Source organism: Dipodomys merriami, unplaced genomic scaffold (assembly GCF_024711535.1).
Source record: "Dipodomys merriami isolate MVZ:Mamm:240054 unplaced genomic scaffold, mDipMer1.0.p SCAF_2, whole genome shotgun sequence".
NCBI classification, from domain to species: Eukaryota; Metazoa; Chordata; class Mammalia; order Rodentia; family Heteromyidae; genus Dipodomys; species Dipodomys merriami.
The window spans coordinates 90,417,401-90,478,348 of NW_027203381.1; the positions used below are offsets into that span (position 1 = coordinate 90,417,401).

The window sequence follows — 60,948 nt, forward strand, 5'->3', positions numbered from 1 at the left end:
TTACTGATCTTTCCACACTGATTTCCCAAACTAGAAGAATATTCTTTATATAAGTGTTTTTAAATACAGCTGTAAATCAGCTGAACACCTCTGATATTTACCAGGACTAGAAGTCATAGAAAACAAAAAATCCCCTAAGAGAAAATCCCTTCACGTCATTGTGAAGATCTTCAACTGGATATTGTGGACATGGATCTACTTGCTAAATCCAAAGTATCCCACAGAGCCTTACAATCTCCAGAATACTAGATCTCAAGTAGATAACTAGAAGACTACATTAGTTTTGACAACTGAAATTACAATTGGGTCATTATTCATTATTCAACCACAAAGGTCATTTCTTACACGTTTATGCAAACTTGTTTCTCTATGTATATGATTATTCACTATCTGTTATATATACATAATACAAAGATATTCTACATTTCTTTATTTCTATTATCTTTAAGTAATTGGACAAAAGGGTAATTATATTATACTATTAAATTACACTATTCAAGATGTCAGTTTGATGAGTACCATGAATTTGGATCAATATTACCCAGTCCACTAACTCTACCCATCCCATCAATTTTACTAGCATATATTTAAAATATAACTCTGTTTTTTGACTTCGGTACTTTTTGTCTTGGAATTAGTCTTATTATATTGTGATACATGTGACTTGTTAAATGTGCTATTGAATTTTTTCAAGCATGTTATCAAGTTTTTTTACATCATTGTATTGTCATTGTGTTTTTATCCAGTTTTGATATTAGCATACTATTGGCTTCATAGAATGAGTTTTGACATACTACTTCCATTTCTATTGTATGAAATAATTTGAAGAGTATTGGTGTTAGTAATTTTTCATAAGTTTTAAAATTCAGTATTTAAGCTGTTATGTTCGGTTTTCTTTTGATTAGTTTCACAAAGGCTTATTTATCAATTCAAAGAAATAAACACATTGATTCTTAGTATTTTGTTTCAATTTTATTAACTTCAACACAAAAGTTTATTATTTAGTGCTTCTCTAATTTTGGAATTGGCTTGTTCTTATTTTCTGACATTAACGTGCATTCCTAGTTTACTGATGTCAGATCTTTCCAATATTGACATGAAGAAATTTATATTGATTAATTTACCACTTAAATCCACTTTTGTTTTATCTCACATGTCCTTGGATCTATTGTTCATTCATAGTCAATTCTGTATTTCTAAAAATTCTTCTCTCTTAATTCTTTAATAACTCACTAATTGTTTTAACAATTGAGATTGTTCACTTTCCATGTGTTTTGTATATTTTCTGTTGTTTTTCTTCCTACCTTTTCTAAGTCTATTTTATTTTAATCTGATAAAATAAGTTATTTCAACATTTATATGGTTTTAAAGATCTGCTTTATATTTAAAGAGGTAAAGTTCATAGGCTGCTGAGGTGAATGTGTATTCTGTGGATTATTAGAAAATGTCATTTGACTCTTAATGCTTCATTGTTGGTGCTTTGTGTAGATCACTTAAACGAAGGTCAGAGTAGATTATTGAAATCATCCATCCCAATTATGCTTTTATGTACAACAGTGAACAGCTTAAGAAACTAGATATGTTCATGTTAGTTGCAAATGAATTCCTATTATGTCCTCCAAATAGATTGTTCTCTTCATCAAAGGAAGTGATCTTCCTTGTCTCTTCTAATAAACTTTAGTTTAAAGGATAATATGTCAAAAATGAGTGTAGATCTTCCTGTTTCCCTAAAGTTAAAATATTTAGCAAATCAAGTCTACCTGTTCATTACCAGTCTGTGTTTATCTTTGTTAGTGAACTGCTTACATTGCAAGCATCTAAAGTCTTGTTTTCTCATCCAGTCTTCCAGGATATCTTTCACTTGAACAAATGAGAACACTTTCATTCATCAGTTTTTACTGAAAGGTATATATAAATCCCTGCCCTTTATATTTTTTTGTTTTTCCATGAAAAATGAAGAAGTGAGTAACAGTGTTTGACAAGAAATGTAGACATTACCTTACTCACTTAACTGGAACCCCTCTGTACACTAACTACCTTTACAACAAAATAAAATAAAAATTTAAAAATAATTTTTGTTAATGTTTGGTTGTTTGCTAAATATGCTAAATTTTAGTGAGCTTCATTCTTCATTCTTATGGTATATATATTCCTATTCTGTCTGTAACTTTATTCAGGCAGATTCTGCATAGCTGGTTTCATGTTTATTAAACTCCATTTGCTGCAATTATTATCAAAAACTTTTATCTCTTGTTAAAATTTGAAGTCTATCTTTTCAGAATATAGTAATTTATGTTCATAGTTATTAATAGTCTACATAACAAATTTGTGTTGAATTACCATTAATCTTTTGGGAATTTGTTATACCTGCAACACAAAATACACTATTATCTACTGTTTCTTTCCTGTTCCTTTTTTATTTAATTTTATTGTCAAGGTGATATACCTTGGGATTACAGTTGAATAAGTAAGGTAATGAGTACATTTCTGTTGAACACTGTTTTCTATTCTCATACTCTCTAGAAAGAGGAGTTAAAACCAACCTGCCAATTATTCTCAACGATTGTTTTTTCTCATAAACTATCCAGCACTAGAACTGATAGACTGTTGCCACTATGTATTATAAGTCATAAATGAAAGATGAAGATGATTGTATTTGATCATTAAAAGGAGATAAAATTTTAAGTTCTTATTTTATAGAAATCCATATACACAATATCATATAACCATAAAGACAGAGCAAAATTACAAGCCAAGGTTGTCTATATTTGAAATCTTGGAGTAGTTGGGAGAATTAAGCAATTTAGGATTATAGGCATAATTCTGATGCACCCACCCAGATAGCTCTTTCTTATATAACTGGTCTATGAAGACAATAATTTATACATACTGTCTGTAGAAATATCTATAATGGACTGAATCAATGCAGCAGAACCACAACATTTTAATTATTTCCACATTCTGAGGAGCGAGTCAGAGCATAATGAACTATATGTGAGTATACACGGTACAGGTAGATCTTACTAAATAATTTTAATATTTTTGTTTTTTGTGCTGGTATTTTTTTGTTGGTCGCGGGGCTTAAACTCTGGGCCTGCTCATTGCCCCTCAGGTCTTCAGCTCAAGGCTAGCGCTCTACCACTTGAGCTACAGCACCATTTCCAATAATTTTAAAATTTTAATAAAATTGTCAATTACAGAAATCTAAAGTCACTATCAAATAGCTAGTTTGTAGAATCTAAATGCTCAGATGAAATAGGGTGCAACAACATAAATAAATAAGCTAGTTATGAATGAGAGAAGCTGGATATATATGTAAGGAAACTTCATGTACAAATACAAATACAAAGCTGGATTTCTTCACACTGAGCTAACCCAGAATTGAGAGCACCAGCCCACTAATTAAATGGTAAAGTGGGGGCTAACTTAATGAGCATATTATTGTCATTATTATCATTATTATGAATAGACTATTAGAAACTTTTCTGATAACTATTTTTTATCACTCTTCACAAAGCAATTACAAATTCTGTTTCTTAGACTATAGATAAAAGGATTTAACAAGGGAATGATGATTGTGTAAAATAAAGAATACATTTTTTTCTTATCTTCAGCTGGTCCAGATCCAAGACGAGTATAAATGAGGAAGAGATTTCCATAGAACAAAGAGACAGAGAGCAGATGGGCACTGCAAGTAGAGAAGGCTTTGTTTCTGCCCTTCGCAAACTTATTTTTCAGAATGGTAAAGAGAATACATATATAAGAGATGGCAACGTTCATAAAGGTGAAACCTTGTATAAAGATCAAAAAATGAAAACAACCAGCATATTGACTGTAGGATCTGTGCAAGAAATTTTGAATAACTGTACAATTTCACAGTAGAAATAATGTATGACACTGAACCTACAGACACCTAATCTGAGTAACAAACCTACATGAATTGTTGAATTCAGAATACCAATAAAATATGAAACACATATAGACTGAGTGCAGAGTCTTTTGGACGTTACTACTGGTTAAAAGAAGGGATTACATATGGCCACATAACAGTTATAGGCCATCACTGCCAGAAGGAAACATGCTGTGGTTGCACTGGAACAAAAGAAATAAAACTGGGCAAAATACTCAATAAGTGATATCCTGTGATCTTCAGTTAGAAAATGTGTAAGCATCTTGGGATTCACAAAGGAAGAAATGTACACATTAGCAAAAGCTAAACTGCTGAGGAATAAGTACATGGGGTGTGAAGGTGAGAGACCTTCCAGATGAGTGCAATCAGTCCCAGGTTGCCCACCGTGGTGATGAGGTAGATGAATAAGAACACCAGGAAAAGGGGCAGCTGTAGCCCTGGATGGTCTGTGAGTCGTGTGAGTACAAACTTAGTCACCAGATTCTTATTTCTATCTTCCATATGTGTTGCAGACAATCACTAAAATGAAAGACAAAGTTCTGCTTTGATTTCCTTTTTCAGGTTTTTAAAGTTTTCATCATAGAAGTCCTTCACTTCTTTAGTTAAGTTAATTCCTAGGTATTTTTTTTTTGTGGGGGTATTACAAAAGGAGTTGTTTCCTTATTTCAGCCATGCTCTTCTCATTGTAATACAGAAAAGCCATTGATTTTTTAGGGTTAATTTCATACCCTCCTACTTTGCCCAAGTTTTGAATCAGCTCAAGTAATTTGGGAGTGGAGTCCATGGGATTCTTTAAATACAAGATCATATCATCTGCAAAGAGGGAGAGTTTTACTTCTTCTTTCCCTATTGGGTCCCTTTATGTTTGCATCTTGTCTTGTTGCTGTAGCTAGACATTCTATTACTAAATTGAAGAGAAGCGGAGAAAGTGGACATCCTTGTTTGTTCCTGAGTTTAGAGGAAATGGCTTTGGTTTTTTCCATTAAGTATAATGCTGGCTGTAGGTTTGTCATATACAGCCTTTATTGTATTGAAGAACGTACCGTGGATTCCTAGTTTTTCCAGAGCCTTCATCACAAAGGGGTGTAGGATCTTGTCAAATGCTTTTTCTGCATCTATTGAGATAACTATGTGGTTCTTATCCTTGCTCTTGTTGATATGATGAATTATATTAATTGATTTGCATATATTGAATAAGCTTTGCATCCCTGAAATGAATCCTGTTTGATCATAGTGTATGACTTTTTTTTGATGAGTTGTTGAAATCAATTGGCCAAAATTTAGTTGAGAAGTTTTACATCTATGTTCAGCAAAGAAGTGGGTCTGTAGTTCTCTTTCTTTGATGAGTCCCTTCCTGGTTTGGGGTTGAGGGTTATGATGGCTTCATAGAAAGAGCTTGGTAGTGAACTTTCTCTTTCAACATCATTGAAGAGTTGGAGGAGTATTGGTGTGAGTTCTGTTTTGCAAGCCTTGTAGAAATCCACTGTAAATCCATCCAGTCCTGGTCTTTTCTTATATGGGAGGTTTTCTTATTGCTGTTTCTATTTCAATCCTTGCTATGGGTCTATTAAGTTGGTGTACCTCATGTTTGTTTAGTTTCTGCATGTCGATATTTGCTAGGAAATCATCCATTTCTTCCACATTCTCAAATTTATTAGCATAAATGTTTGAAAAGTATTCCCTTATAATGTTCTGGATCTTGGTTGTTTCTGTGGTGATGTTTCTCTACCTTTTCTGATAAGAATTTGCTAAGAGTCTGTCAGTTTTGTTAACATTTTCAAAGAACCAACTCTTTGTTTTGTTGATTCTGTTTATGGTTTTCTTGAATTCTCATTCATTTAATTCAGCTTTACTTTTAATTATTTCTTTCTGTCTTCTGGATTGTGGTTTAAGTTGTTGATCTTTTTCCAAGAGGTTCAGATGTCTCATTAAATTGTTGGTTTCAGATCTCTTCAATTTGTTGATGTAAGAACTCAGAACTATAAACTTGCATCTAAGGACTGCCTTAGAGGAACTGGTAATTTCTGTGCTCATTTTGTTAAATATCATGAATATTTCAATTTCATTTCTAATCTTATCTATGATCTACTGGTGACTCAACAGTGTGTTGTTCAGCCTCCATGTGTTACAGGACTTTTTTTGGTGGCTTTGGGTGTTGAGTTCTAATTTTATTCCCTTGTGTTTTGAGAGGGCATAATTTCAATGTTTCTGAATTTGGATAAGTTTGTGCTCGTAAAAATGGTAATACTTCCCAATGCTATCTACAAATTCAATGCAATACCCAGCAATATTCCAATCTCATTTTTCAAGGGCATAGAAGAAGCAATGCAAAAATTTATATGGAACAATAAAAGACCCCGAATAATAAAAATGATCCTTAACAGAAAAAAACAGTGCTGGAGGAATATCAATACCAAATTTGAAATTCTACTACAAAGCCTTAGTAATCAAAACAGCTTGGTACTGGCACAAGAACAGACAGGATAACCAGTGGAATAGAATTGAAACCCCAGAAATTAACCCACACACCTATAGCTACCTAATCTTCAATAAGAGGGGGTAAAAAATAGAATGGAAGAAAGACAGCCTCTTCAGTAAATGCTGCTGGCAAAATTGGCTAGTCACCTGTAGAAAACTAACACTAGATCCCTATATATAAAACTGCACCAGAATCAACTCCAAATGGATCAAAGACATTGGAGTAGAAACAGATACCCTGAAAACATTACAGAACGGAATAGAAGAAACCCTACGTCTCGTTTGCACAGGCCAAAATTTTCTTAATAGAGACCAATAAACACAACAAATCAAAGAAAGGTTGGACAAATGGAATTGCATTAAACTGAATAGCTTCTGCATCACAACGGACATAGTTAGCAAGATCAATAGAAAGCCCACAGATTGGGAGAAAATCTTCACTGGTCATAGAACGGACAACAGTCTCATATCTAAAAAATACCTAGAACTCAAAAGATTAAATCCCTCAGGCAGAGGACAGAAGCACACAAGAGAGACAAGGTCATGATCTCATCAGAGAGTCTAGTGAGTCCAGCGAGTCTAGTCAGGTTGCGTGTGTGTCCTTGGCCCTGAATCAGCTAATACGAAGCTCATATGTGTATATATATATATATATATATATATATATATATATATATATATATATATATGTATATATATATACATATATATCAATTCTATTGGTGTTGTTCTAAAAAATACCAAGTTAGGGGAAGCGAACTAAGTCTTTGAATGGCAGTTTTGATGGGGTTGTGTGTAGATCTTCAACCATACTGGGAAATCTGAATGTTACATTATTTGAATATTGCCCAGTAGGCAGTGAAGATTTTCAACATTTGATTATTTGCTAGAGTTGTTTATGAAAGTTTTTAACTTAAATTTTCTTATTAAACCAATTCTGCTAAAAATAAAATTTACCCCCCAACAACAAATCCTCAGAGAAACAACTGCCTGATAAATAAGTGAGCTAAATCTTACAGAGAAATTTCTCTGAAGATGAAATAAGAATGGCCAATAGACATATGAAGAAATGCTCAACCTCTCTACCCATAAAAGAAATGCAAATCAAAACGACATTGAGATTCCACCTCACCCTAGTTAGAATGGCTATAATCAAGAACTCTAACAACAGTTGCTGGAGGGGCTGTGGCCAGAAGGGAACTGTACTGCATTGTCGGTGGGAATGTAAACTTGTTCAACCACTTTGGAAAGCAGTATGGAGGTTCCTCAAAAGACTCCACATAGAGCTCCCCTATGACCCAGCCATCCCACTTTTGGGCATTTAACCCAAATGATCACAACAAGACCATACTAAAGCTACCAGCTCAACTATGTTTATTGCAGCATTATTTACCATAGGTAAGATATGGTCCCAACCCAGATGCCTCTCAAGAAAATGTGGTATGTGTGTATACATACACACACCCCCTCCACACACACACACACACACACACACACACACACACACACACACACACACACACACAATGGAATTCTATGCCTCCATCAGAAAGAATGACATTGCCCAATTTGGGGGTCACCATGACCCCCAAAATGCTACTCAACTTGTTAAAGAAGGAATAGATGATTATCTTTCTCTGAGTGTGCACTACAGTATTTTTTCTTTGCAATCAGAGTAATTGCAGAATGCTGTGTCTTGGCTACAATAGTTTATGATTGCTATTTAGTAATACCTAATGTAGTGATTATGTTGCCAAGTCATTATGTTCAAAAACCTACACATCAGATATTGGTTGTATCATTTGTCCGTGGTTTCATTCATGCTGTAATTCAAGGAAGTTATTGTCAGATTAATCTGTTACTCCAACAGTTATAGCTGTGTTTACAATCTTATGCCATAGTTAAAGACTTCTGTATTGACATTTCTATGCATTATCTAATGATTTTTATTTTTCTGGTTCAAGAACAGTATTTAGCATTGGGCGTATTCTTGTCCCTTACACACTTCACAGTTTTGACCAAGGCAGCTCACCCTTTAACTGTACATGAATACCACAGCCCACTCCTCTTCATGAATGTGCACCATGCTTCTTCAAAGGAAGATGATGAAGATACACAGTGTTGTCTCTGTGTCACATGGCATAACTCCTATTTTAAATCCAATCATCTACAATCTGAGAACCAAGGAAGTCCTAGGGTCTCTAAAATATTTTTTGAAAATGAATGCTCAGCTATTATATTCATGTCTAAATTTTTATTAAAAATTCCAAAAAATATATATGGGAATTGTGAATGTTCTGGTTCAGATCAAACCTCTTCCTATTCTGATTGCCATAGAACGTAATAAAATACATATTACTAAATAATGAATTATTTAGAGGTTTTATGTCAATTGCTCATAAATACATGAACAATGTAAACTGTTCATTAATTCTAACCTAGAAAAATAAAACATTTTATATATTGCATAATAACTACCTTGAGTAATAAATACTATATTTTTTCTTAAAAGGACCTCCAAGCTGGGCACAGGTACATCACTCCTATAATCCTAGCTATTTAGGAGGCTGAAATTTGAGCATCATGATTCGAAGTCAGCCAGGAAAGGAAAGTATCTGTGACTAATTTCTGATTTACCACCCAATAGCCAGAAATAGAGTTTTGTCTCTAGTGGTAGAACTCTGGCTTAAACAAAAAGCTCAGAGACAGCACGCAGGCTCTGATTTCAGGCCACAGTGCCAGCACAAAAAAAGGATAAAAGCCAGGCATCAGAAGCTCACTCCTGTAATCCTAGCTACTCAAGAGGATGAGATCTGAGGATCGTGGTTCAAAACCAGCAGAGTCAGGAAAGTCTTTGAGACACTTACCTCCAATTAACCATCAGAAAACCAGAAGCAGCACAGTGTCTCAAATGCTAGGGAGCTCACCTTGATCTAAAGAGCTCAGGGACAGTGCTTAGGCCAAGTTCCAGCCCTACAACTGACAAAAACAAGTTATTTTTATTTTTAAATAGTCCACACAGTAGTTTGCATTTAACAAAGCATTTCATGAACACCATGTGTCTCAATCAACTTTACCCCTTTCAACCTTCTCACCCATCCTTCCTTTACACTTGCTTTTTTATGTAAGAAAAGAAATTCAAACATGTTAGCCACATGTTCAAAATTTGTGAGTTCAGTTGTTTTTCTTTGGACAAGGTAAGGCACAAAGTTTTGGACTAGCCTCTAGGCCTATTTCAAACCTACAGGGACTCAATGACATGGCCCTTCTGAAAACTTATTCTTACCACTTTGCAGTTTCTGATTTTTCTATATTCAAGACAATCAAAATTCTCTCATATTTTCACTCCTGTACATGAAGGCTCCATTGACATCAAAGTTTTACAAATATTAATTAGAAAGAAAGACTTTAGAGCTACAATCCACAAATACTGAAACAAATCCACATTTTCCAAAATGTCTTGGAAATTCATAGGCATCCATGTTAGGAAAGCATAGGTATAGGACACTCTTATTGAGGACTTGACATTGAACTGAAGTCAAATAAGCATAAAATATCATCTGTGATAAGAATGGTGAAGTAAGATCTGATTTCATTGGTCCAAAGTAGAACTATGTACAATGACTACATGTTATTTCACAAGTCTGTGATGCCTGCAAGACCAAGTCACTTCTCATCCACGTCAACATTCACTGTGCCCAGTAACATAGCTTGCATGTTATCCTACAGGGAACCCTCTGGCAATCTCACAGGAATTTTATATCACCACTCTGCTTGACTCAGCGTTCAAACAAACCATATATAAAAAGCATTCTACTAAGAATAGCTGATCAAACCTCCCAGATCAATCGGTGTGTACAGAATTGCTGCTTTTGTTACCAGCAACTCTATTATACTCTATTTTCTGATACTTTATAGTCTAATACCTTTTATTTTTGTGCACCAGTTTTGGGGTTTGATCTTGGCCTGGAAACATTCCTAGAGCTTTTCTTGCTCCTCTGTCTGTCTGTCTGTCTGTCTGTCTGTCTGTCTGTCTGTCTGTCTGTCTGTCTGTCTGTCTCTGTCTCTGTCTCTGTCTCTGCATCTGTCTCTGTCTCTCTCTTTCTCTGTCTCTCTGTCTCTGTCTCTGTCTCTCTCTGTCTCTCTCTGTCTCTGTCTCTCTCTGTCTCTGTCTCTGTCTCTGTCTCTGTCTCTGTCTCTCTGTCTCTCTGTCTCTCTGTCTCTCTGTCTCTCTGTCTCTCTGTCTCTCTGTCTCTCTCTCTCTCTCTCTCTCTCTCTCTCTCTCTCTCTCTCTCTCTCTCTCTCTCTCTCTTTTCAAGGCTAGTATCTTAGCACTTGAGCCATAGCTCCAATTAGGCAGGGTTTGTTAGGAGGGAGAGCGGAGATAATTGAAGTTAAGAGTTTCACATCTTATCTACTCAGGTTGGCTTCAAACTACAAACCTCAAATCTCAACCTGCTGAGTAGCTAGCATTAGAGGCCTGAGTCAGCAATACTTGCTAAGTCTAGTACTTTTAAATGATCTCGACATAATTTTCAATATATCGGTAAGACAGAATTTATTTATATATTTTACATTCTTTACATGAGAGTTAAATTGTTATGTGATTTGTAGGCACTTAGTATAAATTTACAATAATCAAAATCTGCCAGATGGGAAATCGATTGCATCATCGTGTTTTTCTTTTGGGGGACTAAAATTTTCATAAGCAAAAATCCTCTAAAACTATTTGTTTTCTTTAGTGATGTGTATGTTCTGAGTCTCCAATTTCTTTATTTGATAAAGAAATTTATATAAAATTAGGGTTCTAGGTTTAAAGATTCAAGTCAAGTCATTGTACTGTACTTATGTAAGAACTCTTCCTGTCACTTCTAATAAAATGGCCTATTGCATTTCATTTATCATGTATTCTTCCTAAAATGTTTTCCAAGTCAGTTAATATTAGTTCTATATTTTCACCCACCTCTGATAATATTTTACTGAGCATTTTGTATATAAGTCAATATACCACTCTTTCCAACATTGTGAATGTAACAAACTCTCCCACATAAAATTAAATTTGATCATTTTAGCTTATGTAGTTATTTGCAGTATTGGAGAAAATCAAACTCTAAGTAAAATATATCCATACTGAAATTATTGCTAATGGTTATCAATATTGACTTCATAAGATTCCTATGTTCAGTTGCATATTTTGCTGAAGGTAGTTGATGAGGAATAAAGTGCTGCCACACTCAAAAAAATGGATTTTAGAGAAAGCCTATTTCAGGCTTCCCATTAACAAAGACAAGGAACTGTGTCTGTCTGTAAATATGTATCAGTCTATATATATATATATATATATATATATATATATATATATATATATATTTCTGTATATATTTCATTTACCCAGTATGTTTGGTTTACATGTACATAGTGAAGCAATCCATGTAGGAAAATAACTATACATTCCATCATCTTGTATAATAATATTTTTCCTCTTCATTTTGAAAATCAGTACTTCTAGCATACAATATAATATATTGTTAATATAATTACCATTTTCTTGTTGCCTTTATAATTAAATATATAGAAACGTTTAGATGTGGAAAGATGAGCCAGGAAACATGAGTATATTTTTGAGTAATCTGAACATTTGCATGTGAACTTGAAAGCTTTCCCCTTTATTTTATGTACAGTGTTATTAGATGTTTTGTGTATTGTCTTTTCTTCACTTGGCCACATTGTCTTTTATTTCTTTGCTTATTTTAATTCCTATTATTTTCTTTTCATCCATCTGCATATCTCTCTCATTGTCACATGTCCTATTATACCCCTTATTCCTTGCTAGTTGTTTTTTCTTTTTTTTAAATTTTGAAAATACCGTAGAGAGGCGTTACAATAACATTGGCAAGTTTTTTCTTTGTAATTTCTATTAAAATAGATTACAGGAAAATATATTATATTGAATATATAGTATGTATCTACCAATAGTTTTTTATTTTACTAAGTATATTCTTTCATTCTGAATTATTCTGTGTTTTGAAATCTATCATGTGAAACTGCCCTCATTAAACCCAAAATACATCTCTAATTTTCTACACTCAAAAATGTCCAGTAAGTCTTTTTTTAAAATTTGATTTGTAGAGTTGATATATAAAGGGTTATGATTAAATGAGTCAGCTAATGATTAGTAAGTACATTTTTTGAATCGTGTCTCCTTTTCCATTACTAACTCCCACTTTTTCCCTCCTACCCCACCCATAAGCTATCCAGGTCATTTCCCACATAGTGTCTAGTGAGTACCATTATATTTGTTTATCTTTGTTCCACCTTTTATGTGCCCTCCCTTACCTTCATTAATACAATGAACTAACAAGACAAAAGGAAACAAAAACAACAATAATAGCAACTAAAGTATCTCTTGTTTCCTTTTCTTGGAGTTGATTTCATAGAATATTATTTCATATGATCATCTGCACGTAACTATTGAGCCTTTGTCCACCAATCCTATGCATAGCCTCCTTTATCCTCAATGTAAATGATTAGATTCCTACATAATTTACCATGTCCCACTGTGTATGCGTGTGGTGTGTGTGTGTGTGTGTGTGTGAGAGAGAGAGAGAGAGAGAGAGAGAAAGAGAGAGAGAGAGAGAGAGAGAGAGAAAGAGAGAGAGAGAGAGACTCAGTGTGTTGACTTATAGATTTATAAGCACATTCCTGTCACCACAAATGAAGGAAACTATGATGTCTATGTTCCTTTAGCTCTGGCTTACTTGGCTTAATGTAATTTTTTCTAAGACTTTCCATTTCCTTACAAATGGTAGATTATCATTCTTTCTGATGAATAAGTAGAATTCCATTACGTATATATACCACATTTTCTTGTTCCATTTATTCACAGGGAGCATCTAGGTTTATTACATGTCTTGGCTATAGTAAACAGTGCTGCAATGAACATGGTTGTGTTAATGGTTTTAGTTTGTCCTAGTTTGTGACCCATTGGATAAATGCCCAGAATTGGGATTGCTGGGTCATAGGAAAACTCTATGTTTAGTTACGTTAAGCCTTCTGCTACTAGAGCATTTATTTTGGTATTTGGCACCATTTCCCATTTTATTGTTATTGGGTTCATCCCTTCTCTTTATGTCCAAAATGTTTAGACTTCCTGCTCCTCCTTTAGTTCTTTTATTCCTGTTAACCAGGCAACTTATAAATACACTACATCTTTGTCAATATCACCCCTTTCAGCATTCTCATGCATCCCTCTCCTAACCATCCTTTCCCTCACTTCTAATTTTGTTACATATACTTTGCCTTCTTGAGTGCATCCTCTCCTGCTTTTCCTCTTCATTCAGACGCCTCGCCCCTTTTAGTAAAGGTTTCATGTCATCTTATTTTGTGGAACTTTGATAGGATCATTTTACTCAGAGTTTTTTCCTAGTGACTTTTTTCTCTTAATTTTCAATTTAGTGATCTGTGTTACAATGGGAAATTTCCTTACTAAATGGAAATAGACTGATACTAGACAGTTCATATACTCACATAGAAAAGTGAATAGGAAAATAAAGAAGCCTGGCAAATAAACAGCCCAAATTATACTCAACCTATCTCACTTAGGGCTGCTATTTCCATTGTACCTTTCAGATGTTACAACTCACATTTGCTGTTATTTTTGTGGTCATAAAAATATCTGAATTAGAGGTATCGTTCCTTTTAAATTTAATTTGTCAAGGTGATGTACAGAGGGATTACAGTTACATAAGCAAGGTAATGAGTACACTTCCTGTCCAAACATTGTTACCCCTCCCTCATTTTCTCCCAATTTCCCTCCCCCAAATCACCTTCCACCAAGTTGTAAAGTTCATTTCCACCATAGTGGAACTTGTATTTATCACTATTGCATTGGTTCACCCTTTGTCCTTTTTCTCACCATTTTGTAATACCCTTCCCTTCCCAAATTAAGATAAATATATATACAATATACAGGGGTCCAAAATCAAAGTAAAATAATCCTATCAAAGTAGATATCCTTTTGCAGTATTGCCATTTTCATGGAGTTAATCCTCCCAATCCAGGAGTATGGAAAGTTTTTCCACTTTCTTATATAAGCTTTAATTTTCTTTTTCAGGTTTTTAAAATTTTCATCATAGAGGTCCTTCACTTCTTTTGTTAATTCCTAGGTATTTTTTGAGGCTATTACAAAAGGAGTTGTTTCCTGATTTCAGCCTCGCTCTTCTCATTGTTAGCATACAGAAAAGCCATTGATTTTTGTGTATCATTTCTTTCATGAAAGTTTCACCTCAGAATTCCTTCTTTCCATGTACTTCTGTCTTTTGATCTCCACATTCTTAAATCCTCATTTGTTTTTGACTGGGGAAAAATAGACAAAGAACCAAAATGTTAAATCTATGTGGAAGGAGAATCTATCTAAGACTTTTGATTACTTGAATAACTGTTCATTTCTGTACTTCAAAAAGAATCATATGAACAATATGTATATATTCATTTAATGTTTTGTGGTGCTGGGAAGGTGGCTCAGTGGTAGAGCACTTGCCTTGCATGCCTGAGGCCCTGGGTTCGATTCCTCAGCACCACATAAGCAAAAAGAAAAAAGCCGGAAGTGGCACTGTGGCCCAAGTGGTAGAGCGCTAGCCTTGAGCTAAAGAGCAGAGGGACAGCACTCAGGCCCAGAGTTCAGGCTCCATGACCGGACCCCCCCCTAAAAAATCATTTAATATTTTGTGATGCTGGGGATTGAACCAAGGTCTCGTACATGTTAGGAAACCAGTTGACCTATATCAATTTTATTTTTCTTGAAGGCTTATTTTTCTTGAAGCTCCTACTCTTTGCTTCATTGCTTGCCATTAAACTTTAGCTAATATATATTTTAATCCTAGTGACGGTACATACTGAATTCATTTGAGTTATATTACTTATATTTACTTCTGTTACTTTTTCATTGCAAATGTCATAATATGCATGAAATAGGGACTGCAGTGATGTTCAAGGGACTGTGAAGTATATATTCCTTCAAATTTGAAATATTGACTATAATTCTACAATTAGAATTTATGTTCTATTTTTTAGCATAGGCTCTTCCAGGCTATGGATATACCTAATCTGGTTTGAGAATCTCTAAGAATGTTGCAGGCCTTTATTACACTCGTAATAGTCCCTGATTAGTATCCCTGATTCCACGGTTCTCTCCCTAAAGCCATTTTATATGCTACAAATTTTAAATTTAAATGTTCTCTCACATAATTAAACATGTTAAAACAACTTAGAGGAAAATTATTTCTTGAAAAATTATGTGAAAATCCCTTCACATTAACATCTAGGGTCCACAAATACCTTTACTCTAGGATATGAACCATGTCCAAGAAATGAAATATCCAGTGTTAATTAATGATTTTATATAAGTCAGAAGCTTGCTTAGAAGACCTCTCATTCCAATCAAATTCACCATACCCTATATATTTATAGAAATGAATTAATTTAAATGTCACTTTTAATTTAGTAATCTTCTGTTATAATAGTAAGATGGAGTACATGATGAAAACTATACTAACTTATTTCAACTCTACATCCATAATTTCTAGACTATAAATCTTAGTGAATGTTATTTTATATTAATTGTGTTTAATTTTTAGGACATCCAGCGAGGACATGAAAAAAGAAAATATGACAGTGGTGACAGAATTTCTTCTCACAGGGCTTACACATCAACCCCAGTGGAAAATCCCTCTGTTCCTCTTCTTCTTTGTGGTGTATCTTATGACTGTTTTGGGAAACTTCAGTCTGATTGGTCTCATCTGGAAGGACCCTCATCTGCACATCCCCATGTATTTATGTCTCGGCAACTTAGCATTTGTGGATACATGGTTATCATCCACAGTGACACCAAATATGTTGCTCAATTTGTTAGACAAGAACAAGTTAATCTCTTTCTCTGCATGTCTGATTCAGTTTTTTTCTTTTGCAGTCAGTGTAACTACAGAGTGTTTCATTTTGGCAGTAATGGCTTACGATCGCTATGTAGCCATCTGTAAACCTTTACTTTATCCAGTGATTATGACCAACAAACTCTGTATGCAACTATTAGTTTTATCATATTTTGGTGGCTTAGCTCATGCTGTCATTCATGAAAGTTTTTTATTCAGACTAGTATTCTGTAAATCCAACATAATTTATCACATTTTTTGTGATGCTATACCATTGCTAAAGATTTCTTGTACAGATCCTTCTCTTAATTATCTCATCATTTTTATCTTCTCTGGTTCAATACAAGTATTCTCCATTATGACTATTTTTATCTCTTACACATTTATTGTTTTTACAATATTAACAACTAAGTCTGAAAAAGGAATGAGAAAAGCCTTTTCCACTTGTGGAGCCCATCTCCTATCTGTGTCTTTGTACTATGGTCCCCTTCTCTTCATGTATGTGCATCCTGCATCTTCACAAGCAGATGACCAAGAGATGATCCTCTCTTTGTTTTATACTGTCATAGTTCCTGTTTTAAATCCAATTATCTATAGTCTGAGAAACAAGCAAGTCATACATTCAGTGAAAAAAATATTGAAAAGAAATATTTAGACCGTATTTTACTATCTGCTTTCATTTTATTAAAAGAGTTTTAAAACTGTTGAAATTTAATTGTATTGTGTCATGTACAATGTTGTTTTGCAGTTATATTTATTATAGAACAAGAAAAATCAAGTTTTCAGCCCTTAATTTATAAAAAAAACATATATACAGTTGATAAATGAATAGTGTTTTAATAAAATATTTATTTCACATGACATTAATTTAAAATATCAGGGGAAATTTTTATATGTTTGTATGACATTATATTATAAATTCACAGGGATGAAATTGTGTATTCCATGCAAAGGACTTGGAATTACACTCTACATAGAACATTCTACAGTATAGTTTGGGACTCAGGTTATACTAATGCAATTCCAATTTTCTATTTGAGTTAATACTAAAAAGTCTAAGAAATATCAATAAATATGAAATCATTTGTAATTCCACCATTTTGGAGGAATAGTAAATTGAACTTCTTGGAAAAATTAATCTCATTCAACTGAGGAATAAATGTTTATTATAACAGAATCTGAGAAAATAAGAAAGACCCATTGTAACAATGAGATGTAGCAGACACTATGTTGAAAACAAACTTTACAACTTTAGGGTCAGGGAAGAAGGAGTTGAGGCTGTAGAGAGGGAAGGGATGGTAGGGGAACAACAAAGAAAGGGTACCAATGCTTGATAGGAAATGAACTCATTACCTTACTCATGTAACTGTAAACTCTCATACAGTATCTTTACAATAAAAATATAGTTGAAAAAGAGACTACATACTAGGAAAGTGTTTCTAGGTCATTACAGTAGAGAGGGAGTTTTCTCAGAAAGAAAACATCTGAAGAGGCTTCTTAATCAAGAAAGCTAATATATTGGACACAAGAGTTTCAGTACACATAAAAAACATGAAATTTGAAAATGAATATTAAAGAAAACTCTTGGTAACATTTAAAGGTTGTTGAAATTTGTAATTCCTATAAAGAACTTGAAATGAATATTATGAAAATTCAGGTAATATTAAGAGGATATGATACCACTATTGCTAGTAAGTGGTCAAGAAAAAAAGAAGTCTTTGTATGTTACATTTCCTCATTTTCCACACCATTCAACTATCTATTTATAGCTCTGTCATTCCATCTATTTCTTAACATTTAACTCCCATACTTTACTGTCACAATGGAAGTCCTCATCCTAAATTCAGATCACCAGTGAATGTGTGTGAAATCTTTCTTTTATATTCTATTGTGCTGATATTCTGATTGTTCCAAACATGAATCCAGGCTAATCCTTCACATTAAGTTCTCAGGCTAATTTACACTCTTCTTCAGTAATTTTGGATGGTTTGTCATTGCTGTGATAACATGCAAATATGCATATATGTATATTTATTATAGATATCTTGTTCCTCATAAGTTCATTTGTTCATGATTATATATTTTATAAATCAGATATACAAACACAGGAATGCACACTGCTACACAGAAACACTCACATATATATTTATATGCATATAATGTATATTATCCAAATTTTTATTTCTGACAAGATGTCCTATATGCTGCATTTTTCCTTAAGAAAAGTTATGAAAATACATTTGTACTAGTTAATGGATATTTACATATAAAGGATGTCTTCCATCTAATTCCAACCATTGTTTTGAATACTATTGAGATAGGACTACAATCATCATGGAAATATTGACAACATAATAGAATTTTGTTTATTGTATTTATCTATAATACAGGCACAAATCATTCTGGGAAACCTTTTAATGTTCAGGAGATTGTTGACAGAATTATCGTAGACACAGAAAAAAATCTTTTTGTTTTGTCGGGTCTTGGAGCCTGAACCCTGGTGCTGAGCGCTATCCCTCAGCTCTTCAGCTCAAGGCTAGCGCTCTACCACTAGAGCTACAAGTGCATTTCTGGCTTTTTCTGCTTATGTGGTGCTGAGGAATAGAACCCAGGGCCTCATGCATGCAAGGTAAGCACTCTACCACTGAGCCACCTTCCCAAGCCCAGAAAAAAATTTCTTTACAACATAGGTAGAAATAAGCAAACATTAACTATGAGTAGAGATTTTTCCCTCAAAATTTGAGGGTAAATTATCTATGGCAAGAAATTTACTGAATATTTGTAATATATTGCATTGTATTAACTATTGCATACGTATACACCTGGCAGGAGCTTGAGTCTTAACATCTATTAATATTACATTACAAATGCCTCATAGGAACTTAAGGAAGTAAGATGTTGTTTTAACAGACTAGTAGAATCAAAAGCCTTTACCAACAAGTTTGACAAGAAATATTACTTTGCTTATGTAACTGTAATCCCTCTGTACATCACCTTGACAATTAAAAAATGTAGAAATGAAATGCACAAATCTGGAAAAAGTAGAAGTGAAGATGAGTTAGGGTATGGAGAGGGAAGGTGGGAGAAAACTAGGGAAGGGTGATACTGTCAGAAAAGAAATCTACTCATTGCCTTACTTATGTAACTGTAACTACACTGTTCATCACCTTTACCATAAAAGGTTTTTTTTTTTAAAGATATCTGCTCAGGACTATGGACCCAACAGAAGAAATGCAGCATTACCTGTTATAAACTGATCATTTGTTCCTCAAGCCCACGATTTTTAAATAGAGAAAGAGTCCTTTAAAAGCTATGTCTAGGAACAGTGGGAAATGCCCATAGTAACATTAGTTCATTCATGTAAGCCTAAATACAAAGTGAAAGTTTGGAGGCTTGTTATATTCACTCACCTCTGTATTCCTAGCTTCCCATTGGACTCACAAAATTCAATATTCAGGATCACAAAAGTGAACAAGGTTTGTTATGATGATTGAACATCACAAGCAGATACAAATATTGTTAATTAAAGATCAATATTTAGATAAATAGCCAGGATGGCTACATATATGTGTGTTTGTAAGTGTATGTATCTATGTATACAGACATATACACATACACATATATAAGTTTAGATATACACACATATACACCCACTTACATAAAGTATATATATATATATATATATATATATTATATATTGCCAAAGACACAATTATAATTTCAAAGTATCTGACTATTTCAAAATACTCAAATTTAATTTTAATGAATCTGTGATTGTTTTGTTTAAAAGAAAAGATAATTTAATACATTTATAATAGATACATTTTAATGGTATGCAAGCTTATAAAATGTCTTTATATATTCTTCTTTAATTATCATGGTCCTCTCAGTAAATATTTCTCTCAAATGTTTTTGTCATTGAATCTATGACGTGTTTATTTCTCAGACTGTAGTTAATAGGAATTAACAATGGATTTATGTCAGTGTAAAATAGAGATTTCATCATATCCTGATCATCTGATTGTGCAGATGCAGGGAGCAGATACATAAAGAGAAGAGAATCAAAGTATAAAGACACAGATAAGAGATGGGCTCCACAGGTGGAGGTTTCCTTATGCCTTTGGCAGACTTCTTTTTTAAGATTGTAATGAGCACAAATGTATAAGAGGCAAGAATAACCTCAATATTAAATGCTTGCGTTCACCCAGAAAAAATAGAAATGATTAATTAAGAGGACTTGTACAGGAAATCTTTAGGAATGGCATAACTTCACAGTAAAAGTGTTGTATTATGTTAAAATTACAGAAGGTCAGTCTGAATAAAAAACATTTTGAAAGGTGGAATGAAAAAAATCTACTAGTGACAAGTGATGGCAAGTTTTTGTAGTCTGTTGGCCAAAACCACTGGATAAAATAAAGGTTTCCAGATAGCCACATAGAGATCAGAAGCCATTGTAACTAAGAGAAGACATTTTGTCATTACACTGAATACAAAGAAAAGATAACTGTATCTTGCATTCAGTAAGATAAATTGTTCTATGTTCACAAGTTGACCAGTATCTTTGTTGTTACTGTGGATAATTTACAAAGGAATAAATACATGGGGATGTGAAGGTTAGGGTCCTTCCAGATGACAGCAAACAGACCAAGATTTCCCACAATGGTGATAAGGGGATTTTCCACTGTGCTTATATGGAAGTTCTGTGAGAACAAACTGTTGTCAACAATGTTGCGTTTTCTTCTTATATATTCTCTCTTTTGTCTCCTGAAATAAAATGCATTAAATGTAAGATTATTCTTTAAAAGTTTATGAAATGAAAAATATTGGAGATGGATTAGAATAAAACTAGGCATTCATAAGAATGCTGCCTATATTTGTTGAATTAGCTCTAATTAATGAAAAGAATTTTAGAAGAATTGATGGAATCCAAAAATTAAATATTTTCCTTCACTCATTACTAATTAATTAACAGACTTAAGGAAAAAGAAAAGACTTTTCAAGCACTTGCTGAAGTTATGTTAAGACTATTGAGTGATAATAATCTCATTATTCAGCTATATGGATTAAGGATTAAAGACAATGATTCTTTTTTCATATTTCCTTTTAAAACTTTTTATTTTCAAGAAAATTTACAGAAGGATACCAGTTACATAAGCAAAGTAATGAGTACATTCTTGTCAACCTTGCAATAGTGATATATACAGACAAATCTGAACAATTTTCGGGGGGGGTGGTGGTTAGGGGGAGAGAAAGTAGAAAAATTAAGGAAAGAGGTAACAAAGTTGACCAAGGTTCTTTAAAGTTGAAATCTTTGTGACAAAATTTAATCTTCACTTTTGTGCATGGCACCCACTCTGAAACTTTTAAGACCAATTAAGAAAATCTTTTACATAAATGTTATTGAGTACATTTCTTGTTATACATTGTTACCTCCTCTCTCATTTTCCCACTTTCCCTCCCCCCAATATCCCCCAAGTTGTAAAGTTCATTTCCAACATATTGTTTTGTATTGCTGTTAAATGTACTCACTATCTTACACATGTAACTGTAACACCTCCCTAACTACCTTGACAATAAAATTAAAATTTTAAAGTGTTCTTACAGCAAAGCGACTTCAAGGATGTGAAACTTGAGGGAGGAATAGAAAAGAGGAGATAATTTCTATTTTCCTAAGATTCCAAACTAGTAGTGTATATCAGAATTTTGCTCACATTTTGATCACCAAATACAGAATATGATGGATAATTATAGAAAGAGTTTTAAAATGAAGTATAGATATAGATTTTTCTAAAACTCCAGAGATAGATGACTCATATATATGCAAAATCCTTAGTCAATATGCAAGAAAACATTGTGTGATGAGGAACAAGAAGATATTAATTCAAGAGTAATCAAATTGGAGATCAATAGGAATCCCTGACACATTGACTGTGAAGAGATTTGTCATTAGAAGGTAGCAGTGTCACATCAGGATGAGAATGGGAATGAGAGCTCAGGTTTTTAGCAGAGGAACCTGTAAAAACTCAAGTGAGATATAAGTCACAAAATTCTATAATTATCAAATATAATTATATGAGACATAATGATATGTTAGCTACAGATAATATATGCACTGAATTGTGGCAAAAGTGAAATTGAAATGAAGAGATAAGAACTGAGAAGTGATATTAAACCAATTATGAAGAAGATGTGGGTGGGCATTTCTATAATCTCAGCATTTGTGAAGCAGAGATTGGAGGATCACAAGCTCCCAGGAGGCTGTCCTATATTGTAAGACCCAGCTCACATTTGTTTCAGAACAGAGTAAAGGGATATGGAAGCAATTTACTAGCTAGAGGGCAGTAGATCCCCTCTCTAACCATATAAATTTGACTCTGCACAGAGACGGATACTTCTCTAGCTCTCAAAACACAAATTTTATCCCTATTTACTTAGATTGAGAGAAAAAGGGTTACATTGATCAAGACAGATTGTGTTCATACACTGCTTGGTTAAATGGCAACTCCCTGTACAACTACACAAAGATAACTTTTATTTAAAACCCTAGGTTTGGTCAGTCAAACAACACCACCATGGATTTGGGATTTAGAGAGGGGAAGACAAAAGACTAAGGACCAAGCAAAATTTTTAAAATTGCATCTCAGGAAACAATACCCAGACTCCAGCAGACAGACACTCCCCACATATACACCACCACCAAAGGAGCTAACAGTGTGAGCTGTGACCTAAGGGAGCTGAGCAGTAGTAACAGTAGCCTACACAGCACTAGTGTTGGGAAGTGATTTTTTTTTGGTCTGCAGGGTGGCCGCCTTAATTGATTTTGTTGGTGCTGCCCATTTGTATAGTTCATGCCCTCAGTGTCCCCAGTCTTTCTAAGTTAGAGGTAAACTCATTCAATAAATTCATTTCCTGCATTGTGGCCAGTGGGATAGAAAAAGTTCTTCATGGTACTTAGAGACTCGTTATTACACAGTGTGTTTCCTTACAGCTACTATGTCAAAAACTAAAACTGAGGGTTGGAACAAATTTCTAATATATTGCAAGGCTTAAGAAATTTCACAAGGACAATTTTGCCTCTGACCTGGACATTCAAAAATACTATGAAATTAAATATTCTAATCTGTACTACATCCCCCAAGTTTAATTTACTTATTTTCCTTTTCTTCAAAAGTACAGCTACAGTCATCCCTTCTCCTCCCCGTGGAATGCTTCCTTGGTTTCTTTTCTGACTTGAGTAGTGTGGTTTGCCAATCTACAACGTAGGCATAAGATGATCTTGACTTCTATTATAACCTCATTTTGAATTTTCTAATTTCACAACTTTAGTTGTGGCCATTTACTTTTACTATTTTCTTTAGATTAATGTTGACCCTAGACTAAAAACTGAAACAGGTTTTACAGACTGCTAGTAGAAATTTAGGTAGTGACCTGTATTTTAATTTGAGATAGTTTTCATTGCATGTAATCTCCAATCACAAAATAATTGAAAATTACCCAGTTTTATTTGTGTGTACTACTGTTTGCATCATAAAGTAGAAAGAGCAGTAGAGGAACATTTTCTGTGTATCTTCTCATAAGCATGTGTGTGCATGCTTGTCCACATGTGCATGTGTATCGTGCAGTCACTATTACAGAAAGTGAATAAAAAGAGCAACTAATATTTGACAAAGCTTTAAAAAATTTAACCAGATTATGAGCTTTATTCAACAGAGAATCTTTTTTTCTAGTAAGAACCAAAAGGAGAAACATCTTCTAATAAATTCCAAAAGGAGAAGAGTAACAAACATTTTCACTGAAGACAAAAGGTCTTCAAAACCAGGACCAACATCAGTAGAAATCGACTATGCTTCTAGCCCTATCGTGCACATCTACATACACAATAAATTCTTGGCTCCTTGCTGTATTCCTCTGACCACCCTGTGATCACCAAAATGGGGCAGCAAAACAGAATGGTCCCATTTCACTTAATTTCCCAGTCCCAGAAAGACAAAGGATGCTTATTTCTCCGTGTCTGTGGTAGTGAGACTTAGCTTATAAGTAAATATGTCAGGCTGTGTGCAAGTGTATGCAAATGTATTCACTGAAGCAGGGTAGATTCAAGGAAGAATTCAAATACTAAAATTCCTGAGAAAGACAAAGTCAAAGTTCCACTAAATGAACACCAGGAAATGAGTTCTGGAAAGAAGTGGAGTAGGCTCAAGGGGAAAATGGTAGATGAATGATGAGGAGAAAAGGGGGAGAATGCAATACAGAATCCAATGTATATGCTACACAATTAAGAAGAATAAGGAAGACTAAGGAAGGAGAAAGCTGGGTGAGAATGTTGAAAGGGGGGTCATTGATCAAGATGCATTGTATTAATAAACTTCATTGTTAAATAAATGGCAGCTCCTTTTACAACTATGTAAAGATAACTTTTTAAATTAAAAAACAAAACAAAATAAAAGCAGAATGATTCCAGGTCTCGTGCCTTCCTGGGCAGCAAAACCTTGTATAAACAATAATAACAATAAAAAGTAATAAATTTTAAAATTCTTAAAGTCTAAGCCAATTATACTTAAAAATAGCAATTTTTCACATGGCTAAAAGTAATTTAATTATAAGGAATTTCTATTTTGTTAAGAAAAAAAAGTCTCCCACTATGCCATCTAAACATTTCCTTTCCATTGTTTTCTCAGTGAGTTTATGACTTGCTTATTTCTCAGACTGTAGATAATGGGATTTAGCACAGGAATTATGACAGTGTAAACTAGAGAGTCCATCATGTCCTCCTCATCTCTCTGTGAAGAGGCGGGGCGCACATACATGATAAGAAGAGTACCAAAGTATAAAGACACAGATAAGAGATGGGCTCCGCAGGTGGAGAAGGCTTTCTTTATGTCTTTCACAGACTTCTTTTTTAAGATTGCAAAGATAACCAAAGTATAAGAGGCAAGAACAGTCACAAAGCTGAATCCTTGAACTGAGCCAGCCAAAAAATATACCAGCATAAAATTAACTGAAGGATAAGTACAAGAATTCTTTAATAAAGGCAAAATATCACAATAAAAGTGATATATTTTGGAAGCACAGAAATTTATTTTGACTAAAAAATGCTGGTGAATTATGGCATGAAGAAATCCTGCTATAAAAGTCAGCACAATTATCTGGATGCATAGCCTATTGGTCATAATCACTGGGTAATGTAAAGGTTTGCATATGGCCACATAGCGATCATAAGCCATTGCTGTCAAGAGAAAACATTCTACAGTTGCACTGAATCCAAAGGAAAAAAACTGTGTCAAACATTCAAGGAGAGATGTCATGTTGTCTTTGACTAACAATGTGACCAGCAATTTGGGTGTCACTGTAGATGATATCCAAGTGTCTACAAAAGCTAAATTCCCAAGGAATAAGTACATGGGTATGTGCAGGTGAGGGTCATGCCAGATGACACTAATCAGACTGAGGTTCCCCATAATGGTCATGAGATATATCACCAGGAACAGCAGGAACAGGGGAATTTTCCACTCCGGTTGCTGTGTCAGTCCAATGAGAACAAACTCTGTCAATGAAGTTACATTTTCCTTTTCCATATCCTCACTGCTACGTCCCCTGAAGAATAAAAAGAAAATCACTAACTGTAAAAATAATATTCTTGATGTACTTTTGAACTGAAAATTGTTGTAAAAGAATTGAAGTAAGCCATACATTTTCATGAGAATCTCCCATTGTTACTTATTATTTTACACAAAAATAAAACTTTTGGGAATATTGCAATAAAAATTAAATTTCAGTTTTTGATTATTTAGAAATAAAATATTTAGAGAAAAATGAAAATTATTTCAAATAAATGCTAAATTTATCCTGAGTCTGATACATGCACAGTCAAGGAAATGATCTTTTTTAATTCAAGGGTTGTAAAATTAGTTGAAAGCTGGGTAAAACTAAATCAAAAGAGTTGGCTGAGTAGTATCATTGGGCTTTATGTGATATCATATGCAAGGACAGTGGTTTGTGAAAGAGATATGTTGAAGTTACATCTTCAGAATTTCCAGGCGACAAGCATTTAGTAGAACAGTACCAATAAAATAAATGATTCAGGAGGTACCATGATAATGAAAGGAAAAATAATGTACATTTTATACCATAAAAAGTGTCAAAAATAGAAGAGAAATAAAGGAGAAAGAACATAAGTAACTTATAAATTAAGTGTGCGTAATTCATAAGCACTTGTTGGAGCATCACAAGTCTGAAGTGTAACTTAGGTTAAATCATACAACTCTTTACACATAGGTTATAAAGTGGCTGCAAATTATTAATTCGATTGCTCAGAGCTCAACTCTCTTTCTATTAAATCAACCTTAGTGACAGAGACACATTTATTGCAAGATACTCAATTAGTAGTACTTTCACAGGGAACTTAATCAGTCAAACTAACTTTTCATAGATTTGGACTTTGAGGAAGGGGAATCAAAGAAAAGAGACCAATGAGAATTTTTGAATCATATTCCATTCAAGAATATTAAGCAAAAGTGTGTCTCCTTCAACAATGGATTATCTGGTTGAGTAGCTGAAATTTATGAGACTTCATCAGAGCTAATAGCAGACTTCACTAAGCTGGTGTTAACAAATATTCTTTGATTTTTCATTTGTTTGTTTTTTCCTGCTCAGTGGCTGCTTTTATTTGTTTTATTCTTGCCTATTTTTATATCTGATTTCCCCCACAATCCTCAGTTTTTATGTTAGCATCAATATTCATTCAATAAATTCATTTCCTGCCAAGTGATCTAAGAGAGAATTATTTCCTGAGTCTTGGAGATTTGTTGTCAGGGGATAGATGGCCTCAGACACAATGACAGAAACTAAAATTCCCAGAGAGAACAATAGTTCAATACCCTAAAAAGCCTGAGCAATTTCAGAGTGGTGAGTTTTCCTCTGAACTGGGTATTTAAAATAGTTTCCAGCATTTCTGATCACTGTAATCTGTGCCATTTTCCAAATGACCCAATTCAATTAATCTTGGATACATCCATGCACAGAATGACTTGCAACTACTTTTCTCTCAACAATCACCTTTTATCAGAAAAATGTTAAGACTGCATTCTAAATCAGACTATACAAATAGTCAGTGAACCTTATATCCAATTAACATCAAGAAGCCAGAAGTGAAGCTGTGCCTCAAAAAGTGTGCCAACCTTGAAGGAAAAAGCTAAAGGCCAATGCCTAAGCCCTGAGTTCAAGCCCTGGCACTGGTATACAGAATAGCAACAAAAAAATTTAAAAAGTAAACAAAAGCAAATATCCTATATATACAAAATAGAATTCTATGCCTCCATCAGAAAGAATGACATTGCCACATTTGGTAGGAAATGGAAAGGCTTGGAAAAAATTCTATTAAGTGAAGTAAGCCAGGCCCAAAGAAACATAGGTCCCATGGTTTCCCTTATTTGCAATAACTAGTATATGTCTGAGTCAAGCAGAAAAGGTCAGGTAAGTTGATGCTAGGGAAATGAACCCTAAGATATGTATTCAAATGTTTTCTTTTTTTTCATGAGATTGTTTCTAACATGTTTATAAGATTATTTCTTTGTTTTTTTGTATGTCCCTCCCCCACAGTATAACCCCTGCTTTCACTGTATTTGATGTCACTATTATTTGAGGAGGGGAAGGGGAAAAACAAATCGTTTAAATAGGGATACAGGTGGACCCATTGCAACAATGAGATGTACAAGTCGTTATGTCGAAAACGAACTTTACAACATTGGGGGGGAGTGGGGGGGGAACGGGGGAGGATGGGAAGGGATGGGAAGGGGAAACAAACGAGGAGGCTACAATGCTTGATAAGAAATGTACTCATTATCTTGCCCATGTAATTGTAAACCCTCTGTAGAGTATTTTTACAATAAAAAAAGTAAACCAAGAGGGAAGTAAAACAAATTGTCTCTATGAAGAATGTTGCCTGTTCCACATGTCACTTATACCTTAAGAGTCTTAATCATAACATGCATTTGATCAAACAGAATGTATCTTTCTAATAAGAATCAAAAGAAAGACATTTTGTGAGAAAAGTTATGGTTGAAATATTAAACTAAGCTTTAAATTAATGTTCTGGTACCACATATCTATTTAAAAGTTCATTATAGTTAGGTTGAAACACAATAAAATACAATTGCGAGGAACAAATCAATTTTCTAGCTATCACTGACATATCAGTTCTTTCCTAATGAAAATAAATACAGATATAATTCATTAATAGTTTTCCTTTTCCACTTGTTAATTGGAGTATCTTGTAAATACAATCTTACATCACCAAGATTAGCAAAACAATTAACTTTCTGTGCAAAAAAGAATATTTTAGAAATTATTTTCATACCTTAGAAGAAATGGTAAGGAAATGTAAAAGCATTTGACCTTATAAAGAGACAATCCATACAAGTCATAGAACAGCCATGATAAAGTCGTAGAAAGCAATGATCACATTTGTACATTTTGGAAACTTCATTTCACAAACTGAAGAAACGTTATATTATAAATATATCTTCAAAATAAAACCCAGCCAATTGCACAATCATTTACTCTTGCCAAAAGTCAAATGAGAACTGAATTCCCTAAGGACAGTGGGCTCCTTTAGGACAAAGGGAAACCATTCTAGTGGGCATTGCAGACCTGGGCAATTTACAGAAACTTTAAATTGTTCCATAGGGTTTTACAGAATGTGAATTTGTAAAGATAAAATCCCTACAAACAATTCGATTTTACTACCTAATGTTCTACTGTACATCTCTATTTTCTTGCACAAGTGACATTTCTGGTATGTTTGGGAAAATATTTAGCTTATATAAATGATACTCTTCTGAGAGCTTCATTTTGTATAATTTTGTAGCAATCTTTCTATCATAATTTCAATTTTATTTTGGAAAATAATATTAGCCTAAAGTTATTGTGAAAATTACAGCACAAATTTCAAACATGCACCTAGTTAGCTCTACCAGTTTATTCTGACATTTATTGAAAATTTTTGTTAACCAACAGTTACAATAGAGGAACAAAGAAACAAAAAAGCTGTTTTGCTTTTTAAAAGGTGTTTTGGTTTTTTACAGAGAAGGTGGAGAAATATGTCCTCTCTGGCTTGGGGCTTAACTCATTCACTGCTTTTTGCTAATTATTTTAGAGACATAGTCTCATAGGTTATTTTATCAGGAACTGCTTCCGACTATGATTTTGTGGATTTTATCCACCTGAATAGATTATGATCCAGTTTTAGACATTTCTTTTTTTAATATATATTTTATTGTAAAGATACTATACAGAGGGGTTACAGTTACACAAGCAAGGTAGTGAGTCCATTTCCTATTGAGCATTATTACTTTTCAAGATTTTTGTCACTGAATCTATGACTTGCTTATTTCTCAGACTGTAGATAATGGGTTTTAACGCAGGAATTATGACAGTGTAAAACAGAGTGTCCACCATGTCCTGAGAAGCAGGATGCACATACATGAAGAAAAGGGGCCCATAGTATAAAGAGGCGGAGAAGAGTTGTGTCCCACACATAGAAAAGGTTTTTCTCATGACTTTGGTGCTTTCTACTTTAAGATGGTAAAGAGAACAAATGTGAACAAGACAAAAACACTCAGAATAGTAAACACCTGAATTGAACCAGAAAAACAAAAACAAATATATAGTTGATAGAAGGATCAATATAGGAGATTTTAAACAATAATATAATGTCACAATAAAGTGACGTATTGCACTGCAATTACAGAAGATTAATCTCAACAACAAGAAAAAAAAAACCTTCATGAAGTAAAGCATGGAGAAGCCCACCAACAAATGAAGAGGCTACAAAATGGGTGCATAGTTTATTGGTCATTATCACTAGATAGTGTAAGGGATTGCATGTGGCAGTATAGACATCATAAGCCATGGCTGCCTAAAGAAAACATTCCATAGTTGTACTGTGATTAACTTTTTTATTGTATCATGCATTGGGACAGAGAAATGGTGTTAATTTTCGCTAAGAAGTTACCCAGCATCTTTGGAATCACAACCAATGATACAGTTTCGTCCACAAAGGCTAAACTCCCAAGGAAGAAGTACATGGGGATGTGAAGGTGAGGGCCTTTGCAGTCACACTGAGGTTCCCATGACAGTGACCATGTACACCCCCAGGAGCTATAGGAACAAACAGATTTTCCACTGTGGTCAGTGTGTGAATCCTATGACAACAAACGTTGACAGCAACGTTGCACTTTCTCTCTCCATGTTCTCACAGGATGTTCCCTGCAACAAACTGAAGTAAACACTAGAGGAGTAGAATTGAAATGAGTCAAATATTTAATAGAATGAAAATACAATTTTGTTGACTACAATTACAATAGATGGAAACATCTTCAGAGATTTAGAGATATAATAATTTCAATCAACAATTCAAAGTGACAGTAAATAAACAGGTTTGAAGTCTGAAAAATTGTCTTACAAGACATGTGCAACTTGTGGCATCTTGATGTTTTAGAAAATTGTATGTCTGGGTCATAGAGACAATGTCAGAGAAAGATATGTTTGTAAGTCCTTGGTGATAATGAAAATTTTAACACTAAAAAAATCATTCAATTGGAAAAAATAATGATTTTTATTCACTGAAAATCTCTCATCTTTCTTTTTTTCTCTTGCTCTTTTTTTTATTACTTTATTTATTTATTTTTGTGTCTGGTTGTGGGGCCTGAACTCTGGGCCTGGGCGCTGTCCCTCAGCTCTTCAGCTCATGGCTAGCACTCTACCACTTGAGCCATATAGCACCACTTCCAGCTTTTTTCTTTTTGCTTATGTGGTGCTGAGGAATCGAACCCAGGGCCTCAGGCATGCAAGGCAAGCGCTCTACCACTGAGCCACCTTCCCAGCCCATTTATATTTTTTAATTTTTATTTTTTTATATGTGAAAATACTGTACAGAGGGGTTACAATTACATGGGCAAGATAATGAGTACATTTCTTATCAAGCATTGTAGCCTTTTTGTCTTCTTCCTCCTCCTTTTTTCTTTGACTTTCTCTGTCTCTGTCTCTGTCTCTGTCTCTGTCTCTGTCTCTGTCTCTCTCTCTCATGTGTGTGTGTGTGTGTGTGTGTGTGTGTGTGTGTGTGTGTGTGTGTGTGTGTGTGTGTATGTTGGTACCTGGACTTAAATAAACAAAAGGCTTGTTACTGTCACTTGGTTTTTATGCTCATGGCTGACATCTTACTACTTGAGCCTCTCTACCAACCTACATTTTGCTGGTTAATTATAGATAAACTCTAAAGTAATTTTTTTTCCTGGCCTGGCTTTGAACCTCATTCCTCAGCTACAGCCTCCTGAGTAGCTAGGTATAACCCACCAGTTGTTTAGGTGAAATCTTAACATAGTTATAACATTGAAAAAATTATAAATTATAATTAATCATACAAGAATAGATAAAATGGGTTGCTGGTAAGAAAAACTGGTACCAGTCAGATATTTTTTCAATGTCAAGATTTTTTAATCAAATTATATATCAGAACTGTCTTAAGACATTTATGAAAAATATAGATTATGACATATTTCAGTAGAAATTGATTCAGTACTTTTAAAATAAACTTTAATCATCTGCACTTTTACAAACAATCACCAGATGATTTCAATTCATGTAAGGTGATTGTGATTTGACATTGAGAATAATGAGGTAGACAGCTATATTAAACAAGTTCATAGAGATACTACTAGAATGTAACACAGTGAATCATTTAGTGAATAGACAGTCATTAGAAATGAATTCGACAACTTGATACAATAGTTACATTCTGAAAAGCATGTCTGTTTAATATAGAGAATGCATGTACTTCGTAGTATGAATCTAGGAAGGTTTAACAACAGTAATGTTGTAGAGGGTTGAACTAGAGTAATGCATGTCTTACCTACTGCTGAGTATATGAGGAGAACAAAGACAGGAAAAAAGTTAAAAATGAGCATTCATTTACTCTGTGGCCAGTATTGTCCACTTTCTACTACCTAATTTTATCTCAGGCAGAAGCTCACAGCTATTGTGAAAACCAAGAAATAAGAAACTGAATTTTTATTCCTGCTAGAATAAACAATATAGGGACTTACCAGGTTTAAAATCTATCCATATTATTGTTTTATGGAAGATAAATAAATGAAGAAAAATATCCAAATACTAAAAATGTTAAAGACAGCATCACAAAGACTCGCACATAAACATCTTGCATCTCCCACAGTATCTTTAACACTCAGTCTCATTTGGAATTCATCAGCATTTAAAACGCTCATAGAACTAATGTGTGTTTGAACCTGAATTTGAATGTGGATTGACAGATATCTTCTGTCCCTGAATATTTCTTTATTGATTATTATGTCAGTTCCAGTAATTTTAAAGTTAAAGCCAATTTCCATTTAAAGCATATCTTCCAGTTGCAAGCAGGTTGTTCTTATGAGAATTAAAGATGAAGAGTACCACTGGAAAGTTGAGGCTTCCAAGTCTAAAGAGAGAATACACATTGCAAATGACACTGCAAAGGGCATTGCTAGAAGCAAAGATAACCACTCTAATAGCACCAGAGGTTAATAAAGACTAATGAAGACTCAAATTAAGAAATTTGAGTGGCAGTAGTCAGACTAGTTTCCTGTATATGATAGAGATAGATACACAGAGTAATAGGAAATAAATGGGAAGCAAGTAGTAACATAACCATGAAAAGATAAACAATTTGTAAGAATTGTAGAAGTAGGGAAAAAAAGAGTTCATGATACCCTATCTCAAAAGAGTAGGTGATTTGTGTACATAGGACTATATAAGATGATGCTAAGTGAAATGAACTCCAAGATATGGAAACATGTTGTTTTTAACATAACATAATGTAATGTTTTAAGGTTTTAAAGTTATTTCTTTTTCTTTCATATTTTTCTTTTTGTATCTATGGTTTTATGCCTTGGTGCTGTATGTGATTTTGGTGCCCTGTGTATTGTATATAAATTTATCTGAATTACGGATGGGAAAGGGAACAACAAAATGGTGAAGCAAAAGACAATGTAACAGCGATAATCACCAGACAATACATTGTAAATGAACTTTACAACTTGGGAGGGGACATAGGGGGAGGGAAAGTGGAAGAAAAATTAGGGAGGGATAACAATGTTTGACAAAAAAATGTACTGATTACTTTACATATATAGCTGTAACCCCTCTGTACATGAACTCGACAATAAAATTGAATTTTTAAAGAAGAGTAGCTGGAAGCAGTGACACAGACTATAGTTCCAGCTATGTGAGACGCTGTGATCAAGCAGATCATAATTAGAATTCATCCTAACCAACACCCCCAAAATGTTTACACAGCCCCATCTTCACATGAAAGCTAGCTGTAATGAGCGTACCAGCCACTACTGGAAACATAAATAAGAGAATGGTCCAAACCTGCCCCAGGCAAAGAATCAGACCCTATTTCAAAATAAGCACACACAAAAGAGCTGGAAGCATGACTCTAGCAGAAAAGAACCTGCCTAAGATGCTTTAATCTCTGAAGTCAAAGCTTGTTACTACAAAAAGAACACATGTTTAATACATCTTATGTATATACATATAGCAAACTAAATTATCCATATATTTCTTGTCTGTATTAATGTATTCATATTTGTGCAAATGTTACATATTTCATATATGATCAGGTATCAATGACAATTGTTAAAACTTAGTGAACAATAATATAACTTAATCAGAGTTTGTATAATAACAAAATCTGGAAGATCGTGATATTGCTTTGGCAATAACAGACAGAGGAAATAAGCAACTAGAGTTTTACCACATGAGTATTTGTACAGAGTAATCCTGATTGGTAAGAGTAAAAAAAGGTGATGGGTCCTGGTGCAAGTGGCTCACAATTGTAATCCTCGCTGTTCAGGAGGCTGAGACATGAGAATCTCCTTTCAAAGCCAGCTGGGGCAGTTAAGGCTGTGAGAATCTTATCTCCCATTAACCACTAGAAAACCAGAAATGGCTCTGTGGTTCAAAGTGGCAGAATACTGGCCTTGAGTGAAAGAGCTCAGAGACAGAGCACAGGCCCTCAGTTTAAACACCTTGAACAACAAAAAGGGGGGTGGGGGTAGAAGATAGCTTGTTGTTTAAACTTGGAGAATATGAAGTAAAAGGAAACAGCATTTAAGACTCTTACACAAGTGAAGCCTATACACTTGCTCATTTTCATGCCTTTCACAGATACCTACTGGAGTGCTGACATCACATTTTCTTAATATTACTAGATCTTTATGCATATATGTCAGTAATATTTTCTTTATTTTATTTCATTTCATTTTATTCTGAAGATGCTGTACAGAGGGTTACAGTTATATTAGTAAGCAATGCATACATTACTTATGGATCATTGTTACCCCTTAATATTTTCTAATAACTACTGAGATGTTTCACTTCCTAATCATACTGATACTTTTGAATTTCCAGAAGAGTGGACAGTGTTTTTTTCTTCTCATGCCACTTTTCTTCTCTATATCCTTGCAAACTTAACGCTTTTGTTTCTGAACTAACAAAGCTACTCACATTGCATGTGTCATAAAAGTAAAGCAGCAAAGGCCTTCAAAAAGGTTGCAAGTAGTCTCAAGTCATCTCTCTCTCTCCATCTAGGTACAGACTGAGAAGAGTAGCCTCAGAATTGGATCCTGCTGTCACTGTGTCATTTTTCTCAATATTGCATTCCAAATATTTATTTTTCCACAAAACATGTTAGTTGGCATTTTACAATACAACTTCACCATTAAACAATTAGTTACAAGAAAACATTAGAAGACTAGTAGAAATCCTGAGGCATCATCTACACAGCAAACATTAATCTTCCAAACAAGATAGAGTGAATGTGATGAATCTCTACCATACACAAAACTTCCAACTGCAAAATAAATCTGATACTTTGGTCAGTTTGAAAGAAGCATATGGAGATACTTTAAGTTCCAAATGTTTTAATAATTATGATACCAATATTTTAAGGATTTTATTAGGTATATCAACGTATGTTAAATACCTTGAAGTGTTAGTTTATTTTGGATTAATAATGATAAAGAATTATAAGGGCAAAAGGCATTGGAACTTTCCAAAAGATGCCCAGCTAACTGCAAAAATTTTATGAATGTTTATACCAACCAGAAAAGATGGATTAGCTTCAGAACTAAGCATTTTTCTTTAATGTTTTTCTCAGGGAATCTCTGACTTGCTTGTTTCTCAGGCTGTAGATCACTGGATTTAACACAGGGATTATGACTGTGTAAAACAGAGAGTCCATTGTGTCTGGGTCATCTGCTTGCTGAGACGTGGGGAGCACATACATGATGAAAAGGGTTCCATAGTACAGAGACACCGATAGGATATGGGCTCCACAGGTGGAGAAGGCTTTCCACACACTTTTCATAGACCTCGCTCGTAAAATGGTGAAGAGCACTAGTGCATAAGAAATAATAACCGTTCCAATTGTAACTAGCTGGATTAAGCCAGCAAAAATAAGCACCATCAAATAATTTAGAGAAGTGTCAGTACAGGAAATCTTAAACAATGGCATAAGGTCACAATAAAAGTGATGGATTATGTGGGAATTGCAGAAAGTTAATCTGAACAATAAAACCTCATGAATTAAAGCATGAGTAAGTCCACCCATATAGGACAAAACTATTAGCCAGATGCACCGTGTATTGGTCACAATCACTGGGTAAAGTAAAGGGCTGCATATGGCTACATACCGATCATAAGCCATTGCAGCCAAGAGAAAGCATTCTACAGTTACCCAGATTGCAAAGGAGAAAAACTGTGTCATACATTGAGAATAAGAAATCATCCTGTTCTCATCTGTGAAGTCCACCAGCATCTTTGGCGTGACTGTGGACGATAAGCAAGCATCCACGAAGGCTAAATTCCCAAGGAAAATGTACATGGGGATGTGAAGGTGAGGGTCCTTCCAGATGAGAGCAATCAGACCAAAGTTCCACACAATGGTGAGCAGGTAGATTACCAAGAATACTAGAAACAAGGGGAGCCACAGCTCTTGATGTTGTGTAAGTCCAGTGAGAACAAATTCTGTCAGAAATGTTGAATTTTCCCTTCCCATAGCTCCACAGGATGTCTTCTGAAATGAAATAACATACATGGAAAAGGTCAGCCAATAGGACTAGAAAGTGAATACGTGGGAATGGACCATGTTATCAGAACTATGTTTCTGTACTTATTTTAATATTTTTATTTTCTTTAATTAGTTGTACCAAGGAGTTGCCACTCAACAGAGCAGTTTATGAATCCAGGGCCTCTTGACCAATGTCACCCCTTGTAACATTCACATCCACCCCTCCTGTCCCAGCTTTTCCCTTTTCACAGCTTGACATACAGATTGAAATATCACAATAACATTTACTCCAAAGAACTGTGTCAATTTACAGAAATAAGAAAGTTGAAACTAATGCTTTCCATTTAGTTGCTGAAATAAGGTTAAATACTGAATGTTTTTATAATGTTCTCTAGATAATCAAATGCATGTAGAGTGTCATTTATGGGTGGTATGCATTGACACTGGTGAGGAGGGAAAAGAAATAGGTTCTAAAGTTTCAAAATGCAGTCATGAAGACATAGTCACATGTTCACTGTATTCAGTAGTATTCAGTAAATAGACATTATTGTCTGGGTGACTAAAAAGAAATTGGAAAATTGAGACAGAATCCTTATACAATTTAATTTGAGAAGTTTGGGATGTAGCATTCTCTGAAGATCTGAGAAAGTTGCATCTTGTAGTATGTATCTAATAGAGTAATGTAAATAATGATTTGGCAGTCTTTGGTTTGGGTAGGGTTTAATTAGGACCATACATAGAGTGAAGTATACACAAAAATAAAAACAGCAGGTGAAAACTTGAAATGTTATGTAGAGTGACATAATCAATCTTACATGGATATGTGTGTTTCAAGGCTCATCTTCCCCCCCTCCTCCAGATCAAGGCTAGTGCTCTACTACTTGCGCCACAGCACCACTTCTGTCTTTTTCTGCTTATATGGTGCTGAAGAATCAAACCCAGGGTCTCATGCATGCAAGGAAAGCACTCTACCACTGAGCCACCTTCCCAGCCTCTCCTCTCTCACTCTTTTTTGGGGGGAGGTGGGGGGCTTCGTTGGGCTTGAACTCTGGGTCCTGTGCTCTCCCTCATCTCGTCAGCTCAAGGCTAGTGCTCTACCATTTGAGCCACAGCACCACTTCCGGTTTTCTAGTGGTTTATTGGAAATAATAGTCTCACAGACTTTCCTTCCTAGGCTGGCTTTGAACCTTGATCCTCAGATCTCAGCCTCCTGAGTAGCTAGGATTACAGGCATGAGCCACTGGTGCCCTACCCCCTTCTCTCTTTAGCTAGCTGATTTCTCCCATTCTATGTTAGAGCCAATGCCAATTTATTTTTTTATTTAATATTATCGTCAGGATGATGTACAGAGGGGTAACAGTTACATATACAAGGTAGTGAGTATATTTCTTATTGAACTTGTTTACCCCTTCCCCCATTTTTCTCCCTCCTAATCCCCCCCAGCTCTACAGTTCATTTCCAATATATTGTCTTGTGATTATTTCTGTTGCATCAGTTCACCCTTTGTCCTTTCTCTTAGCGTTTTGTGAAACAAAGATAAATGGTTATACAGTACCAGGGTACCAAGATCAACTACAGTGATAACAGGAGATAACACATTGGAAAAAATACACAAAAGGAAAAAGAAATCACATGGTACATTAAAAGCAACAGCAGCAAAGAAAAACCTCCTGTTCCCATACCTTGGAATTTATTTCACTTAGCATCATCTTATATGGTCATATGTACATAGCTATTGAGCTATTCTGCTCATCTGGTAGGACTATCCTAGACATATACTAATTATTACAAATGAAGGAAACCATGGGATCTGTGTTTCTTTGGGACTGGCTTACTTCACTTAATATGATTTTTTTCCAAGTCTTTCCATTTCCTTACAAATGAGGCGATGCCATTTTTTCTGATGGAGGCATAGAATTCCATTGTGTATATGTACCACAGCTTCTTGATCACAATGCAAATTTAAAACTCCTTTCTTATCCAAACCTCTGCATAGAGAGACAACAAACCTTCTGCTGGAGAAAAATAACAAAAAAAGATCCTGAAGAGTGGTGCAGAATGACACAAAGTTAAAAGAAGGAGAGATATTAAGAATGATAAATAATGACAGCGTCAAGTGGGAAAATAATTGTTCAAGGAAGCAAAAGAATAGAGATATATCCCCAGATCTGAAAAAAAAAATGAAGAGAGAGTATCAAGAGGAAGATAAGCACAAGACACTCTGTTGGAAATGAAGTTTACAATGGGAGGGGCAGCTAGGAATCTGGGGAAGGGAAACTGGGAGACAAATAAGGAGAGTATAACAGTGTTCCACAAAGAATGAACTCATAACCGAACTTCTGGAACAGTACAGAAATTCTCAGCATATTTTATTTACCATTCAAGATTATTTTCTAATGAAATTTGAATATGACTGAGACTTTGATTTTTAATTTTCTCTTATTAGTGTGCATATCAACACTACACAAATGTTTATTCCATATTTACATGTTGTGTCATCTTAGCTTTCCAACAATTAGGACTAATGTCTCTAGAAATATTGCTGGCTTTATTTCAGAGCCTTTCTTGTATATTAATATTATTTTTAAAAATGAGTTAAATGAGATAAAGTTTAGATTTGAGTACAGATAATACATAAAACAATTATTAATACTTCAACTTACTAAATAAAATTTTACAAACTTCTATAGAATTGGTGAGCTTGTATTTGATTCAAAATAAGAAAATTAATTTTTAAAAATAATAATGCTTGTTTGTGAGATCTTTTCAAATCTTGGATCCAACACAATAAATATGATTCATATGCATGTATATATACACATATGTATAAATACACAAACAAATGGATATAAGCACAAGTCACATATATATACATATGCAAAAAATAGTACTCTAAATTACTAAGTGAAGTTTATATATTTTTAAATGCTTAATTCTATCTTTTTATATTGAAGCCTATATATCTTTGAAATAGAGTCATTATTATATATCTTCAATTTTAAGCATATATGAATATCTCATATGTACAAGCATATATGAATATATCATATGTACTTGCATACATTCACACAACATATTACATTTGAAGGCATGACATTAACATCTAGGAGAAAGATATAGATGAATTATGTTGAACTTATAAACCTTAACTTTGAATTAGAAATTGCAATGAAATGGAATGCATTTTTATTACCATAACAATGATAACTATTTTTGTATAAATATTATAATGATGTAAATTTGTAAATATATAGTTGAGGCAGGTCTTTAGAGTTCACTAGAATGTGGCAAATCATCACAATAGGATAAGTTAACAGATCATTTTCTTCTGGAATCATTCAACTGATAAATCTTTAGTTATCCACACTTTAATCATGAGAAAGCAAAGGTAAGTGTGATATTGTCCACGAAGACCTAAACCCAATATTATGTGACTTATGGGATTGTAAACCCTCTGTATAATAACTTAAAAATAATAAAATCATAATAAAAATCATGAGAATAAAATATGCTTACTTGATTCTTTACTTCCAATATAATTGTGAATAATTTTCATATTCTGTAAACCAAGTCTAAATTTATTACAAGGCCAGGAAAATTAAACCTTATAAATCTAAGATGTTCTTTACGAACAATTAATAAATACCATAAAATTATTTGTTCTTACCAATATCTTCTAAGAAATTATGGATATCCTTTACAATTACTAAGCTTCCAAAAACAGAAAAAAAAATATGTTGCAGCACAAGGGTTACTAGTCTTTCCACACTGAGTTCCCGAACTAGAAGAATATTGTTTATACAAATTTTTTAAAATACAGCTGTAAATCAGCTGAACACCTCTGAGATTTACCAGGACTAGAAGTCATAGAAAACAAAAAATCCCCTAAGAGAAAATCCCTTCACGTCAATGTGAAGATCTTCAACTGGATATGGTGGACATGGATCTATTTGCTAAATCCAAGGTATCCCACAGAGCCTTACAATATCCAGAATACTAGATCTCAAGTAGATAACTAGAAGACTGCATTCGTTTTGACAACTGAAATTACACTTGGGTCATTATTGAACCACAACAGTCATTTCTTACAAGTTTATGCAAACTTGTTTCTCTATGTATATGATTATTCACTATCTGTTATATATACTTAATACAAAGATATTCTACATTTCTTTATTTCTATTATCTTTAAGTAATTGGACAAAAGGGTAATTATATTATATCATTATATTACACTATTCAAGATGTCAGTTTGATGACTACCATGAATTTGGATCAATATTACCCAGTCCACTAACTCTACCTATCCCATCAATTTTACTAGCATATATTTAAAGGTATAAACTCTATTTTTTGACTGCGGTCCTTTTTTTCTTGGAATTAGTCCTATTATCTTGTGATACATGTGACTTGTTAAATGTGCTGTTGAATTTTTTTCAAGCATGTAATCAAGGTTTTTTACATCATTGTATTGTCATTGTGTTTTTATCCAGTTTTGATATTAGCATACTATTGGCTTCATAGATAGGTTTGGACATACTACTTCCATTTCTATTGTTATGAAATAATTTGAAGAGTATTGGTGTTAGTAATTTTTCAAAAGTTTTAAAATTCAATATTTAAGCTGTTATTTTTGGTTTTCTTTTTCTTTTGATTAGTTTCATAAAGGCTTGTTTATCAATTCAAAGAAATAATACATTGATTCTTAGTATTTTTTTTCAATTTTATTAACTTCACCTCAAAAGTTTATTATTTAGTGCTTCTCTAATTTTGGAATTAGCTTGTTCTTATTTTCTGACATTAATGTACATTCCTAGTTTACTGACGTCAGATCTTTCCAATATTGACATGAAGACATTTATATTGATTAATTTACCACTTAAATCCACTTTTGTTTTATCTCACATGTCCTTGGATCCATTTTTCATTCATAGTCAATTATGTATTTCTAAAAATTCTTCTCTCTTAATTCTTTAATAACTCACTGATTGTTTTATATATTTACTGTTGTTTTTCTTCCTATTTTTTCTAAGTCTATTTTATTTTAATCTGATAAAATAAGTTATTTAAACATTTATATGGTTTTAAAGATCTGCTTTATATTTACAGAGGTAAAGTTCATAGGCTGCTGAGGTGAATGTGTATTCTGTGGATTATTAGAAAATGTCATTTGGCTCTTAATGCTTCTTTGTTGGTGCTTTGTGTAGATCATTTAAATGAAGGTCAGAGTAGATTATTGAAATCATCCATCCCAATTGTGCTTTTATGTACAACAGTGAACAGCTTAAGAAACTAGATATGTTCATGTTAGTTGCAAATGAATTCCTATTATGTCCTCTAAATAGATTGTTCTCTTCATCAAAGGAAGTGATCTTCCTTGTCTCTTCTAATAAACTTTAGTTTAAAGGATAATATGTCAGAAATGAGTGTAGATCGTCCTGTTTCCCTAAAGTTAAAATATTTAGAAAATCAAGTCTACCGGTTCATTACCAGTCTGTGTTTATCTTTGTTAGTGAACTGCTTACATTGCAAGCATCTAAAGTCTTGTTTTCTCATCCAGTCTTCCAGGATATCTTTCACTTGAACAAATGAGAACACTTTCATTCATCAGTTATTACTGACAGGTATATATAAATCCCTGCCCTTTAATATTTTTTTTGTTTTTCCATGAAAAATGAAGGAGTGAGTAACAATGTTTAACAAGAAATGTAGACATTACCTTACTCATGTAACTGGAACCCCTCTGTACACTACCTTTACAACAAAATAAAATGAAAATTTTAAAAAGAATTTTTGTTAATGTTTGGTTGTTTACTAAATTTGCTGAATTTTAGTGAGCTTCATTCTTCATTCGTATGGTACGTATATTCCTATTCTGTCTGTAATTTTATTCAGGCAGATTCTGTGTTGCTGGTTCATGTTTATTAAACTCCATTTGCTGCAATTATTATCAAAAACTTTTATCTTGTTAAATGTTGAAGGCTACCTTTTCAGAATATACTAATCTATGTTCATAGTTATTAATAGTCTACATAATAAATTTGTGTTGAATTACCATTAATCTTTTGGGAATTTGTTATACCAGCAACACAAAATACACTATTATCTACTGTTTCTTTCCTGTTCTTTTTTTATTTAATTTTATTGTCAAGGTGATATACCTTGGGATTACAGTTTCATAAGTAAGGTAATGAGTACATTTCTGTTGAACATTGTTTTCTATTCTCATTCTCTCTAGAAAGAGGAGTTAAAACCAACCTGCCAATTATTCTCAACTATTGTTTTTTCTCATAAACTATCCAGCACTAGAACTGATAGACTGTTGCCACTATGTATTATAAGTCATAAATGAAAGATGAAGATGATTGTATTTGATCATTAAAAGGAGATAAAAATTTAAGTTCTTATTTTCTAGAAATCCATATACACAGTATCATATAACCATAAAGACAGAACAAAATTACAAGCCAAGGTTGTCTATATTTGAAATCTTGGAGTAGTTGGGAGAATTAAACAATTTAGGATTATAGGCATAATTCTGAATCACCCACCCAGATAGCTCTTTCTTATATAACTCATCTATGAAGACAATAATTTATACATACTGTCTGTAGAAATATCTATAATGGACTGAATCATTGCAGCAGAACCACAACATTTTAAAGATTTCCACATTCTGAGGAGCAAGTCGGAGCATAATGAACTATATGTGAGTATACACAGTACAGGTAGATCTTACTAAATAAATTTAATATTTTAGTAAAATTGTCAATTACAGAAATGTAAAGTCACTATCAAATAGCTAGTTTGTAGAATCTAAATGCTCAGATGAAATAGGGTGCAACAAAATAAACAAGCTAGTTATGAATGAGAGAAGCTGGATATATATGTAAGGAAACTTCATGTACAAATACAAATACAAAGCTGGATTTCTTCACACTGAGCTAACCCAGAATTGGGAGCACCAGCCCACTAATTAAATGATAAAGTGGGGGCTAACTTAATGAGCATAATATTATTATTATTACCATTATTATGAATAGACTATTTGAAACTTGTCTAAAAATTATTTTTTATCTCTCTTCACAAAGCAATTATAACCTCTTTGTTTCTCAGACTATAGATAAAAGGATTTAGCAAGGGAATGATGATTGTGTAAAATAAAGAATACATTTTTTCTTATCTTCAGCTGGTCCAGATCCAAGGCGATATAAATGAGGAAGAGATTTCCATAGAACAAAGAGACAGAGAGCAGATGGGCACTGCAAGTAGAGAAGGCTTTGTTTCTGCCCTTCTCAAACTTCTTTTTCAGAATGGTAAAGAGAATACATATATAAGAGATGGCAATGTTCATAAAGGTGAAACCTTGTATAAAGATCAAAAAACGAAAACAACCAGCATATTGACTGTAGGATCTGTGCAAGAAATTTTGAATAACTGTACAATTTCACAGTAGAAATAATGTATGACACTGAACCTACAGACACCTAATCTGAGTAACAAACCTACATGAATTGTTGAATTCAGAATACCAATAAAATATGAAACACATATAGACTGAGTGCAGAGTCTTTTGGACGTTACTACTGGTTAAAAGAAGGGATTACATATGGCCACATAACAGTTATAAGCCATCACTGCCAGAAGGAAACATGCTGTGGTTGCACTGGAACAAAAGAAATAAAACTGGGCAAAATACTCAATAAGTGATATCCTGTGATCTTCAGTTAGAAAATGTGTAAGCATCTTGGGAGTCACAAAGGAAGAAATGCACACATCAGCAAAAGCTAAACTGCTGAGGAATAAGTACATGGGGTGTGAAGGTGAGAGACCTTCCAAATGAGCGCAATCAGTCCCAGGTTGCCCACCGTGGTGATGAGGTAGATGAATAAGAATACCAGGAAGAGGGGCACCTGTAGCCCTGTATGGTCTGTGAGTCGTGTGAGCACAAACTTAGTCACCAGATTCTTATTTCTATCTTCCATATGTGTTGCAGACAATCACTAAAATGAAAGACAAAGTTCTGCTTTGATTTCCTTTTTCAGGTTTTTAAAGTTTTCATCATAGAAGTCCTTCACTTCTTTAGTTAAGTTAATTCCTAGGTATTTTTTTTTGTGGGGGTATTACAAAAGGAGTTGTTTCCTTATTTCAGCCATGCTCTTCTCATTGTAATACAGAAAAGCCATTGATTTTTTAGGGTTAATTTCATACCCTGCTACTTTGCCCAAGTTTTGAATCAGCTCAAGTAATTTGGGAGTGGAGTCCATGGGATTCTTTAAATACAAGATCATATCATCTGCAAAGAGGGAGAGTTTTACTTCTTCTTTCCCTATTTGGGTCCACTTTATGTTTGCATCTTGTCTTATTGCTGTAGCTAGGCATTCTATTACTAAATTGAAGAGAAGCTGAAAAAGTAGACATCCTTGTTTGTTCCTGAGTTTAGAGGAAATGGCTTTGGTTTTTTGCTATTAAGTATAATGCTGGCTGTAGGTTTGTCATATACAGCCTTTATTGTATTGAGGAATGTACCGTGGATTCCTAGTTTTTCCAGAGCCTTCATCACAAAGGGGTGTTGGATCTTGTCAAATGCTTTTTCTGCATCTATTGAGATAACTATGTGGTTTTTATCCTTGCTCTTGTTGATATAATGAATTATATTAATTGATTTGCGTATATTGAATGAGCTTTGCATCCCTGAAATGAATCCTGTTTGATCATAGTGTATGACTTTTTTTTTGATGAATTGTTGAAATCGAGTGGCCAAAATTTTGTTGAGAAGTTTTACAACTATGTTCATCAAAGAAATGGGTCTGTAGTTCTGTTTCTTTGATGAGTCCCTTCCTGGTTTGGGGTTGAGGGTTACGATGGCTTCATAGAAAGAGCTTGGTAGTGAACTTTCTCTTTCACTATCATTGAAGAGTTGGAGGAGTATTGGTGTGAGTTCTGTTTTGAAAGCCTTGTAGAAATCCACCGTAAAGCCATCCAGTCCTGGGATTTTCTTAGATGGGAGGTCTCTTATTGCTGTTTCTATTTCAATGCTTGATATGGGTCTATTAAGTTGGTGTACCTCATGTTGGTTTAGTTTCTGCATGTTGATATTTGCTAGGAAATCATCCATTTCTTCCACATTCTCAAATTTATTAGCATAAATGTTTGAAAAGTATTCCCTTATAACGTTCTGAATCTTGGTTGTTTCTGTGGTGATGTTTCCATTCTTATCTCTGAGTTTGTGTATTTGGGTATGTTCTCTACCTTTTCTGATAAGATTTGCTAAGAGTCTGTCAGTTTTGTTAACATTTTCAAAGATCCAACTCTTTGTTTTGTTGATTCTGTTTATGGTTTTCTTGAATTCTCATTCATTTAATTCAGCTTTACTTTTAATTATTTCTTTCTGTCTTCTGGATTGTGGTTTAAGTTGTTGATCTTTTTCCAAGAGGTTCAGATGTCTCATTAAATTGTTGGTTTCAGATCTCTTCAATTTGTTGATGTAAGAACTCAGAGCTATAAACTTGCAAATAAGGACTGCCTTAGAGGAACTGGTAATTTCTGTGCTCATTTTGTTAAATATCATGAATATTTCAATTTCATTTCTAATCTTATCTATGATCTACTGCTGACTCAACAGTGTGTTGTTCAGCCTCCATGTGTTACAGGACTTTTTTTGGTGGCTTTGGTTGTTGAGTTCTAATTTTGTTCCCTTGTGTTTTGAGAGGGCATAATTTCAATGCTTCTGAAGTTGGATAAGTTTGTGCTCGTGAAAATGGTCATACTTCCCAATGCTATCTAGAAATTCAATGCAATACCCATCGATGTTCCAATCTCATTCTTCAAGGGCATAGAAGAAGCAATGCAAAAATTCATATGGAACAATAAAAGACCCCAAATAACAAAACGATCCTGAACAGAAAAAAACAGTGCTGAAGGAATATCAATACCAAATTTGAAATTCTACTACAAAGCCTTAGTAATCAAAACAGCTTGGTACTGGCACAAGAAGAGACCTGACAACCAGTGGAATAGAATTGAAAACCCAGAAATTAATCCACACACCTATAGCTACCTAATCTTCAATAAGAGGGGGTAAAAATACAATGGAAGAAAGACAGCCTCTTCAGTAAATGCTGCTGGTAAAATTGGCTAGTCACCTGTAGAAAACTAACACAAGATCCCTATATATGAGCCTGCACCAGAATCAACTCTAAATGGATCAAAGACGTTGGAGTCAAAACAGATACCCTGAAAACATTACAGAACGGAATAGAAGAAACCCTACGTCTCGTTTGCACAGGCCGAAATTTTCTTAATAGAGACCCAGAAACATAACAAATCAAAGAAAGGTTGGACAAATGGAATTGCATTAAACTGAATAGCTTCTGCATGACAATGGACATAGTTAGCAAGATCAATAGAAAGCCCACAGATTAGGAGAAAATCTTCACTAGTCATACAATGGACAACAGTCTCATATCTAAAATATACCTGGAACTCATAAAATTAAATCCCTCCGGCACAGACAGAAGCACACAAGAGAGACAAGATCATGATCTCATCAGAGAGTCTAGTGACTCCAGAGAGTCTAGTCAGACTGCGTGTGTGTCCTTGGCCCTGAATCAGCTAATACGAAGCTCATATGTGTATATATATATTTTTTTCAATTCTATTAGTGTTGTTCTCAAAAATACCAAGTTAGGGGAAGCTAACTAAGTCTTTGAATGGCAGTTTTGATGGGGTTCTGTGTAGATCTTCAACCATACTGGGAAATCTGAATGTTACATTATTTGAATATTGCCCAGTAGGCAGGGAAGATTTTTTAACATTTGATTATTTGCTAGAGTTGTTTATGAAAGTTTTTAACTTAAATTTTCTTATTAAACCAATTCTGCTAAAAATAAAATTTACCCCCCAACAACAAATCCTCAAAGAAACAACTGCCTGATAAATAAGTGGGCTAAAGACTTACAGAGAAATTTCTATGAAGATGAAATAAGAATGGCCAATAGACATATGAAGAAATGCTCAACCTCTCTACCCATGAAAGAAATGCAAATCAAAACAACATTGAGATTCCTCCTCACCCTAGTTAGAATGGCTATAATCAAGAACTCTAAGAACAGATGCTGGAGGGGATGTGGCCAGAAGGGAACTGTACTGCATTGTTGGTGGGAGTGTAAACTTGTTCAACCACTTTGGAAAGCAGTATGGAGGGTCCTCAAAAGATTCCACACAGAGCTCCCCTATGACTCAGCAATCTCACTTTTGGGCTTTTAACCCAAATGATCACAACAAGACCATACTAAAGCTACCAGCTCAACTACGTTTATTGCAGCCTCATTTACCATAGGTAAGATATGGTCCCAACCCAGATGCCTCTCAAGAAAATGTGGTATGTGTGTATACATACACACACCCCCTCCACACAAACACACACACACACACACACACACACACACACACACACACACACACACAATGGAATTCTATGCCTCCATCAGAAAGAATGACATTGCCCCATTTGTTAGGAAATGGAAAAACTTATAGTAAGTGAAGGAAGCCCGGCAGAAAGAAACATGGGTCCCCACTTAACATATTTTAATATTACTCTACAAATGAGCATTGAAGCGTCAGGAAGTGAAATTCTGTGTTGACAGACCTGTAGGAGCAAAAGCCTTTACCTGTCTTTAAAAAGCTTCAGAAAATCATTTCAACTATGAAATTATAAAGCAAGAAACTAGAGAGTCAAATCAAGGTTATTTCTGAAGTAACAAACAGAGTAAGTGACTGTATGTCAAGTTATGATTATACAGAACATCTTGGTGTGAACTAGTTATGGAAAGAAATGTATAGACTATGTATTGTATGTAGTATCAATTATTGCAGATGTATAGACTCTAAGTTTGCTTGATTAGGTGTGGATATATTAAATTTGTGGATCACCATGACCCCCAAAATGCTACTCAACTTGTTAAAGAAGGAATAGATGATTATCTTTCTCTGAGTGTGCACTACAGTATTTTTCCTTTGCAATCAGAGTAATTGCAGAATGCTGTGTCTTGGCTACAATAGTTTATGATTGCTACTTAGTAATACCTAATGTAGTGATTATGTTGCCAAGTCATTATGTTCAAAAGCCTACACATCAGATATTGGTTTTATAATTTGTCCGTGGTTTCATTCATGCTGTAACTTAAAGAAGTTATTCAGTCAGATTAATCTGTTACTACAACATATATCGCTGTGTTTGCAGTCTTATGCCATAGTTAAAGCCTTCTGTATTGATATTTCTATGCATTATCTAATGATTTTTATTTTTCTGGTTCAAGAACAGTATTTAGCATTGGCCCTATTCTTGTCTCTTACACACTTGATCTCTTTACAGTTTTGACGAAGGCAGCTCACCCTTTAACTGTACGTTAATACCATATCCCACTCCTCTTTATGAATGTGCACCGTGCTTCTTCAAAGGAAGATGATGAAGATAGGATTTTGTCTCTGTGTCACATGGTATAACTACTGTTTTAAATCCAATCATCTACAATTTGAGAACCAAGGAAGTCCTAGGGTCTCTAAAATATTTTTTGAAAATGAGTGCTCAGCTATTATATTAATGTCTAAATTTTTATTAAACATTCCAAAAATCATATACGGGAATTGTGAATGTTCTGGTTCATATCAAACATCTTTCTATTCTGATTGTCATAGAATATAATAAACTACATTTTACTAACTAATGAACTAGTTAAAATTTTATGTCAATTGCTCATAAATACATAAACAATTTAAATAAACTGTTCATTAATTCTAACCTAGAAAAACAAAACATTTTATATATTGTATAATAACTACCTTGAGTAATAAATACTATATTTTTTCTTAAAAGGACCTCCAAGCTGGGCACCGGTACATCACTCCTATAATCCTAGCTATTTAGGAGGCTGAAATTTGAGCATCATGATTCGAAGTCAGCCAGGAAAGGAAAGTATCTGTGACTAATTTCTGATTTACCACCCAATAGCCAGAAATAGAGTTTTGTCACTAGTGGTAGAGGTCTGGCTTGAACAAAAAGCTCAGAGACAGAATGCAGGCCCTGATTTCAGGCCACAGTGCCAGCACAAAAAAAAAGGATAAAAGCCAGGCACCAGTGGCTCACTCCTGTAATCCTAATTACTCAGGAGGCTGAGATCTGAGGATCGTGGTTCAAAACCAGCAGGGGCAGGAAAGTCTTTGAGACACTTATCTCCAATTAACCATCAGAGAACCAGAAGAAGCACAGTGCCTCAAGTGGTACGGAGCTCACCTTGAGCTAAAGAGCTCAGGGACAGAGCCTAGGCCAAGTTCCAGCCCTACAACTGACAAAAACAAGTTATTTTTATTTTTAAATAATTCACAAAGTAGTTTCTATTTAACAAAGCATTTCATGAACACAATGTGTCTCGATCAACTTTACCCCTTTCAACCTTCTCACCCATCCTTCCCTTACACAATTGCTTTTTATGTAAGAAAAGAAATTCAAACATGTTAGCCACATGTTCAAAATTTGTGAGTTCAGTTGTTTTTCTTTGGACAAGGTAAGGCACAAAGTTTTGGACTAGCCTCTAGGCCTATTTCAAACCTACAGGGACTCAATGACATGGCCCTTCTGAAAACTTCTCCTTACCACTTTGCAGTTTCTGATTTATCTATATTCAAGACAATCAAGATTCTCTCATATTTTCAGTCCTCTACATGAAGGCTCCACTGACATCAAAGTTTTACAAATATTAATTAGAAAGAAAGACTTTAGAGCTACAATCCATAAATACTGAAACAAATCCACATTTTCCAAGATGTCTTGGAAATTCATAGGCATCCATGTTAGGAAAGCATAGGTATAGGACACTCTTACTGAGGACTTGACATTGAACTGAAGTCAAATAAGCATAAAATATCATCTGTGATAAGAATGGTGAAGTAAGATCTGATTTCATTGGTCCAGAGCAGAACCATGTACAATGACTACATGTTATCTCACAAGTCTGTGATGCATGCAAGACCAACTCACCTCTCATTCATGTCCACATTCACTGTGCCCAGTAATATGGCTTGCATGTTATCCTACAGGGAACCATCTGGCAATCTCACAGGAATGTTATATCACCACTCTGCTTGACTCAGCGTTCAAACAAACCATATATAAAAAGCATTCTACTAAGAATAGCTGATCAAACCTCCCAGATCAATCGGTGTGCACAGAATTGCTGCTTTTGTTACCAGCAACTAACTCTATTATACTCTATTTTCTGATACTTTATAGTCTAATATCTTTAATTTTTGTGCACCAGTTTTGGGGTTTGATCTTGGCCTGGGAACATTCCTAGAGCTTTTCTTGCTTCTCTCTCTCTCTCTCTCTCTCTCTCTCTCTCTCTCTCTCTCTCTCTCTCTCTCTCTCTCTCTCTCTCTCTCTCTCTCTCTCTCTCTCTCTCTCTCTCTCTCTCTCTCTTTCAAGGCTAGTATCTTAGCACTTGAAGCATAGCTACAATTAGACAGGGTTTGTTGGGAGGGAGGGGGGAGATAATTGAAGTTAAGAGTTTCACATCTTATCTGCTCAGGTTGGCTTCAAACTACAAAACCTCATATCTCAACCTGCTGAGTAGCTAGCATTATAGGCCTGAGTCAGCAATACCTGCTAAGTCTAGTACTTTTAAGTGATCTCAACATAATTTTAAAATATCGGTAAGACAAAATTTATTTATATATTTTAGATTCTTTAAATGAGAGTTAAATTGTTATGTGATTTATAGGCACTTTGTATAAATTTACAAGAATCAAAATCTGCCAGATGGGAAATGGATTGCATTATCGTGTTTTTCTTCTTTGGGGACTAAAATTTTTTATAAGCAAAAATCCTCTAAAACTATTTGTTTTCTTTAGTGATGTGTATGTTCTGAGTCTCCAATTCCTTTATTTGATAAAGAAATTTATATAAAATTAGGGTTCTAGGCTTAAAGATTTAAATCATTGTACTGTACTTATGTAAGAACTCTTCCTGTCACTTCTAATAAAATGGCCTATTGCATTTTATTTATCATGTATTCTTCCTAAAATGTTTTCCAAGCCAGTTAATATTAGTTATATATTTTCACCCACCTCTGATAATATTTTACTGAGCATTTTGTATATAAGTCAATATACCACTCTTTCCAACATTGTAACAAACTCTCCCACATAAAATTAAATTTGATCATTTTAGCTTATGTAGTTATTTGCAGTATTGGAGAAAATCAAACTCTAAGTAAAATATATCCAAACTGAAATTATTGCTAATGGTTATCAATATTGACTTCATAAGATTCCTATGTTCAGTTGCATATTTTGCTGAAGGTAGTTGATGAGTAATAAAGTGCTGCCACACTCAAAAAAATGGTTTTTAGAGAAAGCCTATTTCAGGCTTCCTACTAACAAAGCCGAGGAACTGTCTGTCTGTCTGTAAATATGTATCAGTCTTTATATATATATATATATATATATATATATATATATATATATACATAAAATATATATTTCTGTATATATTTGATTTACCCAGTATGTTTGGTTTACATTTACATAGTGAAACAATCCATGTAGGCAAACAAGTATACATTCCATCATCTTATATAATAACATTCTTCCTCTTCATTTTGAAAATCATTACTGCTAGCATACAATATAATATATTGTTAATATAATTACCATTTTCTTGTTGCTTTTATAATTAAATATATAGAGATGTTTAGATATGGAAAGATGAGCCAGGAAACATGAGTATATTTTCGAGTAATCTGAACATTTGCATGTGAAGTTGAAAGCTTTCCCCTTTATTTCACGTTTAGTGTTATTAGATGCTTTGTCTCTTATTTGGACTTTTCTTCACTTGGCCACATTGTCTTTTATTTCTTTGCTTATTTTAATTCCTATTATTTTCTTTTCATCCATCTACATGTCTCTCTCATTGTCACTTGTCCTATTATACCCCTTATTCCTTACTAGTTTTTTTTTGTTAAATTGTGAAAATACTGTAGAGAGGGGTTACAATTACATGGGCAAGTTTTTTTTTTGTAATTTCTATTAAAATAGATTACAGGAAAATATACTATATTGAATATATAGTATATATCCACCAATTGTTTTTTATTTTACTAAGTATATTCTTTCATTCTCTTTACTGTGATGCTGTTTCTTCCCATCCATCCTGAATTATTCTGTGTTTTGAAATCTATCATGTGAAACTGCCCTCATTAAACCCAAAATACATCTCTAATTGTCTACACTCAAAAATGTCCAGTAAGTCTTTTTTTAAAATTTGATTTGTAGAGTTGATATATAAAGGGTTATGATTAAATGAGTCAGCTAATGATTAGTAAGTACATTTTTTGAATCGTGTCTCCTTTTCCATTACTAACTCCCACTTTTTCCCTCCTACCCCATCCATAAGATATCCATTTCCCACATAGTGTCTAGTGAGTACCATTATATTTGTTTATCTTTGTTCCACCTTTTATGTGCCCTCCCTTACCTTCAGAAATACAACGAACTAACAAGACAAAAGGAAACACAAACAACAATAATAGCAACTAAAATGTCTCTTGTTTCCTTTTCTTGGAGTTGATTTCATAGAATATTATTTCATATGATCATCTGCACGTAACTATTGAGGCTTTATCCACCAATCCTATGCATATCCTCCTTTAGCATCAATGTAAATGATTAGATTCCTACATAATTTACCATGTCCCACTGTGTGTGCCTGTGGGGTGTGTGTGTGTGTGTGTGTGTGTGTGTGTGTGTGTGTGTGTGTGTGTGTGTGTGACTCAGTGTGTTTACTTATAGATTTATAAGCACTTTCCTGTCACCACAAATGAAGGAAAACTATGAAGTCTATCTTCCTTTAGCTCTGGCTTACTTGGCTTACTATAATTTTTTCTAAGAATTTCCATTTCCTTACAAATGGTACATTATCATTCTTTCTGATGGATGAGTAGAATTCCATTATGTATATATACTACATTTTCTTGTTCCATTTATCCACGGGGGAGCATCTAGATTTATTACATATCTTGGCTATGGTAAACAGTGCTGCAATGAACATGGTTGTGCTAGTGGTTTTAGTTTGGCCTAGCTTCTGACCCATTGCATAAATGCCCAGAATTGGGATTTCTGGGTCATAGGAAAGCTCTATGTTTAGTTACATTAAGCCTTCTGCTACTAGAGCATTTATTTTGGTATTTGGCAACATTTCCCATTTTATTGTTATTGGGTTCATCCCTTCTCTTTATGTCCAAAATGTTTAGACTTCTTGCTGCACCTTTAGTTCTTTTATTCCTGTTAACCAGGCAACTTATAAATACACTACATCTTTGTCAATATCACCCCTTTCAGCATTCTCATGCATCTCTCTCCTAATCATCCTTTCCCTCACTTCTAATTTTGTTGCATATACTTTGCCTTCTTGAGTGCATCCTCTTCTGCTTTTCTTCTTCATTCAAACACCCCCACCCCGTTTAGTAAAGGTTTCCTGTCATCGTATTTTGTGGAACTTTGATAGGATCATTTTACTCAGAGTTTTTTCCTAGTGACTTTTTTCTCTTAATTTTCAATTTAGTGATCTGTGTTACAATGGGAAATTTCCTTACTAAATGGAAATAGACTGATACTAGATAGTTAATATACTCACATAGAAAATGAATAGGAAAATAAAAACGCCTGGCAAATAAACAGCCCAAATTATACTCAACCTATCTCACTTAGGGCTGCTATTTCCATTGTACCTTTCAGATGTTACAACTCACATTTGCTGTTATTTTTGTGGTCATAAAAGTATCTGAATTCGAGGTATCGTTCCTTTTAAATTTAATTTGTCAAGGTGATGTACAGAGGGATTACAGTTACATCAAAGGTAATGAGTACACTTCCTGTCCAAAAATAGTTACCCCTCCCTCATTTTCTCCCAATTTCCCTCTCCCAAATCACCCTCCACCAAGTTGTAAAGTTCATTTCCACCATAGTGGAATTTGTATTTATCACTAATGCATTGGTTCACCCTTTGTCCTTTGTCTCACCATTTTGGAATACCCCTCTCTTCCCCAAATAAGATAAATATATATACAATATACAGGGCACCAAAATCAAAGTAAAATAATCTTATCAAAGTAGATATCCTTTTGCAGTATTGCCATTTTCATGGAGTTAATCCTCCCAATCCAGGATTATGGGAGGTTTTTCCACTTCCTTATATAACCTTTAATTTTCTTTTTCAGGTTTTTAAATTTTTCATCATAGAGGTCCTTCACTTCTTTTGTTAATTCCTAGGTATTTTTTGAGGCTATTACAAAAGGAGTTGTTTCCTAATTTCAGCATCACTCTTCTCATTGTTAGCATACAGAAAAGCCATTGATGTTTGTGTATCATTTCTTTCATGAAAGTTTCATCTCAGAATTCTTTCTTTCCATGTACTTCTGTCTTTTGATCTCCACATTCCTAAATCTTCATTTGTTTTTGACTGGGGAAAAATAGACCAAGAACCATAATGTTAAATCTATGTGGAAGGAGAATCTATCTAAGCCTTTCTGATTACTTGAATAGCTGTTAATTTCTGTACTTCAAAAAGAATCATATAAGCAATTCATCTGAGAAAAGGGCTCATATGTACCCATATAATACATGGTGTCCATACTTCTTTTATATAGCTTCAATACAATTGTATCTTATTTCTCTTTCTTTCTTACTTTCTTTCTGTATGTTTAGGTTACTCACAACTATGCCTCCAAGCTTTCTGGAAACATCTAAGTAATACTAATTCTTCAGTCTGTTAGATATACATCAAGTGGATGTTAGAGCATGATCCTTAAATAGATTAGACAATGAACAGGTTTTAAATTTTATTGTTTAACTTTTATGTATATATTCATTTAATGTTTTGTGATGCTGGGGATTGAACCAAGGTCTTGTACATATTAGGAAAACAGTTGACCTATATCAATTTTATTTTTCTTGAAGGCTTATTTTTCTTGAAGCTACTACTCTTTGCTTCATTGCTCACCATTAAAAAATCTAGCTAAAATATATTTCAATCCTAGTGATGGTACATTCTGAATTCATTTGACATATTACTTATATTTACTTCTGTTACTTTTTCATTGCAAATGTCATAATATGTATGAAATAGGGACTGCAGTGATGTTCAAGTGACTGTAAAGTATACATTCCTTTATACTTAAATGTTGACTATAATTCTACAATTAGAATTTATAATCTATTTTTAGCATAGGCTCTTCCAGGCTATGGCTATACCTAATCTGGTTTGAGAATCTCTAAGAATGTTGCAGTCCTTTATTACACTGTTAATAGTCCCTGATTAGTATCCCTGATTCCACGATTCTCTCCCTAAAGCCATTTATATGCTACAAATTTTAAATTTAAGTGTTCTCTCATATAATTATACATGTTGAAACAACTTAGAGGAAAATTATTTCTTGAATAATTATGTGAAAATCCCTTCACATTAACATCTAGGGTCCACAAATACCTTTACTCTAGGATATGAACCATGTCCAGGAAAAGAAATACCCAGTGTTAATTAGTGATTTTATGTAAGTCAGAAGCTTGCTTAGAAGACCTCTCATTCCAATCAAATTCATCACATTCTATGTATTTATTGAACTGACTTAATTTAAATGTCACTTTTAATTAAACAATCTTTGGCTATAATAGTAAGATGGAGTACATGATGAAAACTATACTAATTTATTTCAACTCTACATCCACAATTTCTAGACTATAAATCTTAGTGAATGTTATTTTATATTAATTGTATTTAATTTTTTAGGACATCCAGTGAAGATATGAAAAAAGAAAATATGACAGTGGTGACAGAATTTGTTCTCACAGGACTTACACATCAACCTCAGTGGAAAATCCCTCTGTTCTTCTTCTTCTTTGTGGTGTATCTTATGACCGTTTTGGGAAACTTCAGTCTGATTGGTCTCATCTGGAAGGACCCTCATCTGCACATCCCCATGTATTTATGTCTCGGCAACTTAGCATTTGTGGATACATGGTTATCATCCACAGTGACACCAAATATGTTGCTCAATTTGTTAGACAAGAACAAGTTGATCTCTTTCTCTGCATGTCTGATTCAGTTTTTTTCCTTTGTGATCAGTGCAACTGCGGAGTGTTTCATTTTGGCAGTAATGGCTTATGATCGCTATGTAGCCATCTGTAAACCTTTACTTTATCCAGTGATTATGACCAACAAACTCTGTATGCACCTGTTAGTTTTATCATATTTTGGTGGCTTAGCTCATGCTGTCATTCATGAAAGTTTTTTATTCAGACTAGCATTCTGTAAATCCAACATAATTTATCACTTTTATTGTGATGTTATACCATTGCTAAAGATTACCTGCACAGATCCTTCTCTTAATTATCTCATCATTTTTATCTTCTCTGGTTCAATACAAGTATTTTCCATTATGACTATTCTTATCTCTTACACATTTATTCTTTTTACAATATTAACAACTAAGTCTGAAAAAGGAATGAGAAAAGCCTTTTCCACTTGTGGAGCCCATCTCCTATCTGTGTCTTTGTACTATGGTCCCCTTCTCTTCATGTATGTGCATCCTGCATCTTCACAAGCAGTTGACAAAGATATGTTCCTCTCTTTGTTTTATACTGTCATAGTTCCTGTTTTAAATCCAATTATCTATAGTCTGAGAAACAAGCAAGTCATACAGTCTCTGAAAAAATTATTGAAAAGAAATATTTAGACCTTATCTTACTATCTGCTTTCATCTTATTAAAATGAAGAAAATTATTTGTATTGTGTCATGCACAATGTTGTTTTGCAGTTATCTTTGCTATAGAACATGAAAAATCAAGTTTTAGCCCTTAATTTATAAAAACATATATTGTTAATAATGCATAAAGTTTTAATAAAGCATTATTTCACATGGCATGAATTATAACACAATTAGAGGAAAATTTTTATTTTCATTTATTTATTTATGTATGTATGTATTTATTTTTCTAAACTAAACTCTGGGCCTGGGCGCTGTCCCTCAGCTCTTTATCTCAAGGTAAGCATACTACCACTTAAGCCACAGAGCCCCTTCTAGCTTTTTCTGCTTATGTGGTGCTGAGGAATCAAACCCAGGGCCTCATGCATGCAAGGCAAGCACTGTAACACTGAGCCACCATCCTGGCCCAGAGGAAATTTTTATGTTTATATGCCATTACATTATAAATTCACAGTGTTATGAAATTCTGTATTACATGAAAAGGACTTGGAATTATGCTTTACATAAAAAATTCTGCACTATATTTGAGAGTCATATCATATTATGCAAACAATTGTAATTCCACCATTTGGGAGGAATAGTTAATTGAACTTCTTAGAAAAATTAATCTCATTCAACTGAGGAATAACTGTTTATTGTAACAGAATCTGGGAAAATGAGAAAAATTTGAAGGAGTAGAAAGAGGACTAGATATAGGAAAGTGTTTCTAAGCATTGCACTAGAGAAGAGAATTTTCTCAGAGAGACAACATCTGAAGAGGGTTATTAATCTAGAAAGTTAATATATTGGAGAGAAGAGTGTTAGTGGACATAGAAAAAAACATGAAATTTGACGTATGGGAAAGAACAACCAATAAATAAATAAATAATAAAGAAAACTCTTGGTAGCATTTAAAGGTTGTTGAAATTTGTAATTCCTATAAAGAGCTTGAAATGAATATTAGGCAAATTCAGGTAATATTAAGAGGAAATGATACCACTATTGCTAGTAAGTGGCCAGGAAAAAAGGAAATCTCTGTATGTTACATTTCCTCATTTTCCATACCATTCAACTATCCATTTATAGCTCTGTCCTTCCATCCATTTCTTAACACTGAACTTCCATACTTTACTGTCACAATGGAAGTCCTCATCCTAAATTCAGATCGCCAGTGAATTTCAGTGAAATCTTTCTTGTATATTCTACTGTGCTGATATTCTCATTTTTCCAAAGATGAATCCAGCTAATTCTTCACACTAAGTTCTCAGGTTAACTTACACTCTTCTTCAGTAACTTTTGATGGTTTGTAATTGCTGTGATAATATGCAAATATGCATATATGTATATTTATAACATAGATATCTTGTTTTTCAAGTTAATTCATTCATGAATATGTGTAGATTATAAATCAGATATACATACATAAGAATGCACACTGCTACACAGAAACACATATATGAATATGAATATGCCCATACAATATATAAAGAATGTACTTTATCCAAATTTTTATTTCTGACAAGATGTGCAATATGCTACATTTTTCCTTAAGAAAAATTATGCAAAACATATGTGCTAGTTAAAGGATGTCTTCCACCTAATTCCACTAACTGTTTTCAACTCTGCTGAGACAGGACTATAATCATCATGGAAATGATGACCACACAATAGAGTTTTGTTTATTGTATTTATTACTAAATACAGGCACAAATGCATATTTTCTCATTCTGCAAAACATTTTATTGTTTAAGAGACTGTTTACAGAATTTTCATTGCCACAGAAAAAAAAATATCTTTACAACATAGATAAAAACAAGCAAACAAACTACAAGTAGAAATTTTCCCTAAAAATTTAAGGGTAAATTACTTATGGCAGGAAATGTACTGACTATTTGTAACATATTGCATTGTATTAACTATTACATATGTATAGACCTGGCAGGAGCTTGGGTCTTAACATCTATTAATATTACACTACAAATGCATGATAGGAATTTAAGAAGTGAGATTGTGTTTTGACAGACCAGCAGGATCAAAAGCCTTTACCTTACTTATGTAACTATAACCCCTCTATACATCACCTTGACAATAAAAAAATAGAAAACAATTGGACAGATTTGTAAAAAGTTGGAGGGAAGGAGAGTCAGGGTGGGGGAGAGAAGGCAGGAGAAAACTAGGGAGGGGTAACACTGTAGGAAAACCAATGCAATTATTACCTTATTTATGTGACTGTAACTACACTGTACATCACTTTTACCATACATTTTTTAAGATATCTGCGCAGGACTGTGGTCCCAACAGAAGAAATGCAGCACTACCTGTTATAAACTGATTATTTGTTCCTCAAGCCCAGGATATTTAAACAGAGCAAGAGTCCTTTAGAAGCTATGTCTAGGAACAGTGGAAAATCCTCCTGCAAGCCTGAAAACAAAGTAAATCTTGGAGGTCTGTTGTGTTCACTCACCCCTGTGTTCACTACCCATTGGACCCACAAAATTCAATATCCAGCATCACAAAAAAGAATAAAGTTTGTTATTATGATTGAACATCACAAGCAGATACAAAGATTGTTAATTAAAGGTCAATATTTAGCTAAATAGCCAGGATAGCTACATATATGTGTGTATGTATACACACATACATATGTATATGTAAGTATATATAAATTATATGTATGACATATATCACCAAAAGGCAAAATTGTAATTTCAAAGTATTTGAGTATTTCACAATACTCAAATTTAACTTTAATGAATTTGTGATTGTTTTGTTTAAAAGAAAAAAGAGAAGTGGCGCTGTGGCTCAGGCAGTAGAGCACTCGCCTTGAGCTGAAGAGATGAGGGACAGCGCCCAAGCCTGGAGCTCAAGCCCCACGACCAGAAAAAAAAGAAGAAGAAGAAGAAGAAGAAGAAGAAGAATCTAATGGACTTTGGGCCGGGTGCCAGTGGCTCTCGCCTGTAATCCTAGCTACTCAGAAGGCTAAGATCTGAGAATCGAAGTTCAAAGCCAGCCGGAACAGGACCTTGAGAATCTTATCTCCAATAAACCACTCAGAAAACAGGAAGTGGTGATGTGGCTCAAGTGGTAGAGCTCTAGCCTTGAGCTGAAATGCTCAGGGACAGTGCCCAGGCCCAGAGTTCAAGCCCCATGACCGACAAAAAAAAAAGAGAGAGATAATTTAATACATTTATTAAAGCTACATTTAACAGTATGCAAGCTTCTAAAATGTCTTTATATTCTTCTTTAATTATCATGGTCCTCTCTGTAAATATTTCTCTTGAATGTGTTTGTCATTGAATCCATGATGTGCTCATTTCTCAGACTGTAGTTGATAGAATTTAACATTGGATTTATGTCAGTGCAAAACAGAGATTTCATCATATCCTGATCATCTGATTGTGCAGATGCAGGGAGCAGATACATAAAGAGAAGAAAATCAAAGTATAAAGACACAGATAAGACATGGCTCCACAGGTAGAGAAGGCTTTCCTTATGCCTTTGGCAGACTTCTTTTTTAAGATTGTAATGAGCACAAATATATAAGATGCAAGAACAGTCTCAATATTAAATGCATGAGTTCACCCAGAAAAAATAGAAATGATTAATTAAGAGGACTTGTACAGGAAATCTTTAGGAATGACATAACTTCACAGTAAAAGTGTTGTATTATGTTAAAATTACAGAAGGTCAGTCTGAATAAAAAACATTTTGAAA

At 34.0% G+C, this 60,948-nt stretch overlaps 4 protein-coding genes and 2 pseudogenes across 4 annotated transcripts; 2 read left to right on the top strand and 4 right to left on the bottom strand.

The window, feature by feature from the left end:
- LOC138831873 (olfactory receptor 5AC1-like) overlaps window positions 1–4,411 on the bottom strand; it is a 10,539-nt pseudogene extending 6,128 nt beyond the window's left edge.
- An 11,586-nt stretch (window positions 4,412–15,997) lies between these two features.
- LOC138831712 (olfactory receptor 5H17-like) lies at window positions 15,998–16,969 on the top strand. The gene has a single exon (XM_070028760.1). It carries the CDS (start codon window positions 16,040–16,042, stop codon window positions 16,967–16,969), a length of 930 nt encoding a protein of 309 aa, XP_069884861.1. The 5' UTR covers window positions 15,998–16,039.
- A 7,993-nt stretch (window positions 16,970–24,962) lies between these two features.
- LOC138831713 (olfactory receptor 5H8-like) lies at window positions 24,963–25,895 on the bottom strand. Its single transcript, XM_070028762.1, has one exon. The coding sequence runs from the start codon at window positions 25,887–25,889 to the stop codon at window positions 24,963–24,965; it is 927 nt and encodes a 308-aa protein (XP_069884863.1). The 5' UTR covers window positions 25,890–25,895.
- A 9,602-nt stretch (window positions 25,896–35,497) lies between these two features.
- LOC138831714 (olfactory receptor 5H2-like) lies at window positions 35,498–36,427 on the bottom strand. Its single transcript, XM_070028763.1, has one exon. It carries the CDS (start codon window positions 36,425–36,427, stop codon window positions 35,498–35,500), a length of 930 nt encoding a protein of 309 aa, XP_069884864.1.
- A 7,071-nt stretch (window positions 36,428–43,498) lies between these two features.
- On the bottom strand, window positions 43,499–44,424 carry LOC138831875 (olfactory receptor 5AC1-like; annotated as a pseudogene).
- An 11,859-nt stretch (window positions 44,425–56,283) lies between these two features.
- Window positions 56,284–57,225, top strand: LOC138831715 (olfactory receptor 5H17-like). Its single transcript, XM_070028764.1, has one exon. It carries the CDS (start codon window positions 56,296–56,298, stop codon window positions 57,223–57,225), a length of 930 nt encoding a protein of 309 aa, XP_069884865.1. The 5' UTR covers window positions 56,284–56,295.
- The last annotated feature ends 3,723 nt before the right edge of the window (window positions 57,226–60,948 follow it).

Excerpts from the sequence above, each read along its gene's own strand:
- LOC138831715 (XM_070028764.1), top strand. The coding sequence starts at position 56,296 with ATGAAAAAAGAAAATATGACAGTGGTGACAGAATTTGTTCTCACAGGA.
- LOC138831713 (XM_070028762.1), bottom strand. The coding sequence starts at position 25,889 with ATGGAAAAGGAAAATGTAACTTCATTGACAGAGTTTGTTCTCATTGGA.
- LOC138831714 (XM_070028763.1), bottom strand. The coding sequence starts at position 36,427 with ATGGGAAGGGAAAATTCAACATTTCTGACAGAATTTGTTCTCACTGGA.
- LOC138831712 (XM_070028760.1), top strand. The coding sequence starts at position 16,040 with ATGAAAAAAGAAAATATGACAGTGGTGACAGAATTTCTTCTCACAGGG.